This window comes from Miscanthus floridulus, chromosome 3, assembly GCF_019320115.1.
Source record: "Miscanthus floridulus cultivar M001 chromosome 3, ASM1932011v1, whole genome shotgun sequence".
NCBI classification, from domain to species: Eukaryota; Viridiplantae; Streptophyta; class Magnoliopsida; order Poales; family Poaceae; genus Miscanthus; species Miscanthus floridulus.
This window is the reverse complement of record NC_089582.1, coordinates 140,602,821-140,655,820: the sequence shown is the minus strand read 5'-3', so window position 1 is coordinate 140,655,820 and position 53,000 is coordinate 140,602,821. Positions and strand designations below refer to the sequence as shown.

General features: G+C 47.2%; 5 protein-coding genes, 2 long non-coding RNA genes and 1 pseudogene across 9 annotated transcripts; 6 read left to right on the top strand and 2 right to left on the bottom strand.

The window, feature by feature from the left end:
* The first annotated feature begins 3,278 nt into the window (after nt 1-3,278).
* LOC136547254 (uncharacterized) lies at nt 3,279-5,178 on the top strand. Its single transcript, XR_010781522.1, has 3 exons — nt 3,279-3,374; nt 4,458-4,718; nt 4,806-5,178. It is a non-coding gene; the product is annotated as an uncharacterized lncRNA (long non-coding RNA).
* A 3,676-nt stretch (nt 5,179-8,854) lies between these two features.
* Nucleotides 8,855-11,729, top strand: LOC136547253 (alcohol dehydrogenase-like 2). Of its 2 annotated transcripts, none has more exons than XM_066539218.1 (10): nt 8,855-9,011; nt 9,107-9,243; nt 9,574-9,620; nt 9,709-10,046; nt 10,153-10,223; nt 10,409-10,484; nt 10,590-10,657; nt 10,805-10,900; nt 11,011-11,172; nt 11,281-11,729. In XM_066539218.1, the coding sequence occupies exons 1-10, from the start codon at nt 8,975-8,977 to the stop codon at nt 11,428-11,430; spliced, it is 1,182 nt and encodes a 393-aa protein (XP_066395315.1). In that variant the 5' UTR covers nt 8,855-8,974; the 3' UTR covers nt 11,431-11,729. The 2 variants fall into 2 exon arrangements, with proteins under 2 accessions (XP_066395315.1, XP_066395314.1); XM_066539217.1 differs by having other exon boundaries at nt 10,141-10,223.
* Nucleotides 11,730-15,226: 3,497 nt separating this feature from the next.
* LOC136547252 (uncharacterized) lies at nt 15,227-17,127 on the top strand. Its single transcript, XR_010781521.1, has 3 exons — nt 15,227-15,322; nt 16,406-16,666; nt 16,755-17,127. It is a non-coding gene; the product is annotated as an uncharacterized lncRNA (long non-coding RNA).
* A 3,674-nt stretch (nt 17,128-20,801) lies between these two features.
* LOC136547251 (alcohol dehydrogenase-like 2) lies at nt 20,802-24,375 on the top strand. Its single transcript, XM_066539216.1, has 10 exons — nt 20,802-20,959; nt 21,055-21,191; nt 21,522-21,568; nt 21,657-21,994; nt 22,089-22,171; nt 22,357-22,432; nt 22,538-22,605; nt 22,753-22,848; nt 22,959-23,120; nt 23,892-24,375. Exons 1-10 carry the CDS (start codon nt 20,923-20,925, stop codon nt 24,039-24,041), a joined length of 1,194 nt encoding a protein of 397 aa, XP_066395313.1. The 5' UTR covers nt 20,802-20,922; the 3' UTR covers nt 24,042-24,375.
* Nucleotides 24,376-27,793: 3,418 nt separating this feature from the next.
* On the top strand, nt 27,794-30,610 carry LOC136547250 (cytochrome c oxidase subunit 6b-1-like). Its single transcript, XM_066539215.1, has 5 exons — nt 27,794-27,921; nt 29,021-29,281; nt 29,352-29,434; nt 29,512-29,593; nt 30,356-30,610. The coding sequence occupies exons 1-5, from the start codon at nt 27,886-27,888 to the stop codon at nt 30,407-30,409; spliced, it is 516 nt and encodes a 171-aa protein (XP_066395312.1). The 5' UTR covers nt 27,794-27,885; the 3' UTR covers nt 30,410-30,610.
* Nucleotides 30,611-35,773: 5,163 nt separating this feature from the next.
* On the top strand, nt 35,774-44,101 carry LOC136542626 (ATP-dependent RNA helicase DEAH11, chloroplastic-like). 2 transcript variants are annotated; one of them, XM_066535140.1, is made up of 3 exons: nt 35,774-36,788; nt 38,601-41,727; nt 42,809-44,101. In XM_066535140.1, the coding sequence occupies exons 1-3, from the start codon at nt 35,880-35,882 to the stop codon at nt 44,014-44,016; spliced, it is 5,244 nt and encodes a 1,747-aa protein (XP_066391237.1). In that variant the 5' UTR covers nt 35,774-35,879; the 3' UTR covers nt 44,017-44,101. The 2 variants fall into 2 exon arrangements, with proteins under 2 accessions (XP_066391237.1, XP_066391239.1); XM_066535142.1 differs by lacking the exon at nt 35,774-36,788 and adding an exon at nt 37,126-37,263.
* A 1,080-nt stretch (nt 44,102-45,181) lies between these two features.
* LOC136544563 (GEM-like protein 1) lies at nt 45,182-47,088 on the bottom strand. The gene is made up of 5 exons (XM_066536682.1): nt 47,083-47,088; nt 46,713-46,863; nt 46,484-46,585; nt 45,994-46,268; nt 45,182-45,565 (listed from the first exon to the last, which is right to left on the bottom strand). Exons 1-5 carry the CDS (start codon nt 47,086-47,088, stop codon nt 45,383-45,385), a joined length of 717 nt encoding a protein of 238 aa, XP_066392779.1. The 3' UTR covers nt 45,182-45,382.
* A 305-nt stretch (nt 47,089-47,393) lies between these two features.
* LOC136544561 (nicotianamine synthase 9-like) lies at nt 47,394-48,447 on the bottom strand (annotated as a pseudogene).
* Nucleotides 48,448-53,000: the final 4,553 nt, after the last annotated feature.

Sequence of the window (53,000 nt, the reverse complement as noted above, 5' to 3'; positions counted from 1 at the left end):
ACGTCTGGACGGGACGGACCCACCTGCCCCCGCACCTCAATGGCTCATGCGCCCTACGCCTTGTGCCTCACACGCCCGCGGCCCCATGCCTCACACGCCCGTGGCCTCGTGCCTCGTGCCCCCCCCCCCACCCCTGTCTCGTGCCTCGCGTCGCGCGTCGCGCGTCGTGCATCGACCTCAGCTACAACTCGCGCTGCACCCAGCCAAGGTTCGACCTCCACGCCGTGCATCGAGCTCCGTGCCGGCATCAAGCTCTGCGTCAACGAGCGTCCATTGGGGGCAGCAAGTAGATGACCACATGCTGCAAATGTATGTTTTATCTAGCTGTTGCAAAAGTAGACTTGATGTTGCATATGTTGCAATGACTATACACGTATGTTGCAAGTGTATGTTTCAAATGTTTCAGCTGCTGCACTTGCTATACATGTATATTGCCAGTGCATGTTCCAAATGTTTCAGTTATTTTTAAACGTACGTTGCAAGTATTTTTATCTTGATGTTGCATATGTTGCAGTGCTCATACACATATGTTGCAAACATATGTTGTTAATGTGAAAGCTCTAGTTTGGTTTTGGTTAATTGATGAAACCCTAAGTGCTAACCTAGTTTATCAAAGTGATTATGAGATAGGTAGCACTACTCCAAGTGATGAAGCAATGGAGAAGATCATGACGATGATGATGGCATGGTGATGATCAAATGCTTGAACTTGGAAAAGAAGAAAGAGAAAAACAAAAGGCTCGAGGCAAAGGTATAAATAGTAGGAGCCATTTTATTTCGGTGATCAAGACACTTAGTGAGTGTGATCACATTTAGGTTAGATAGCTATACTATTAAGAGGGGTGAAACTAGTATTGAAATGCGGTTATCAAAGTGCCACTAGATGCTCTAACTCATTGCATATGCATTTATGATCTAGTGGAGTGCTAACATCTTTGAAAATGTTTGTGAAAATACGCTAACACATGTGTACAAGGTGATACACTTGGTGGTTGGCACATTTGATCAAGGGTGATGAAGTTTAGGTGCAAGGGTAAGAAACTCCACCGGTGGAGTATCCGCCCGTAGAGTGCGGACAGTCCGACGATGCCACCGGCGCCCTAGACAGAAAAGTTGGAGGTCACTGCAAGTGACCGGACGCTGGCCTCGGTTGGACCGGTGCGTCTGGTCAGTGGCAGCAGAGGGTGCGCGTTTCGGTCTTATGACCGGACGCTTGGTCACTTTATGACCGGACGCTGGCAGGGTGCGTCCGGTCAGTGCTGATGTACGCTGACGTGAGACGCACAGAGGAGGCGTTGTGTGACCGGATGCTGGGTGAGTCCGGTCAGGCGTGACCGGACGCGTCCGGTCGTAAAATGTCGCGTTTGGAACCTTACTGGAAACGACCGGATGCTGAGATCCAGCGTCCAGTCACTTTCTAACTGACGCGTCCGGTCATTACTTGACCGTTGAAATCGGGCGATCGGTGTTTGAAGCCGAAGACACGTGGCACACATCGCATGACCGGACGCTGAGGTCCAGCGTCCGGTCAATATGACCGGAGCGTCCGGTCGGCCCGTGTTCAGTTCAGTGAGGAGCCCAATGGCTCTATTTCGTAGGGGCTTCTATTTAAGCCCCATGGTCGCTCAAGCTCACTCTCTTGCATATTTTCATTGACATAGCAACCTTGTGAGCTTAGCCAAAGCACTTCCACTCATCTCCATCATTGATCCATCATCTTTGTGAGATTGGAAGAGAATCCAAGTGCATTGCTTGAGTGATTGCATCTAGATGCACTTGGTATTCGTGTTGCGCTGCGGATTTCGCTTGTTACTCTTGGTGGTTGCCACCACCTAGATGGCTTGGTGCAGCGGTGGAGGATCGGCACGAGTTGGTGATTGTTCGTGGCCGCCTTCGGTGATTGTGAGGGGAGTTGTACCTTCCCCGGTAGAGTACCGAAAGGTAACTCTAGTAAATTGCTCATGTCATTGAGTTATCTCACTTGTGGGTAGGTTCTTGCGGTGTCCAATCGTGTGGACGAGGTTTGTGAAATACCTCTTAGCCGCCGAACCACCAAGTGTTGGTCGACACACCTCGGGAGAAAAATCGGTTGTCTCTTGTCATTTGTATTCTCCCGGTGATTGGCTTAATCTTCATCTTATGATTGATTCATCCCCTACACAGCGGTATAATCACCCTACTCACTTATTTATATTCTTGCAAACTAGTTGATACAAGCTTTTTAGTGTAATTAGAATTGAGAGCTTGCTTTATTATTTACATTCATCTAATTGAGCTCTTTAGAGTAGCAAGATTGAGAGCTCTTAGTGAGCAGTTACATAGCAAGTTTGGGTGCCTAAGTAATTATTGCAACTAGAATTGTTGGATAGGTGGCTTGCAACCCTTGTAGAGCTAGAGCAAGTTTGCATTACGTTATTTGTCATACTAATCAAATTGCTCTTGTTGATTTGTAGATTTTTAAATAGGCTATTCAGCCCCCTCTAGCCATATTAGGACCTTTCACAATTTTTATCTGTTTTGGACGTATTTATACATCAAATGTTTTATGTTGCAAGTTTTTCATGAGCAGGCGCGGCAAGGGCGTAGGCGAAGGTGGTGCCCTCGGGCGCAGCGATCCCCGCATGTGCGCGGGAAGCGAAGCGAAGCGGCAGCAGGCGTGGAGCACAAAGCTATATCCATAGGCGTGTCAACAGACGCGGAGCACGAAGTTGCATCCACGGACGGACAGTAGGCGCGAAGCAAGGCGAAGCGAAGCACGAAGCTGCATCATAGGCAGACATCAAGCGCAGAGCACAAAGGTGCATCCATAGGTGTCGTGTAGGTATAATTATTGAAAACGAACGGACATTAGACATTGACGTCCATATGGACACCACGTCTAGACGTCCCGACACTAGTCTCTTCGCATTAATTAAGCAAAAAAGCGACTCAAACAGAAGTACTCCCTTCATTCAGAAAAGAATACAACTATAAGCTACGTGCCAATAAAAATAGTTCATATTTAACTAAATTTATAGTGAATACTATTTATATTTATGACTTTAAAATAATTTACTAAAGTATGATACTGTCCTGTAATTGCAGGAGGGAGTACACAACACTCAGACCCCGATGGCCACTGGAGTGTATTGGTCCTCCATTTTTTTAAGCCCAGCCGAAATCACTGTGTCGCGCACCATGTATCCTCTTCTAGACTTTGCTCCGAAAAAAATGTACAGTACCTCTTCTAGACTTCAGTTAGCACGTGTCCTCTCTACACATTCTCGAGGACGCCCACCCAACACTCGCGTCGTTTCTTCTTCCCACCATCCCACCAGCCGCCGGGCTTCCAGAAGCTTTCACAGGGCTTTCACAATGCTCCGTCGCTCGCCGAGGTAGGGAAGCCGTATCCTCTTCTCATTCTCCAACTTTCACTCTCGTCTCGTGAGATATGTCCTGTCGCTCCCGTAGCTACGAGCTGCTCGTGGACCTGTGTGTAGTAGGATGAGTTCGAGTTAGGTTTTCTACTGGGATTCATGTATAATTTGGGTGGTAGCCCTTTTTTCCCCCGGAAATTTTGGTGGAATATTTGGTGGGTACTTCATTCTTGGATACGGAAGGATCCACAGTTGCTGTCCATCGGAGTTTCAAAGTTGAGATGTTGATTTTGTAGTTAGCTGATTAGGATTCGAGTTGTTGTGGGTAAGTTTTTATTTGAAACTAAAATGTTGTAAGTTGAACAGTGCGTCATTTATGGCGTACTGGCTCTACAGCTCCCATGGCATAATTTCTCTAATCATAGCTCTATGGTAAGCATATGTTGTGAAGCCGTGACTAGTGGTATGATTCTGTCAGGAGCATTCACCTAAAGCTGTTACTCTTAATTATGTACCACTTGCACGCGAAACTGAACCTCTGATTGAATTTCAAGCCGGAGAGCATTGTGCGGTCTGAGATTGTCGAACTGTAATTCCTAGTATCGTTTTAGCTGTGTCTTGGAAGCTGGAGTCCCCAGCATTGTGTCAAATATTTGCTTTGTTGAAAGCAGAGAGTATTCTCCTTTCAAAAAAAAGATGAACCTCAGAGTATGCATTTTTTAGTAGTAAGCTAATGTGCCTGCATGAATCCGTTGCTGTAGACACGGTGAATGATGTGCGGTATGGATTCTGCTTCTATACTGAAGCTAAGTTCAGTTAATTTCCGTTTAGTACGAAATTTAGTTTGGAGCATGTTTCACGTTTCTGATGTGTCTGTTGAAACATTTGTATGCTGATGTGTTGGGGATTGTTGTCTTGGAATCCCGCTATATTGATTCTAGAGAGTTGTTATCTTGAAGGATGAATGCCTTTTTTTTGGGTGTGGATTTTGACATATGTATTCCTTAACCCAACTAATCTCTGTATTTCAGTATTGCTAGTTGTTCCTTCTGAAATTCATCTGCCTTGATCACAGCCATTGTTGAACCACCTTACGTGCAGGAATATTCACTGTCATCCCAAGAGGTCCAAGTACAAAATCCATCTGAGGAGAAATCTGCTGTCAGGACTGCGGCTGAAGTCGTCCCTGACAAAAGTGCTGAAACTCCAGCAGCTGATGTGACCACTGTTGCTGTTAAAGAAACGAGTGAAACTCCAGAGGTGAAAGAACCCTCTGAGAAGCCAGAAGCTGAGGACAGCTCTGCTGCTGAAGAAAGTAGCGAGGTCGCTGAGGAAGCAGCTGATGAAAAACCAGAAATTAAGGTATGACATTACCAACTAGCTATTCTGACTTGAACTATCCTTGTTGCTCAGTTCGATGACATGGTTTTTTTTTTTTTTTTTGTGTAGATTGAGCGTTGGAACGAGCAACGTGAAAATGGCACGTTCCCTGGACCCCTGTAATGCTGCTCAGAGAGAGAAGCTGTGCTCGTTCTGACACATTGCCTTCGTTGATACTTAGCTACAAGGACTATCACAATTCACAAGTACCTTTTCAGAGTTTTGTCAAAATAAAAGTTTAGGTTTGAGGTGCAAGGAATCGTTTCTAAATCCCTCGTATACCGTTCTTAACCCAACTTTGAGTGGCAATGGATTTGAGTCCCAAAGGCGGATACTTCTCTCCGACACCGGACTAAACTGAACGGATTTGAGTCCCAAAATGGTTCATATGGGGGGTGACAGTAATGCCTTCCACACTGAACGGAGCAGTACTCGCTGGTCATCGATCGTGCGTCCCTCTTGATGGCAGACACGATCCTGTCCTGTGGTGTGGGTGTGGCTGATCGGAGTAAACAGATCGATTATTGGTTCGCACGGTACTGTATCTGTATGTGCAGTAGCATTGCTTCATCACTCACTATCTGTAGTAGTAGTAGCTGCTCTGTCTGATCGGCAACGCCTGCTCCTACACACCACACTACAGTAGTCTCCCTTCACTTCACCTTCACCTTTGCAGCATCGGTCATTTCATTTTCAGCAGCTGTTGAGCAGTAGCATCATGTACACCTAGCCCTGTTGTCAAATCATGCAGTAGAGTAGATGCAGTCAGCCTGTTCGTTTGGCCGTGGTTTGTCGTAAACGATCGTAAATTTCCAGTCGGAACAGTATTTTTCTCTCACACAAACCAGCCAGCAGTACTTCTTCATAAACCAGCAACGATACGAACTCGCCAACCTAACATGCTGAGTAGATGCAGTAGTCAAGGGGCTTTCGAGGCGCCTGCTGCTGCTGTCGATTAAATTGCGCTAAGGCGCCTCCTTTCTTTTCACGCTTTGCGGACGGGATCTGACGGGACATGTGAGAACCAGGCCCACGACGCGCAGTGCGCTGCAGGCCTCGTCTCGGAGACGGGAGCCCGGTAAACACTGCACTACGCGCACTGCAATGCACTCACCTCGCGTTGGGGAGGAGGACCCACCGCCCCACGCGACGTGACCTTTTAGAAAAAGAACCGTGGCTCATTACTGCTTGCAAGCAAAATTGCAATTGCAATTTCCTTGTGCACTCAGCGGGCCAGCGGGGTACGAGGGCAGGCATCAGTGTGGAAACACCACTTGTGCCATTGCATGGGTACCTAAATTCAAGTTTGTCGTACAGGACGTGGTGCTCCGCGCCGAAAGATTACCCACAACGCGCGCCGCTCCGTCACGTCACGTCGCGCTCAGCCTCGCGGCGCGGCGCCGAACAACTGAAAGCCAGCCCGTCACAGACTCACAATGCGAGGACAGCTTACCTGCGAACCCAGCCACGCGTCCCGAGAGAGGGGGCGCATGCAGCGGCCGCACGCCGCAGTCCGCCTCGCGGCCGTGTCTTCCGCAGCCAACAGGTCGGCGGGTGGCGTCGAGATCTCCATGTATTCTGGCACCGAGCTCGCCTACGTCAACGCCAGCTAGGATTCCCTGTAGTACATGGTCAAACATCTCGGCGTCAAGATCTGTGGCGCCGAGACGTGTTACCTCGGCGCCAGGACTCATTATACCAAACCCCAGGATCTAAAATTGAGTTTAAGTCTCCTAATAGACCAAACCTAAATTTTCTTAAAAAAGGTCAAATAATAAAAAATTAGGTCCCATGCGCGTGTCCGTCCTTGCGTTGATTACGCTGTCATGGAAGCCAGCACATGTTATGCATGCTCTATGAACAATGAACTTGTTGTCGTGACTCCAATTTACTACTCTATGTATCTATGTAAGGTTGTGTTTAGTTCGGGAATTTTGGGAATTTGGTTACTGTAGCATTTTCATTTTTATTTGGCAATTATTGTTCAATCATGGACTAATTAGGCTCAAAACGTTCGTCTCGCAATTTTCAACAAAACTGTGCAATTAGTTTTTTTTGTCTACATTTAATGCTCGATGCACGTATCGCAAGATCGATGTGATGGCTACTGTAGCATTTTTTTGGAAAGTTTTTGGGAACTAAACAAGCACTAAGTGGCGACGAAATAGGTTTTAAAATGAACATTTCCACGCATAATGTTGTGTTGAAATGTTGAATTATGGCTTTACATATTGTTGAACCAAGTTTAAAAAAAATGTTGAAAGAACATATATATAAATTTGCAAAATTAAAACCCATAAAGCATTTGGAGTAAAAACAAGGACTAAAACACAAGCAAAAGAAAGGAATAGCAGGAATAGCAAGTGCCTTGCACATGTGGGGGCTGGCCTATTACTGTTTGTCACTTATCTCTTCCTGCAAGGTAAAAAATATATAAGAAAAATGATTCTTATACAAAAGTAAAAAAAAAGTGATGACAGCATAAATTTTGAAAGAAGTATGGCTAAATCGCTTGCGGTAGAACCTGCCCATCTAAACTCAACTTCTTGACTTACATGGGTGTTTGTAGTTGCTTGAAATTCTTTTCCAAACTTTGCACTGCTTCTACGAGATGGCTGGTGGCCAGAATACCGGCGACGAGTCAGATCCATATCCTCCACCGCCAGATCTGATGCCTACCACTCTGGAGTCTGGATATATGACCTGCTTGGTTGGGTTTTAAAACTTGCCCAACCAAAATTAAACTTTAGCTATTGATTGCTTCATTACCGGCCAAATCGCTAGAAGCTTCTTCAATCTCATAAGAGGAAAAAAATGCTCGCTACTATGTCGTGCCACTCAACCAATTGCATTCCTACGTTTTTGGCCCTAAGAGCACCTCCATCAGATCCCCATTATAACTCCCACAATATAATGCTAGTGGGGCTACCCAATACAATTTTTCTAATTATTAGTGGAGATGTGGTAGCAGATCACCAATGCCTCATCCCCAATACTTGATCTGACCCGTGGAGCCCATATGTAAGTTTGCCAATTCATTTTCTTTTTTTCTCTCTTTCCTTTATTTGTTTTTCTTTCTCCGGTGGATCGAGATCGAAGCTCCCAGTTCCTTCCTTCGCATCGCTCTCGGGAGCCGCTTCTTGGTGGGCGGGCGGGCGGCGTGCTAGCCCGGCGTGGCTGAGGGATGTGGCAATGCGGTGAGGGAGTGAGGGATGCGGCAGTGCAGCGAGCGGCATGGAGATGACGACGTGGCAGCTCCAGGCTCTAGTGCGGCATGGGGGCGGGAGATGCAACAGCTCGGGTGGCAAGCGACGCGGACGCGGGCGGCTGCGGCAAAGGCTCCGGCGCCTCCTCGTCGGCGATTGACACTAGCGCGGCGGACATGCGTGAGAGAGGCCCCGACAATTGATAGGGGTGGGTCCCACTTTATTGGGGGAGATGCAAGTACCCCTTTATTTAAGGGAAGGTGTAGTGTTTTTTTTTGCCCCCCCCCCCCCCCCACCCCCCACCCACCCCCCAAAAAAAAGAAACGTTATTGGGGAGCTGATAGAGCAATGAAACTGCACTGTCTCTTCCAATATGACAGGCTTACGAGAATGAAGAGAATTATTAGAAAAACTGTTGGAGATGCTCTAACTTTGACAATCTTCTGTTTCCACGGTGCCCTCTTTCTTTGGCGGTTATGTATGACAGCTCGGTGACCTATCGTCGGCAGGCCGGTGAGGGCTCGACGCCGTAGCAGCCCGCAGCTACTGTTGAGCCACCAGATTTCTGAACCTAGCTGAGCAGACAAAACCTAGGCCTTGTTTAGATGCAAAAAATTTTGCAAAATGACCATTGTAGCGTTTTCGTTGTTATTTGGCAATTAGTGTCCAATCATAGTCTAATTAGGCTTAAAAGATTCGTCTCGGAGATTTCGTCTAAACTGTGTAATTAGTTTTATTTTTTATTTATATTTAATGCTTCATGCATGTGTCCAAAGATTCGATGTGACGGGGAATGTGAAAAATTTTATAAAATTTTTGGGAAACTAAACTGGGCCCTACCTAACCAATTTCGTCCTTCATTTACTAGAGAAGAAGAGTAAAAAATACGTTTTGCTTTACCCCCACTTGACACGCCTGCTGTTTGCCACAGCTTCACAAGAAGCAGTCACAAGACATCATCGCATCGCTCTCGCACCTCGAGCGAGCGAGCGACCGAGAGCTGTGGCTTCGTCTGACCGGGAGGCCGCGGCGATGGAGCAGAGCGTCGCGAAGCCCATCAGATGCAGAGGTACGTGTGCACCTGCCTTCCCGCGCTTCCGTCTCTCCTGCTTCCTTGCTTGTAGTTGTATGGACAGCGCCCTTTGAACTGTGATCGTTGCGCAGCGGCGGTGAGCAAGGCGCCGGGGCAGCCTCTGGAGATGGAGGAGGTGGAGGTGGCGCCGCCGCGGGCACATGAGGTCCGCGTGAGGATCATCTGCACCTCCCTCTGCCACACGGACGTCACCTTCTGGCGCATGAAGGTACGGATGCATTCGCGTATGTTGATCTTGCGCTAGCTAGGAGCCGAGTAGTAGTAGCTCTGTGCTTCGCTCGGCTCTTTGGAGGGGGGAAAAAGGATAAAAGAAAATCAACTTTTAAGGTTCAGTATCATCTATGCCAATGTCGAATGATCTGAACCTTGAAGTATTAAACTTTGTCATGTTTGAGTAATTAAGAAGCATCAGATTCTGTCCTGGACTTCCATATGTGCACAGTTGTACTGAAATCAACCTGTAGGGTTGGATCGAGATCCAGCGACAAATTTTTGCAGTTTTGTATGTCACGCACACTGTTTTTGTTCCTTTTTGCAGGATTTCCCGGCCATGTATCCGTCCATCCTGGGGCACGAAGCAGTAGGGTAGGCTTTACATCCAGATAGCCACAATTCGATTGGCATGGCATTTGCGGTGTGTTGATTCATGATTCGTGTCCACTGTCGTGTCCAGAGTGGTGGAGAGCGTGGGGGAGCATGTGCAGGAGGTGGCCGTGGGGGACACGGTGGTGCCGGTGTTCCTGCCGCAGTGCGGCGAGTGCGACGACTGCCGGTCCGCCCGCAGCAACATCTGCTCCGTGCTGACGTACCGCCCGGGCCTCATGCCGCGGGACGGCACCACGCGCTTCTCGCTCGCCGCCACGGGCGAGCCCGTCCACACCTTCCTGTGCGTCTCCAGCTTCGCCGAGTACACGGTGGTGGACGTCGGGCACGTCGTAAAGCTCGCCGTCGGCTCCGCCCCCGCGCTGCCGCCGGAGAAGGCGTGCCTGCTCAGCTGCGGCGTCGCCACGGGTACGGTGCTACTAGCTCGCGACAGCATTGGACACTGGACATCGGAGTTGGAGTAGATCCACCACGCTGACGCTGACGCTGATGCCGCGTGCAGGTGTTGGTGCAGCTTGGAAGGTTGCGGCAGTGGAGGCCGGTTCAACTGTTGCTGTCTTCGGACTCGGCACCGTCGGCTTAGCAGTAATGACACCAAACCCTGATACTACGACGATATCACTACCTTTTCTTGCTGATCATTATTGAATTGCAAAGACTACACACGCCAATGCTCCCCTTATGTCTTATCACACATAAAGCCTACCTGTTCTTGATAGTAACAGGACATCATCGTGACGGCGACTCCTGAACTGAATCACTGAATGCAGGTAGCGCAAGGGGCCAAGATGCGTGGTGCCAAGAGAATCATTGGGGTGGATCTGAATCCTGACAAACTGGATATCGGTACTTCACTTTAACAACGACTCTTGCATCTCCAGATCTTCCGAGAACCAACGTGATTTTGTTGCATCGAACTGTTGTTTGTTTTGTCGATTCCTTTAATTGCAGCAAAGAGGCTGGGGATCACCGACTTCGTGAATCCAAATGAGACCGGGGGGAAGAAGACTGTCAGCGAGGTCTGTATCTGTAGTTCTGTACCAACGAAACTATCTTAGCGACGGACAATCATGTCATGTCATTTTCCGCCCATTCGTTGAGGTCGTACTCCTAGGTTTGGTTGCCTTGTCGTGCCTTACCGAGCCATCTGACGATCTCCAACCCAGGTGATCACGGAGATGACCGGCGGCGGCGCCGATTACTGCTTCGAGTGCGTCGGCTCCACTTCACTCATGGCGGAAGCCTTCAAAAGCTCTCGGAAGGTACGGTACCCGTAAGTCGTCTGGCAGGTGGCCGCGGGATCGGTTGCGATTGCGATACGATGCCGAGTACTGACTAGTGACCAGCTAACCCCAATGACGGTACCGTGCAGGGCTGGGGGAAGACGGTCATCCTGGGCACCGACGCCGGCGCGGCGGCCGTCAGCATATCGTCGTCGGACATCAAGCGGGGGCGGTCCGTCACCGGCGCGCTCCTCGGCGGGATCAAGCCCAAGGACGACATCCCCGTGCTGGCGCACAAGTACCTGGACAAGGTGATCATATCGACCACCTGCACGGCTGCACCTCCTCTCGAGTCCTCGTGCGCTTCCCGACCGAGTAACTGATTCGATCATTCTGTCCTGTTTTTTCCTCTGCGTCAGGAGCTGGAGCTGGACGAGTTCATCACCCACCAGGTGGGCTTCCACGACATAAACCGCGCCTTCGACCTGCTCCAGCAGGGGAGGTGCCTCCGCTGCATCATCTGGATGGACAACAACGGCGGCGCCAAGGACACCGTCGCGCGCGCATGACAGACTTGACAGTGCCCTGTTGGTTCGTCACCGTCGTCGTCATAGGTTTTCAGAGGGGGTCATGTCTTCGCGCTAGCTGTTCTCCTTCACCATCATGTATTCGATCGTGTTGCGCTGGACTTGAGGTGCTCCTCCGTCATTCCTTGCAATGCATCAAGGATGCATGCATCGCTACTCTGATGCGTGCTAATACTTCGCGCGGTCACTTGTATTTTGTAACAGGAAATAAACCCGCGTAGCCACTCGCGGCGGTGACGTGTTAACATTGTTTCTAATAAGTCTGTCTTGCACTCTTGGTAGCCAAACTTTAAATAAACCCAAATGGTTAGCCAGACTTTTCCAAGTAATCCCTATGACTTCGAAACGGAGGGAGTACCAAATTAATTATGGTAATGCTCTTTACCAAGCGTTCGGTCCTTAGCCAGACTTTTTTAAGTTTGATGAATCCAAATTATAATATTGTACGACTTTGAAATGGAGTGAGTACCAAATTAATTATGGTAATTCTCTCTATCGAACGTCTGGACGGGACGGACCCACCTGCCCCCGCACCTCAATGGCTCATGCGCCCTACGCCTTGTGCCTCACACGCCCGCGGCCCCATGCCTCACACGCCCGTGGCCTCGTGCCTCGTGCCCCCCCCCCCACCCCTGTCTCGTGCCTCGCGTCGCGCGTCGCGCGTCGTGCATCGACCTCAGCTACAACTCGCGCTGCACCCAGCCAAGGTTCGACCTCCACGCCGTGCATCGAGCTCCGTGCCGGCATCAAGCTCTGCGTCAACGAGCGTCCATTGGGGGCAGCAAGTAGATGACCACATGCTGCAAATGTATGTTTTATCTAGCTGTTGCAAAAGTAGACTTGATGTTGCATATGTTGCAATGACTATACACGTATGTTGCAAGTGTATGTTTCAAATGTTTCAGCTGCTGCACTTGCTATACATGTATATTGCCAGTGCATGTTCCAAATGTTTCAGTTATTTTTAAACGTACGTTGCAAGTATTTTTATCTTGATGTTGCATATGTTGCAGTGCTCATACACATATGTTGCAAACATATGTTGTTAATGTGAAAGCTCTAGTTTGATTTTGGTTAATTGATGAAACCCTAAGTGCTAACCTAGTTTATCAAAGTGATTATGAGATAGGTAGCACTACTCCAAGTGATGAAGCAATGGAGAAGATCATGACGATGATGATGGCATGGTGATGATCAAATGCTTGAACTTGGAAAAGAAGAAAGAGAAAAACAAAAGGCTCGAGGCAAAGGTATAAATAGTAGGAGCCATTTTATTTCGGTGATCAAGACACTTAGTGAGTGTGATCACATTTAGGTTAGATAGCTATACTATTAAGAGGGGTGAAACTAGTATTGAAATGCGGTTATCAAAGTGCCACTAGATGCTCTAACTCATTGCATATGCATTTATGATCTAGTGGAGTGCTAACATCTTTGAAAATGTTTGTGAAAATACGCTAACACATGTGTACAAGGTGATACACTTGGTGGTTGGCACATTTGATCAAGGGTGATGAAGTTTAGGTGCAAGGGTAAGAAACTCCACCGGTGGAGTATCCGCCCGTAGAGTGCGGACAGTCCGACGATGCCACCGGCGCCCTAGACAGAAAAGTTGGAGGTCACTGCAAGTGACCGGACGCTGGCCTCGGTTGGACCGGTGCGTCTGGTCAGTGGCAGCAGAGGGTGCGCGTTTCGGTCTTATGACCGGACGCTTGGTCACTTTATGACCGGACGCTGGCAGGGTGCGTCCGGTCAGTGCTGATGTACGCTGACGTGAGACGCACAGAGGAGGCGTTGTGTGACCGGATGCTGGGTGAGTCCGGTCAGGCGTGACCGGACGCGTCCGGTCGTAAAATGTCGCGTTTGGAACCTTACTGGAAACGACCGGATGCTGAGATCCAGCGTCCAGTCACTTTCTAACTGACGCGTCCGGTCATTACTTGACCGTTGAAATCGGGCGATCGGTGTTTGAAGCCGAAGACACGTGGCACACATCGCATGACCGGACGCTGAGGTCCAGCGTCCGGTCAATATGACCGGAGCGTCCGGTCGGCCCGTGTTCAGTTCAGTGAGGAGCCCAATGGCTCTATTTCGTAGGGGCTTCTATTTAAGCCCCATGGTCGCTCAAGCTCACTCTCTTGCATATTTTCATTGACATAGCAACCTTGTGAGCTTAGCCAAAGCACTTCCACTCATCTCCATCATTGATCCATCATCTTTGTGAGATTGGAAGAGAATCCAAGTGCATTGCTTGAGTGATTGCATCTAGATGCACTTGGTATTCGTGTTGCGCTGCGGATTTCGCTTGTTACTCTTGGTGGTTGCCACCACCTAGATGGCTTGGTGCAGCGGTGGAGGATCGGCACGAGTTGGTGATTGTTCGTGGCCGCCTTCGGTGATTGTGAGGGGAGTTGTACCTTCCCCGGTAGAGTACCGAAAGGTAACTCTAGTAAATTGCTCATGTCATTGAGTTATCTCACTTGTGGGTAGGTTCTTGCGGTGTCCAATCGTGTGGACGAGGTTTGTGAAATACCTCTTAGCCGCCGAACCACCAAGTGTTGGTCGACACACCTCGGGAGAAAAATCGGTTGTCTCTTGTCATTTGTATTCTCCCGGTGATTGGCTTAATCTTCATCTTATGATTGATTCATCCCCTACACAGCGGTATAATCACCCTACTCACTTATTTATATTCTTGCAAACTAGTTGATACAAGCTTTTTAGTGTAATTAGAATTGAGAGCTTGCTTTATTATTTACATTCATCTAATTGAGCTCTTTAGAGTAGCAAGATTGAGAGCTCTTAGTGAGCAGTTACATAGCAAGTTTGGGTGCCTAAGTAATTATTGCAACTAGAATTGTTGGATAGGTGGCTTGCAACCCTTGTAGAGCTAGAGCAAGTTTGCATTACGTTATTTGTCATACTAATCAAATTGCTCTTGTTGATTTGTAGATTTTTAAATAGGCTATTCAGCCCCCTCTAGCCATATTAGGACCTTTCACAATTTTTATCTGTTTTGGACGTATTTATACATCAAATGTTTTATGTTGCAAGTTTTTCATGAGCAGGCGCGGCAAGGGCGTAGGCGAAGGTGGTGCCCTCGGGCGCAGCGATCCCCGCATGTGCGCGGGAAGCGAAGCGAAGCGGCAGCAGGCGTGGAGCACAAAGCTATATCCATAGGCGTGTCAACAGACGCGGAGCACGAAGTTGCATCCACGGACGGACAGTAGGCGCGAAGCAAGGCGAAGCGAAGCACGAAGCTGCATCATAGGCAGACATCAAGCGCAGAGCACAAAGGTGCATCCATAGGTGTCGTGTAGGTATAATTATTGAAAACGAACGGACATTAGACATTGACGTCCATATGGACACCACGTCTAGACGTCCCGACACTAGTCTCTTCGCATTAATTAAGCAAAAAAGCGACTCAAACAGAAGTACTCCCTTCATTCAGAAAAGAATACAACTATAAGCTACGTGCCAATAAAAATAGTTCATATTTAACTAAATTTATAGTGAATACTATTTATATTTATGACTTTAAAATAATTTACTAAAGTATGATACTGTCCTGTAATTGCAGGAGGGAGTACACAACACTCAGACCCCGATGGCCACTGGAGTGTATTGGTCCTCCATTTTTTTAAGCCCAGCCGAAATCACTGTGTCGCGCACCATGTATCCTCTTCTAGACTTTGCTCCGAAAAAAAATGTACAGTACCTCTTCTAGACTTCAGTTAGCACGTGTCCTCTCTACACATTCTCGAGGACGCCCACCCAACACTCGCGTCGTTTCTTCTTCCCACCATCCCACCAGCCGCCGGGCTTCCAGAAGCTTTCACAGGGCTTTCACAATGCTCCGTCGCTCGCCGAGGTAGGGAAGCCGTATCCTCTTCTCATTCTCCAACTTTCACTCTCGTCTCGTGAGATATGTCCTGTCGCTCCCGTAGCTACGAGCTGCTCGTGGACCTGTGTGTAGTAGGATGAGTTCGAGTTAGGTTTTCTACTGGGATTCATGTATAATTTGGGTGGTAGCCCTTTTTTCCCCCGGAAATTTTGGTGGAATATTTGGTGGGTACTTCATTCTTGGATACGGAAGGATCCACAGTTGCTGTCCATCGGAGTTTCAAAGTTGAGATGTTGATTTTGTAGTTAGCTGATTAGGATTCGAGTTGTTGTGGGTAAGTTTTTATTTGAAACTAAAATGTTGTAAGTTGAACAGTGCGTCATTTATGGCGTACTGGCTCTACAGCTCCCATGGCATAATTTCTCTAATCATAGCTCTATGGTAAGCATATGTTGTGAAGCCGTGACTAGTGGTATGATTCTGTCAGGAGCATTCACCTAAAGCTGTTACTCTTAATTATGTACCACTTGCACGCGAAACTGAACCTCTGATTGAATTTCAAGCCGGAGAGCATTGTGCGGTCTGAGATTGTCGAACTGTAATTCCTAGTATCGTTTTAGCTGTGTCTTGGAAGCTGGAGTCCCCAGCATTGTGTCAAATATTTGCTTTGTTGAAAGCAGAGAGTATTCTCCTTTCAAAAAAAAGATGAACCTCAGAGTATGCATTTTTTAGTAGTAAGCTAATGTGCCTGCATGAATCCGTTGCTGTAGACACGGTGAATGATGTGCGGTATGGATTCTGCTTCTATACTGAAGCTAAGTTCAGTTAATTTCCGTTTAGTACGAAATTTAGTTTGGAGCATGTTTCACGTTTCTGATGTGTCTGTTGAAACATTTGTATGCTGATGTGTTGGGGATTGTTGTCTTGGAATCCCGCTATATTGATTCTAGAGAGTTGTTATCTTGAAGGATGAATGCCTTTTTTTTGGGTGTGGATTTTGACATATGTATTCCTTAACCCAACTAATCTCTGTATTTCAGTATTGCTAGTTGTTCCTTCTGAAATTCATCTGCCTTGATCACAGCCATTGTTGAACCACCTTACGTGCAGGAATATTCACTGTCATCCCAAGAGGTCCAAGTACAAAATCCATCTGAGGAGAAATCTGCTGTCAGGACTGCGGCTGAAGTCGTCCCTGACAAAAGTGCTGAAACTCCAGCAGCTGATGTGACCACTGTTGCTGTTAAAGAAACGAGTGAAACTCCAGAGGTGAAAGAACCCTCTGAGAAGCCAGAAGCTGAGGACAGCTCTGCTGCTGAAGAAAGTAGCGAGGTCGCTGAGGAAGCAGCTGATGAAAAACCAGAAATTAAGGTATGACATTACCAACTAGCTATTCTGACTTGAACTATCCTTGTTGCTCAGTTCGATGACATGGTTTTTTTTTTTTTTTTTTTTGTAGATTGAGCGTTGGAACGAGCAACGTGAAAATGGCACGTTCCCTGGACCCCTGTAATGCTGCTCAGAGAGAGAAGCTGTGCTCGTTCTGACACATTGCCTTCGTTGATACTTAGCTACAAGGACTATCACAATTCACAAGTACCTTTTCAGAGTTTTGTCAAAATAAAAGTTTAGGTTTGAGGTGCAAGGAATCGTTTCTAAATCCCTCGTATACCGTTCTTAACCCAACTTTGAGTGGCAATGGATTTGAGTCCCAAAGGCGGATACTTCTCTCCGACACCGGACTAAACTGAACGGATTTGAGTCCCAAAATGGTTCATATGGGGGGTGACAGTAATGCCTTCCACACTGAACGGAGCAGTACTCGCTGGTCATCGATCGTGCGTCCCTCTTGATGGCAGACACGATCCTGTCCTGTGGTGTGGGTGTGGCTGATCGGAGTAAACAGATCGATTATTGGTTCGCACGGTACTGTATCTGTATGTGCAGTAGCATTGCTTCATCACTCACTATCTGTAGTAGTAGTAGCTGCTCTGTCTGATCGGCAACGCCTGCTCCTACACACCACACTACAGTAGTCTCCCTTCACTTCACCTTCACCTTTGCAGCATCGGTCATTTCATTTTCAGCAGCTGTTGAGCAGTAGCATCATGTACACCTAGCCCTGTTGTCAAATCATGCAGTAGAGTAGATGCAGTCAGCCTGTTCGTTTGGCCGTGGTTTGTCGTAAACGATCGTAAATTTCCAGTCGGAACAGTATTTTTCTCTCACACAAACCAGCCAGCAGTACTTCTTCATAAACCAGCAACGATACGAACTCGCCAACCTAACATGCTGAGTAGATGCAGTAGTCAAGGGGCTTTCGAGGCGCCTGCTGCTGCTGTCGATTAAATTGCGCTAAGGCGCCTCCTTTCTTTTCACGCTTTGCGGACGGGATCTGACGGGACATGTGAGAACCAGGCCCACGACGCGCAGTGCGCTGCAGGCCTCGTCTCGGAGACGGGAGCCCGGTAAACACTGCACTACGCGCACTGCAATGCACTCACCTCGCGTTGGGGAGGAGGACCCACCGCCCCACGCGACGTGACCTTTTAGAAAAAGAACCGTGGCTCATTACTGCTTGCAAGCAAAATTGCAATTGCAATTTCCTTGTGCACTCAGCGGGCCAGCGGGGTACGAGGGCAGGCATCAGTGTGGAAACACCACTTGTGCCATTGCATGGGTACCTAAATTCAAGTTTGTCGTACAGGACGTGGTGCTCCGCGCCGAAAGATTACCCACAACGCGCGCCGCTCCGTCACGTCACGTCGCGCTCAGCCTCGCGGCGCGGCGCCGAACAACTGAAAGCCAGCCCGTCACAGACTCACAATGCGAGGACAGCTTACCTGCGAACCCAGCCACGCGTCCCGAGAGAGGGGGCGCATGCAGCGGCCGCACGCCGCAGTCCGCCTCGCGGCCGTGTCTTCCGCAGCCAACAGGTCGGCGGGTGGCGTCGAGATCTCCATGTATTCTGGCACCGAGCTCGCCTACGTCAACGCCAGCTAGGATTCCCTGTAGTACATGGTCAAACATCTCGGCGTCAAGATCTGTGGCGCCGAGACGTGTTACCTCGGCGCCAGGACTCATTATACCAAACCCCAGGATCTAAAATTGAGTTTAAGTCTCCTAATAGACCAAACCTAAATTTTCTTAAAAAAGGTCAAATAATAAAAAATTAGGTCCCATGCGCGTGTCCGTCCTTGCGTTGATTACGCTGTCATGGAAGCCAGCACATGTTATGCATGCTCTATGAACAATGAACTTGTTGTCGTGACTCCAATTTACTACTCTATGTATCTATGTAAGGTTGTGTTTAGTTCGGGAATTTTGGGAATTTGGTTACTGTAGCATTTTCATTTTTATTTGGCAATTATTGTTCAATCATGGACTAATTAGGCTCAAAACGTTCGTCTCGCAATTTTCAACAAAACTGTGCAATTAGTTTTTTTTGTCTACATTTAATGCTCGATGCACGTATCGCAAGATCGATGTGATGGCTACTGTAGCATTTTTTTGGAAAGTTTTTGGGAACTAAACAAGCACTAAGTGGCGACGAAATAGGTTTTAAAATGAACATTTCCACGCATAATGTTGTGTTGAAATGTTGAATTATGGCTTTACATATTGTTGAACCAAGTTTAAAAAAAATGTTGAAAGAACATATATATAAATTTGCAAAATTAAAACCCATAAAGCATTTGGAGTAAAAACAAGGACTAAAACACAAGCAAAAGAAAGGAATAGCAGGAATAGCAAGTGCCTTGCACATGTGGGGGCTGGCCTATTACTGTTTGTCACTTATCTCTTCCTGCAAGGTAAAAAATATATAAGAAAAATGATTCTTATACAAAAGTAAAAAAAAAGTGATGACAGCATAAATTTTGAAAGAAGTATGGCTAAATCGCTTGCGGTAGAACCTGCCCATCTAAACTCAACTTCTTGACTTACATGGGTGTTTGTAGTTGCTTGAAATTCTTTTCCAAACTTTGCACTGCTTCTACGAGATGGCTGGTGGCCAGAATACCGGCGACGAGTCAGATCCATATCCTCCACCGCCAGATCTGATGCCTACCACTCTGGAGTCTGGATATATGACCTGCTTGGTTGGGTTTTAAAACTTGCCCAACCAAAATTAAACTTTAGCTATTGATTGCTTCATTACCGGCCAAATCGCTAGAAGCTTCTTCAATCTCATAAGAGGAAAAAAATGCTCGCTACTATGTCGTGCCACTCAACCAATTGCATTCCTACGTTTTTGGCCCTAAGAGCACCTCCATCAGATCCCCATTATAACTCCCACAATATAATGCTAGTGGGGCTACCCAATACAATTTTTCTAATTATTAGTGGAGATGTGGTAGCAGATCACCAATGCCTCATCCCCAATACTTGATCTGACCCGTGGAGCCCATATGTAAGTTTGCCAATTCATTTTCTTTTTTTCTCTCTTTCCTTTATTTGTTTTTCTTTCTCCGGTGGATCGAGATCGAAGCTCCCAGTTCCTTCCTTCGCATCGCTCTCGGGAGCCGCTTCTTGGTGGGCGGGCGGGCGGCGTGCTAGCCCGGCGTGGCTGAGGGATGTGGCAATGCGGTGAGGGAGTGAGGGATGCGGCAGTGCAGCGAGCGGCATGGAGATGACGACGTGGCAGCTCCAGGCTCTAGTGCGGCATGGGGGCGGGAGATGCAACAGCTCGGGTGGCAAGCGACGCGGACGCGGGCGGCTGCGGCAAAGGCTCCGGCGCCTCCTCGTCGGCGATTGACACTAGCGCGGCGGACATGCGTGAGAGAGGCCCCGACAATTGATAGGGGTGGGTCCCACTTTATTGGGGGAGATGCAAGTACCCCTTTATTTAAGGGAAGGTGTAGTGTTTTTTTTTGCCCCCCCCCCCCCCCACCCCCCACCCACCCCCCAAAAAAAAGAAACGTTATTGGGGAGCTGATAGAGCAATGAAACTGCACTGTCTCTTCCAATATGACAGGCTTACGAGAATGAAGAGAATTATTAGAAAAACTGTTGGAGATGCTCTAACTTTGACAATCTTCTGTTTCCACGGTGCCCTCTTTCTTTGGCGGTTATGTATGACAGCTCGGTGACCTATCGTCGGCAGGCCGGTGAGGGCTCGACGCCGTAGCAGCCCGCAGCTACTGTTGAGCCACCAGATTTCTGAACCTAGCTGAGCAGACAAAACCTAGGCCTTGTTTAGATGCAAAAAATTTTGCAAAATGACCATTGTAGCGTTTTCGTTGTTATTTGGCAATTAGTGTCCAATCATAGTCTAATTAGGCTTAAAAGATTCGTCTCGGAGATTTCGTCTAAACTGTGTAATTAGTTTTATTTTTTATTTATATTTAATGCTTCATGCATGTGTCCAAAGATTCGATGTGACGGGGAATGTGAAAAATTTTATAAAATTTTTGGGAAACTAAACTGGGCCCTACCTAACCAATTTCGTCCTTCATTTACTAGAGAAGAAGAGTAAAAAATACGTTTTGCTTTACCCCCACTTGACACGCCTGCTGTTTGCCACAGCTTCACAAGAAGCAGTCACAAGACATCATCGCATCGCTCTCGCACCTCGAGCGAGCGAGCGACCGAGAGCTGTGGCTTCGTCTGACCGGGAGGCCGCGGCGATGGAGCAGAGCGTCGCGAAGCCCATCAGATGCAGAGGTACGTGTGCACCTGCCTTCCCGCGCTTCCGTCTCTCCTGCTTCCTTGCTTGTAGTTGTATGGACAGCGCCCTTTGAACTGTGATCGTTGCGCAGCGGCGGTGAGCAAGGCGCCGGGGCAGCCTCTGGAGATGGAGGAGGTGGAGGTGGCGCCGCCGCGGGCACATGAGGTCCGCGTGAGGATCATCTGCACCTCCCTCTGCCACACGGACGTCACCTTCTGGCGCATGAAGGTACGGATGCATTCGCGTATGTTGATCTTGCGCTAGCTAGGAGCCGAGTAGTAGTAGCTCTGTGCTTCGCTCGGCTCTTTGGAGGGGGGAAAAAGGATAAAAGAAAATCAACTTTTAAGGTTCAGTATCATCTATGCCAATGTCGAATGATCTGAACCTTGAAGTATTAAACTTTGTCATGTTTGAGTAATTAAGAAGCATCAGATTCTGTCCTGGACTTCCATATGTGCACAGTTGTACTGAAATCAACCTGTAGGGTTGGATCGAGATCCAGGGACAAAGTTTTGCAGTTTTGTATGTCACGCACACTGTTTTTGTTCCTTTTTGCAGGATTTCCCGGCCATGTATCCGTCCATCCTGGGGCACGAAGCAGTAGGGTAGGCTTTACATCCAGACAGCCACAATTCGATTGGCATGGCATTTGCGGTGTGTTGATTCATGATTCGTGTCCACTGTCGTGTCCAGAGTGGTGGAGAGCGTGGGGGAGCATGTGCAGGAGGTGGCCGTGGGGGACACGGTGGTGCCGGTGTTCCTGCCGCAGTGCGGCGAGTGCGACGACTGCCGGTCCGCCCGCAGCAACATCTGCTCCGTGCTGACGTACCGCCCGGGCCTCATGCCGCGGGACGGCACCACGCGCTTCTCGCTCGCCGCCACGGGCGAGCCCGTCCACACCTTCCTGTGCGTCTCCAGCTTCGCCGAGTACACGGTGGTGGACGTCGGGCACGTCGTAAAGCTCGCCGTCGGCTCCGCCCCCGCGCTGCCGCCGGAGAAGGCGTGCCTGCTCAGCTGCGGCGTCGCCACGGGTACGGTGCTACTAGCTCGCGACAGCACTGGACACTGGACATCGGAGTTGGAGTAGATCCACCACGCTGACGCTGACGCTGATGCCGCGTGCAGGTGTTGGTGCAGCTTGGAAGGTTGCGGCAGTGGAGGCCGGTTCAACTGTTGCTGTCTTCGGACTCGGCACCGTTGGCTTAGCAGTAATGACACCAAACCCTGATACTACGACGATATCACTACCTTTTCTTGCTGATCATTATTGAATTGCAAAGACTACACACGCCAATGCTCCTCTTATGTCTTATCACACATAAAGCCTTCCTGTTCTTGATAGTAACAGGACATCATCGTGACGGCGACTCCTGAACTGAATCACTGAATGCAGGTAGCGCAAGGGGCCAAGATGCGTGGTGCCAAGAGAATCATTGGGGTGGATCTGAATCCTGACAAACTGGATATCGGTACTTCACTTTAACAACGACTCTTGCATCTCCAGATCTTCCGAGAACCAACGTGATTTTGTTGCATCGAACTGTTGTTTGTTTTGTCGATTCCTTTAATTGCAGCAAAGAGGCTGGGGATCACCGACTTCGTGAATCCAAATGAGACCGGGGGGAAGAAGACTGTCAGCGAGGTCTGTATCTGTAGTTCTGTACCAACGAAACTATCTTAGCGACGGACAATCATGTCATGTCATTTTCCGCCCATTCGTTGAGGTCGTACTCCTAGGTTTGGTTGCCTTGTCGTGCCTTACCGAGCCATCTGACGATCTCCAACCCAGGTGATCACGGAGATGACCGGCGGCGGCGCCGATTACTGCTTCGAGTGCGTCGGCTCCACTTCACTCATGGCGGAAGCCTTCAAAAGCTCTCGGAAGGTACGGTACCCGTAAGTCGTCTGGCAGGTGGCCGCGGGATCGGTTGCGATTGCGATACGATGCCGAGTACTGACTAGTGACCAGCTAACCCCAATGACGGTACTGTGCAGGGCTGGGGGAAGACGGTCATCCTGGGCACCGACGCCGGCGCGGCGCCCGTCAGCATATGGTCGTCGGACATCATGCGGGGGCGGTCCGTCACCGGCGCGCTCCTCGGCGGGATCAAGCCCAAGGACGACATCCCCGTGCTGGCGCACAAGTACCTGGACAAGGTGATCATATCGACCACCTGCACGGCTGCACCGTGCCTGATCCCTGAATGAGACTTTTCCTGCCATTATAAAAGATCGTAATCCCCTGTGTGTCCTTAAAAAAATTTAGCGGTCTTCAGCGCCACTACTTCAACTTTTTTGTGTCCTCCATGCCACTTCCGTCAGTTTGGACTCTAACGCCGTCAAACTGCAGGTGTGAAAAGACGAAAATGCCCTTAAGTTCAAATATGTTATTAAATTTTTTTAGCATCTTAACGACTTCAAATGAAAAAACTCAAAACTAGAAAGTTGTAGATCTCGTCGAGATCTATAATTTTCATATAAAATTATTTTTATTTAATTCCGCCAAAAAAATATGATTTGATATGATTAATATATCTTAGAAAAATCATATTATTTTTTTTGTGGAATTAAATGAAAAAAAAATTATATGAAAATTATAGATCTCGACGAGATCTACAACTTTCTAGTTTTGAGTTTTTTCATTTGAAGACGCTAAGATGCTAAAAAAATTTAATAACATATTTGAACTTAAGGGCATTTTCGTCTTTTCACACCTGCAGTTTGACGGTGTTAAAGTCCAAACTGACGAAAGTGGCATGAAGAACACGAAAAAGTTAGAGTAATGACGTTGAAGACCACTGAATTTTTTCAGAGACACGCAGGGAAAAGTCTCCTCCTGAATCCTGAGACTCCTCTCGAGTCCTCGTGCGCTTCCCGACCGAGTAAAACTGATTCGATCATTCTGTCCTGGTTTTTCCTCTGCGTCAGGAGCTGGAGCTGGACGAGTTCATCACCCACCAGGTGGGCTTCCACGACATAAACCGCGCCTTCGACCTGCTCCAGCAGGGGAGGTGCCTCCGCTGCGTCATCTGGATGGACAACAACGGCGGCGCCAAGGACACCGTCGCGCGCGCATGACAGACTTGACAGTGCCCTGTTGGTTCGTCACCGTCGTCGTCATAGGTTTTCAGAGGGGGTCATGTCTTCGCGCTAGCTGTTCTCCTTCACCATCATGTATTCGATCGTGTTGCGCTGGGCTTGAGGTGCTCCTCCGTCATTCCTTGCAATGCATCAAGGATGCATGCATCGCTACTCTGATGCGTGCTAATACTTCGCGCGGTCACTTGTATTTTGTAACAGGAAATAAACCCGCGTAGCCACTCGCGGCGGTGACGTGTTAACATTGTTTCTAATAAGTCTGTCTTGCACTCTTGGTAGCCAAACTTTAAATAAACCCAAATGGTTAGCCAGACTTTTCCAAGTAATCCCTATGACTTCCAAACGGACGGAGTACCAAATTAATTATGGTAATGCTCTTTACCGAGGGTTCGGTCCTTAGCCAGACTTTTTTAAGTTTGATGAATCCAAATTATAATATTGTACGACTTTGAAATGGAGTGAGTACCAAATTAATTATGGTAATTCTCTCTATCGAAAGTCTGGACGGGATGGACCCACCTGCCCCCGCACCTCAATGGCTCATGCGCCCTACGCCTCGTGCCTCACACGCCCGTGGCCTCGTGCCTCGTGCCCCCCACCCCTGTCTCGTGCCTCGCGTCGCGCGTCGTGCATCGACCTCAGCTACAGCTCACGCTGCACCCACCCAAGGTTCGACCTCCGCGCCGTGCATCGAGCTCCGTGCTGGCATCAAGCTCTGCGTCAACGAGCGTCCATTGGGGGGCAGCAAGTAGATGACCACATGTTGCAAACGTATGTTTTATCTAGCTGTTGCAAAAGTAGACTTGATGTTGCATATATTGCAATGACTATACACGTATGTTGCAAGTGTATGTTTTAAATGTTTCAGCTACTGCACTTGCTGTACATGTATATTGCCGGTGTATGTTCCAAATGTTTCAGTTGTTTTTAAACGTATGTTGCAAGTATTTTTATCTTGATGTTGCATATGTTGCAGTGCCCATACACATATGTTGCAAACATACGTTGTCAATGTGAAAGCTCTAGTTTGGTTTTGGTTAATTGATGAAACCCTAAGTGCTAACCTAGTTTATCAAAGTGATTATGAGATAGGTAGCACTACTCCAAGTGATGAAGCAATGGAGAAGATCATGACGATGATGATGGCATGGTGATGATCAAATGCTTGAACTTGGAAAAGAAGAAAGAGAAAAACAAAAGGCTCAAGGCAAAGGTATAAATAGTAGGAGCCATTTTGTTTCGGTGATAAAGACACTTAGCGAGTGTGATCACATTTAGGTTAGATAACTGTACTATTAAGAGGGGTGAAACTAGTATTGAAATACGGTTATCAAAGTGCCACTAGATGCTCTAACTCATTGCATATGCATTTAGGATCTAGTGGAGTGCTAACATCTTTGAAAATGTTTGTGAAAATACGCTAACACATGTGTACAAGGTGATACACTTGGTGGTTGGCACATTTGATCAGGGGTGGTGAAGTTTAGGTGCAAGGGTAAGAAACTCCACCGGTGGAGTGTCCGTCCGTAGAGTGCGGACAATCCGACGGTGCCACCGGCGCCCTAGACAGAAAAGTTGGAGGTCACTGCAAGTGATTGGACGCTGGTCTCAGTTGGACCGGTGCGTCCGGTCAGTGGCAGCAGAGGGTGCGTGTTTCGGTCTTATGATCGGACGCTGGGTCACTTTGTGACCGGACACTGGCAGGGTGCGTTCGGTCAGTGCTAATGTACGCTGACGTGAGACGCACAGAGGAGACGTTGTGTGACCGGACGCTGGGTGAGTCCGGTCAGGCATGACCGGACGTGTCCGGTCGTGAAATGTCGCGTTTGGAACCTTATTGGAAACGACCGGACGCTGAGATCCAGCGTCCGGTCACTTTCTAACTGACGCGTTCGGTCATTACTTGACCATTGAAATCGGGCGATCGGTGTTTGAAGCCAAAGACACGTGGCGCACATCGCATGACCGGACGTTGAGGTCCAGCGTCCGGTCAATATGACCAGAGCGTCCGGTTGGCCCGTGTTCAGTTCAGTGAGGAGTCCAACGGCTCTATTTTGTAGGGGCTTCTATTTAAGCCCTATGGCCGCTCAAGCTCACTCTCTTGCACATTTTTATTGATATAGCAACCTTGTGAGCTTAGCCAAAGCACTCCCACTCATCTCCATCATTGATCCATCATCTTTGTGAGATTTGGAGAGAATCCAAGTGCATTGCTTGAGTGATTGCATCTAGAGGCACTTGGTATTCGTGTTGCGCTGCGGATTTCGCTTGTTACTCTTGGTGGTTGCCACCACCTAGATGGCTCGGTGTAGCGGTGGAGGATCGGCACGAGTTGGTGATTGTTTGTGGTCGCCTTTGGTGATTGTGAGGGGAGTTGTACCTTCCCCGGTAGAGTGCCGGAAGGTAACTCTAGTAAATTGCTTGTGTCATTGAGTTATCTCACTTGTGGGTAGGTTCTTGCGGTGTCCAATCGTGTGGACGAGGTTTGTGAAACACCTCTTAGCCGCCGAACCACCGAGTGTTGGTCGACACACCTCGGGAGAAAAATCGGTTGTCTCTTGTCATTTGCATTCTCCCGGTGATTGGCTTAATCTTCATCTTGTGATTGGTTCATCCCCTATACGGCGGTATAATCACCCTACTCACTTATTTACATTCTTGCAAACTAGTTGATACAAACTTTTTAGTGTAATTAGAATTGAGAGCTTGCTTTATTATTTATATTCATCTAGTTGAGCTCTTTAGAGTAGCAAGATTGAGAGTTCTTAATGAGTAGTTACATAGCAAGTTTGGGTGCCTAAGTAATTATTGCAACTAGAATTGTTGGATAGGTGGTTTGCAACCCTTGTAGAGCTAGAGCAAGTTTGCATTACGCTATTTGTCATACTAATCAAATTGCTCTAGTTGATTTGTAGATTTTTAAATAGGCTATTCACCCCCTCTAGCCATATTAGGACCTTTCACAATGTTTTATCTATTTTGGACGTATTTATACATCAAATATTTTATGTTGCAAGTTTTTCATGAGCAGGCGCGGCAAGGGGCGCAGGCGAAGGTGGTGCCCTCAGGCGCAGCGATCCCCGCGTGTGCGCGGGAAGCGAAGCGAAGCGGCAGCAGGCGTGGAGCACAAAGCTATATCCATAGGCGTGTCAACAGACGCGGAGCACGAAGTTACATCCACGGACGGACAGTAGGCGCGGCGAAGCGAAGCACGAAGCTGCATCATAGGTAGACATCAAGCGTAGAGCACAAAGGTGCATCCATAGGTGTCGTGTAGGTATCATTATTGAAAACGGACGGACATTAGACTTTGACGTCCATATGGACACCACGTCTAGACATCCCGACACTAGTTTCTTTGCATTAATTAAGCAAAAAGCGACTCAAACAAGATACTCCCTTCATTCAGAAAAGAATACAACTATAAGCTACGTGCCATTAAAAATAGTTCATATTTAACTAAATTTATAGTGAATACTTTTTATATTTATGACTTTAAAATAATTTACTAAACTATGATACTGTCCTATAATTGGAGGAGGGAGTACACAACACTCAGACCCCGATGGCCACTGGAGTGGATTGGTCCTCCATTTTTTAAGCCCAGCCGAAATCACTGTGTCGCGCACCATGTATCCTCTTCTAGACTTTGCTCCGAAAAAAAATGTACAGTATCCTCTTCTAGACTTCAGTTAGCACGTGTCCTCTCTACACATTCTCGAGGACGCCCACCCAACACTCGCGTCGTTTCTTCTTCCCACCATCCGACCAGCTCCCCTCCCACCAGCCGCCGGGCTTCCAGAAGCTTTCACAGGGCGCCGCCATGGCTACGGAAGGCAATGCTCCGTCGCTCGCCAAGGTAGGGAAGCCGTATCCTCTTCTCATTCTCCAACTTGCACTCTCGTCTCGTGAGATATGTCCTGTCGCTCCCGTAGCTACGAGCTGCTCGTGGACCTGTGTGTAGTAGGATGAGTTCGAGTTAGGTTTTCTGCTGGGATTCATGTATAATTTGGGTGGTAGCCCTTTTTCCCCCCGGAAATTTTGGTGGAATATTTGGTGGGTACTTCATTCTTGGATACGGAAGGATCCACAGTTGCTGTCCATCGGAGTTTCGGAGTTTCAAAGTCGAGATGTTTGTTTTGTAGTTAGCTGATTAGGATTCGAGTTGTTGTGGGTAAGTTTTTATTTGAAACTAAAATGTTGTAAGTTGGACAGTGCGTCATTTATGGCGTACTGGCTCTACAGCTCCCATGGCATAATTTCTCTAATCATAGCTCCATGGTAAGCATATGTTGTGAAGCCGTGACTAGTGGTATGATTCTGTCAGGAGCATTCACCTAAAGCTGTTAGCCTGTTACTCTTAATTATGTACCACTTGCACGCGAAACTGAACCTCTGATTGAATTTCAAGCCGGAGAGCATTGTGCGGTCTGAGATTGTCGAACTGTAATTCCTAGTATCGTTTTAGCTGTGTCTTGGAAGCTGGAGTCCCCAGCATTGTGTCAAATATTTGCTTTGTTAAAAGCAGAGAGTATTCTCCTTTCAAAAAAAAGATGAACCTCAGAGTATGCATTTTTTAGTAGTAAGCTAATGTGCCTGCATGTATCCGTTGCTGTAGACACGGTGAATGATGTGCCGTATGGATTCTGCTTCTATACTGAAGCTAAGTTCAGTTAATTTCCGTTTAGTACGAAATTTAGTTTGGAGCATGTTTCACGTTTCTGATGTGTCTGTTGAAACATTTGTATGCTGATGTGTTGGGGATTGTTGTCTTGGAATCCCGCTATATTGATTCTAGAGAGTTGTTATCTTGGAGGATGAATGCCTTTTTTTTGGGTGTGGATTTTGACATATGTATTCCTTAACCCAACTAATCTCTGTATTTCAGTATTGCTAGTTGTTCCTTCTGAAATTCATCTGCCTTGATCACAGCCATTGTTGAACCACCTTACGTGCAGGAATATTCACTGCCATCCCAAGAGGTCCAAGTACAAAATCCATCTGAGGAGAAATCTGCTGTCAGGACTGCGGCTGAAGTCGTCCCTGACAAAAGTGCTGAAACTCCAGCAGCTGATGTGACCACTGTTGCTGTTAAAGAAACGAGTGAAACTCCAGAGGTGAAAGAACCCTCTGAGAAGCCAGAAGCTGAGGACAGCTCTGCTGCTGAAGAAAGTAGTGAGGTCGCTGAGGAAGCAGCTGATGAAAAACCAGAAATTAAGGTATGACATTACCAACTAGCTATGAGCAGTTACATTCTATAAGTTGGTATTGAACATTTACAATATCCAGATCGAGACAGCTCCAGCAGATTTTCGTTTCCCAACAACAAATCAAACGAGACATTGCTTCACACGCTATACTGAATATCATAGGTATGGCTAAACTTTCAGAAAATAATAATTGGGGTTCTTTCAGCTATTGGTTGTAACTGATTCTAATTTTATAACAGGTGTGTAGCTGCTAAAGGGGAGGGTGCTCCTGAGTGTGAAAAGTTTGCTAAGTACTACAGATCACTCTGCCCAAGTGAATGGGTATGCGTTCTTGCTCCAGTTACTATTATCTATTGGTGCTGTTCTTCAGTTTGTTCTGTGATTGTGAGGTGGTAACTTCTATGGCAAAAACAACTTTAACCATCCGGGCGGGCGTGTTGACCTTAAAAATAATTATTACCTTTTTGAAAGGCTTGAAGTGAAATTCTGGCATTTGAAAATATATTATCTTATATATTACCTTAGCCACGTTTGAGTAAGCCAAAGCATATTTCTATCATCAGAGCAAAGTCCTTGACATTGGGTCATTTGATGGAATTGATCGGTTGATTTCGTATTTCATTGAAGGACTACTGGGCAGCATTCTGTTGGATATACTGGATATTCATATCTCCATGTTTTATACTTTTATTTATGTGACCCACAGTTTTAGATGCCTTTTGTCTGGTATTTCAGAAATCAAATAAATTAGTAATTATTAAAAAAAAAGTTTCTTCTACTAAATTGATTTAACCATTCAGCTCATATTGCTACCAAGAAAGTATATGTGCATAGCTTAGTTAAAGTGACGATATAGTATGCTATGCTGAATGTTTTATAAAATACTTATTTAAACTTTAGTTCTAATTTTGCTGGTGGCCTTTGTGATTAACTTTCGAGGGTTGGTGTCCTTTGTCGAGCATGATTGCTCCTTGTTCTTGAGCTTATGTTATACTACTGTTTTCTAGCTGCAGCAAATCTGGCTATTCTGACTTGAACTATCCTTGTTGCTCAGTTCGATGACATGTTTTTTTTTTTTTTTAGATTGAGCGTTGGAACGAGCAACGTGAAAATGGCACGTTCCCTGGACCCCTGTAACGCTGCTCAGAGAGAGAAGCTGTGCTCGTTCTGACACCTTGCCTTCGTTGATACTTAGCTACAAGGACTATCACAATTCACAAGTACCTTTTCAGAGTTTTGTCAAAATAAAAGTTTAGGTTTGAGGTGCAAGGAATCGTTTCTAAATCCCTCGTATACCGTTCTTAACCCAACTTTGAGTGGCAATGGATTTGAGTCCCAAAGGCGGATACTTCTCTCCGACACCGAACGGATTTGAGTCCCAAAATGGTTCATATGGGGGGTGACAGTAATGCCTTCCACACTGAACGGAACGATTTTTACGTCGAGATGGTTTAGATTGTGCATGACCTGCAAATGTTTTTGAGACGCATCCAACACTGTCCTAAAATGTTGTCATAGACACATCCAACTATATAAATTAGGTGGCGTGGCAAACATAATAAAGAAGGGCAGTACTCCCTCCATTCCATTTTTTTTAAAAAAAATTCTAGATATGCATCTAGGCATAGTATATACAACAACAATAACATAGTCATTCAGTCCTAAGTAAATTGGGGTAGGCTATAGTTAAAACCCACTAAGAGCCTCAAGTCACGGTTCACACACTTCAATAGCTGTTTTCCAAGTACTCCTATTCAAACATAGATCTTTAGGTACATCTCAAGCTTTCAAATCTTTTTTTATTGTCTCCCTCATGTCAATTTTGGTTTTCCTCTACCTCTCCTCATATTATTAGCTTAGCTTAGGACTCCACAATGCACTGGTGCCTCTGGAGGTCTTCTTTGGACATGGCCAAACCACCTCAACAGATGTTGGACAAGTTTTTCTTCAATTGATGCTACCCCTAGATGATCACGTATATCATCGTTCCGAACTCGATCCATTCTCGTGTAACCACAAATCCATCGCAATTTGCGTATTTCTACAACACTTAGTTGTTGAACATGTCGAATCTTTGTAGGCCAACATTCTACTCCATACAATATAGCCGGTCCAATCGTCATTCTATAAAACTTGCATTTTAGCTTTTGTAGTACCCTCTTATTACAGAGAATGCTAGAAGCTTATCGCCACTTGATCCATCCTGCTTTGATTTTATGGCTAATGTTCGCATTAATATCTCTGTCTCTCTGTACCATTGATCCCAGATATCGAAAGGTATCCTTCTTAGGCACTACTTGACCTTTCAAACTCACATCTCTCTCTCCCTGTGCAGCTCCGTCAAAGTCGCATCTCATGTATTCGGTTTTAGTTCTGCTCAATCTAATACCTTTAGACTCAAGGGTCTATCGCCATAACTTTAGTTTTCTATTTACTCCCGCCTGGCTTTCGTCCACTAACACTACATCGTCAGCGAACAACATACACCAAGGGATATTCCCTTGTATGTTTCTGGTAACCTCATCCATTACCAAGGCAGAGAGATACGGGCTTAAGGTTGACCCTTGATGAAGTCCAATTTTAATCGGGAAGTAATCTATGTTACCATCGTTTGTTCGAACACTAGTCACAACATTGTTGTACATGTCCTTTATGAGGGTCACGTACTTTGATGGGACTTTATGTTTATCCAAAGACCACCGTATACCATTTCTTGGTATCTTGTCATAAGCCTTCTCCAAGTCAATGAAAACCAAGTGGAGGTCCTTCTGCTCTTTAAACCGCTCCATAACCTGTCTTATTAAGAAGATTGCTTCTGTGGTTGACCTTCTGGGCATGAAATCAAATTGGTTTGTTGATATCTATGTCGTTCCTAGCAGGCGCTGCTCGATGACTCTCCCATAACTTCATAGTGTGGCTCATCAACTTAATTCCCTGATAATTAGTACAACTTTGGATATCTTCCTTGTTCTTATAGATTGGTACCAATATACTTCTTCTCCACTCCTCATGCCTCTTGTTCGATCGAAAGATATTGTTGAACATCTTAGTTAGCCGTACTATAGCTATATCCCTGAGACATCTCCACACCTTGATTATGATACCATCAGGGCCCATCGTTTTGCCCTCTTTCATCCTTTTCAAGGCTTCTCTTACCTTCGATTCTTGAATCCTTCGCACAAAGCGACTGTTAGTGTCATCAAACGAGTCGTCTAGCTGAACGATAGTGTTCTCGTTCTCACCATTGAACAATTTATCAAAATACTCTTGCCATCTATGTCTGATCTCATCCTTCTTCACCAAGAGTTGCTCCCTCTCATCCTTTATGTACTTGACTTGGTTGAAGTCCCTTATCTTCCTATTGCGAGCCCTAGCCATCCTATAAATGTCCTTCTCTTCTTTCTCCGTACTCAAACGTCGGTAAAGGTCCTCATAGGCCCACCTCTTTACCTTACTCACCGCTCGTTTTGCAGTCTTCTTTGCCACCTTATACTTCTCTATGTTGTTTGCACACTTGTCATGATACAAGCGCTTATAGCACTCCTTTTCCTTAATAGCCTTTTGCACATCTTCATTTCACCATCAAGTGTCTTTCGAGTCGCATCCGCTCCCTTTGGTCACTCAAGCACCTCTGAAGCAACCTTCCAAACGCATGCTACCATCTTTTTCCACATGTTGTTTGCATCGCCTTCATCATTCCAAGGACCTTCTTTCAATGACCTTTTCCTTAAAAACCTTTGATGCCTCCCCTTCTAATTTTCGCCACTTTGTTCTAGCAACCTTAGCTTGTTTGTTCCCACGAGCTTGCACCAGAAAACGGAAGTCAGCCACCACCAGCAGGCATAGTATATCTAAGCACATAATAAAAGCTATATATCTAAAAAAGTCAAAAAAATTTATAATTTGGAATAGATAAAGTATATTTTTTAAGGAATTATTTTAAACATACCTAAAATTTAGAGTTCTTTTGGCACTTCGGCCTTGGATTTTGGTTTCTTGTGGCTCCTGCCGCGAGATCGAGCCAAACAACCATTTAAGAAATAGCTCCTTGTAAGAGTTGGAGCTTCTTCTTTTTTTTTTACTGAGGCAAGGCCATGAAAACATGGCTTCTGCCAGTTTCTCCTTATAAACTTAACACAAAATATTACAAAACTGACGTTGAAGCTGTTTTAGCTAGATGTCTTTCGAAATGGTTTCAGAACCGTAACCTCTTTATGAGAAACCGGAGTCCTGTCAAACTGTCCCAAGCGTCTACAACTTTGATTTTGATACGTGTAGTTAAAACAAGTAACCTAATGTACATTAGTGACCTAACCTTTCAATGAACTTGATTGTATACGATGTAGGATCTAATTTTAGCATTAAAGGCGAAAATACACTATTAACAAAAAATATACTCAGTATAATACATGAATAATAACTAGCAAAGGGTAGAATATGATAATTTTGATTTACAACCTGAATTCACATTTTTAAAGGGAATATAATAAATGTTGTCTTGAAGATCATGATCCTAAACTTAATATCATGGTTACATGACATTAATCAAAATATATGATATTATCTTATCACGACTCCGTGAGATCCTACTACATATCACATACTACATATCACAGATTGATTCACAATCCTTCCTACTAGTACTAGATAGTACTCCTTTCATCTAAAAAAATAATTTTAGGTTTGAGTCTAATCAAACTTTCGTACTTAAGTTTGATAAATAAGTATTTATCGAAATTTTACTATCAAAAAATATTGTAAATTAAATATAATGATATTTAATTGATATAAAAGATATTTGTAGGTGGTTGAAGTTGAAACTATTTGACTTATCAGGAAAATAGAATTATGTTGTTTTTTTTTGGAAAGGAGCTATGCAAGGCAAAAATTATGCCCCTCTATTTTTTAGGCCAGGTCGATTTTGCTTGCGCGCTCCTTCCTCGGCGTCTTCTCCCTCTCCAGCGCCCCTCACCCCCACGACCGCCCACTGCCTCGCCGCCGCACACTAGGGTTTCACTCGGGCGAAACCCTAGCGCGCCCACGGCGACCGCTTTCTTCCCGTCCCCTCCTTCCGTGGCGAGCTCCGGCCATGGAGCTCCCCCGCCTTACCTTGTTCCGGCCACCTCCACCACCGCTACGATCCCTAAACCGCCCTGCCACTGTCCCCATAGACTGGCCAGACTTCCTCCCTCAAATCCCTTCTCTTCTTAGCTCGTCGGAGTTGGGGAAGAAGGGGGTGGGACGAGCACAAAACCATTGGGTGTGGACACGTGTGGTGGGAAGAAGAACAGTGCGTTGGTGGGACCCACCACATGCGTTGGGCGCTGGAGCTGTGTGAGAGCAAGTATAATAACAAGCTGTAAGCTAGCTAAATGCTAAGGTAGAGGAGAGAGGAGAGTGGAGAAGAGAGAGAAGAGAAGCAGGCTGTACGCTTACAGCCGGTTTAGACACCAGAACAAAGAAACTTTATGAGAGAGATAAGTGAGTCATATATTAATAATAAAAAACTAACTACTATATGAGTGGGCTAAGATAAGGCTGTAAAGAGCCTTAGAGCCGGTAATATTCAGCCTGTTCACTTGCTCGTGTACGATCGTTTATTATAAGCTGAAACAATATTTTTCTCTCATATTAAACCAGCCAGCAGTTAATAATCCACGATCATTTACGACAAAACGAACCAGCTGATTATTAGCCTTGCCCTGACGGAAAAAAGGCTGGCCTATATTAAGTCATTACCATTTTATTTATAAAAAACTAGAGCCAGGCACGGTGGTCTTTTTTTTATAAGGACACCGTGGTCTTTTAAAACAGCAAATGATCAGGGCATATATACAATAAAAAAATAACACGAATCAAAACGTGCATGATGCCTCTGCCCTGTTTGTTTGGCTCATAATGTACGACGGAAAGTATTGTTGGCTGATTTATTGTGAGAGAAAAATACTATTTGTTGGCTTAAAAAAATATAGCTTATAAGCCAAAGGAGGAATTCCTTGTGTGCTATTAAAAAAGATCGTAATGCCCTGTGTCTCTGAAAAAGTTCAGCGGTCTTCAGCGTCACTGCTCTAACTTTTTTGTGCCCTCCATGCCACTGCCGTCAGTTTAGGCTCTAACGCCATCAAACTGCAGGTGTGAAAAGTCGAAAATACCCTTATATCTAAATATATCATTATTTTTTTTTGAGTATCTCAATGATTTCAAATGAAAAAACTCAAAACTAGAAAATTATAGATCTCGTCGAGATCTATAATTTTTATATAAAAATTATCTTTATTTAATTTCACAAAAAAATATGATGGAGGAATACTAGAAGAATCTAGATGATTCAAAAAAATACTGTATAAATTTATGAAAGAAAAATACGGTTCTAAATAAAAAAATAAATGAAAAGCCAGATTTAAGGTCCCTTAACGCTGATGCCCCCATCACCTAGGCCCCGCGTTAAGATCGGGACTCTTGTCGTCTTTCACCTTTTCCTCTTCCCCTCGTGGCCTCGTCTGTTCCCGGCGGCCGTTCCGCTTTCCCCTCTCCAAAACCTCTCCCAAAGGCCCAAACCCTTGGAAACTGCGCCGCCGGCGCCGCCCTCGCAACCACCGCCGCAGCAATGCGCCGATCTCAGGACCGCGGACCCTTCCGCCCGCCGGATCGGATCCCACGGCCTCCCCACCACCATCGCGACCACCACTACCAAAACGAACACCGGTACCAGCCTCACTCACACCCCCACCGCGACCGACACTACAGCACCGAACACCGGTATCAGCCCCGCGCCCAGCACCAGCGCGACTGCCGCGTGCAGCCGTCCCCTCCCCCCTCGCAGTTCGAGGTATTCCTCGTCCGCCCGGGCCCCGATCTGTCCGCCCCGACTGCCATTGAGGTTGAGGCCCTCGTCGCGGACCTCAAGTCGCCGGTTCCGGCCAGCATCTCCGTCCACTCCTCCGGCCGCCATGCCGCGCGCCTCGTCTTCACCTCCATCTCGGACGCCGCGGCCGCCGCGCGCGAGCTGTGGGCGCTCCGCCTCGAGGGGCTCCACCTCCTCACCCTGGACCTACCGCACCCGGCCCTCGCCGCCCACGCCTCGCCGCAGTTCGCCTCGCTCTTCGCGGACCACGCCACCCGCCTCCTAGACTCCGACCTCGTGGCCCTCTCGGCCGCCCGCTCCGCCGAGCTCGCGGCGTCCATACGGGATGTAAAGCAACGTCTGGGCTCGCGTAACAGCTTCCGCGACTTCCATCAGCTGGACCTCGAGAAGAAGACACTGGAGTCTGAGAAGGAGTTGATCGATGCCAAAATTGCCGAGTACAAGGAGGCGATGTGGTCGATACAGCGCGCAATGTCGCGCGGATCGGGGGACAAGGAGGAGGGTGTCGACTTGTTTGGGGCTGTGGAAGGTGCAGATGTGGACTTTGTGAGGGTGCATATGATGCTGCTGCGTGAGTGCCGGAGGCTTAAGGAGGGCCTGCCGATCTATGCATACCGCAGGAGGATTCTTAATTATATTTTCGCTAACCAGGTAACGATGGGTCATTGGAATTTGCTATGTGATTTTAACTTCAAGGGAATTGCAATGCCATGTGAATTATTTGATGTTTTGTGCTCGGTATGCTTAGAACTGTAGAGAATTCTTGTGTCTAGATTTTGGTAGCGAGTGCCTTCTTAGACTGTAGTAAGAGAGAATTCTTTTAATTAATGCATTATAAATTATACTCCTCCCTTTTGTCATAGGGAATTATACTCCTCCCTTTTGTCACAGAAAAAATCATTTCTGTTATAGGCCACTGGTTTAAGTTTTTGTTTCCTAAAAAACTCAGACATCCTGATTTTGTTCGTAAGAGTTTGTGGCAGCCTTCGAACCCGGACTGGTGACGGGGGTTCCATCAAACCCCGGATTTCAGCTGTTTGACCACAGTATAACTCAGGAGAAGTTGGCCATTTTGCTCCTCTCCATGCCACTTCTGTTGGGTGCTAGAATGCTGTGAAGTGGTGAGGTAAAAGATGATTTTGCCCCTTTAGATAGAATGAAGCAAGGCTTTGCTATTTCTTTGTGTAAATGCAACAACATGACATAATGCCTCTATGACATAGTGCAATTGCAGCATAGTTAAACACCAGCACAGCTTGCATGGCCATGCGTGATCCGGCTGGCATATTATCTCTAATCACAACAGTTTTGCCAAACATTACAAGAAAAATCTACATTGGCTTATGATTTTTTTTGCAAGAGTTGACGTATGATTTTGTTTTGCCCAACTATGAAACAGGTGCAAAAAACGATGTTGTTTTATTCATTCAAGTAAAAATCATGTCAATAATTGATAACATTTTCTGTTTCTTCATAATTCATATCCTCTCTGCATATGCAGATAGGCCCTCCCCTCTCTGTCTCTCCATTCCTTTCTCCTTTCTCCTTTTTCCTTTTGCAAATACAACAACACTTATAACCTTCCACATGGCTAGATGAGACTTGATAGTTGGATGCTTCGTTCTGTATGGGTCATAATGTCTGCTCACTAGCACAAGTTCCTTACTGTACTAACCTCTTCGTAAATACTCCAGTGAAAGCCTTTGTCGTATGGTCGCGATTGTTGCACTGTTTCCAAATCTCCCAAGCGACCAAAATAATTAACGAGCTGAGCCCTTGCTTTCCTTCTCAATCTGTTTAATCACCCAAGACCACCAACTGGAGAAGCTTGCTGTCTCTGCTGAGGTGCTATAAAGGTAAACCACATGAGAGGCCAGAGCTTTCAGGGAAAAAATCAGATGAAAGGAAGAAACTGGCACGAATGCAGAATGATTTATGCCTGTATGGTACATAATAACATATATAAGTGTAATGGTACAAAAGGGAAATAGCCAAGTTACTCGTAATACTTCCTAGTGGGTACAATTGTCTTTTCCCTCGCCATTCCACAGCAGTATAACTCCCAACTAACAGAAGTGGCATGAAATGGTTCAAAATTTTGAACAAATGGCACATTTCTTTGGATTGCACATAGGGAAGAGTGTAATTTCTAGTGGCATTGAAGGAATTCGACCTTTGGGTTGTCCAACATCCTAAATAAACTGAAATTGAGCCCTCTGTTTTTGATTCTCATGTGTATTGGCATAACATTCTTGCTTTTCCATAATTATGAGAAGAATGTTTTTTTTGACGGGGCATCAAACTTTTGATTCTGTGGCCTGTTCAATGTTCATCTGTTAGCAATTTACTTTATCTACAATCAGCTGTTATTTACTTTCATTTATTTCTAAAAGTTTGGACAGCATAGTTTGTCGTTCAGAAAAAAATTCTTGCTCTAAACTTAATGATCTCCATTTTCCTTAGGTCATGGTCTTAATAGGAGAAACAGGTTCTGGGAAGAGCACACAACTGGTTCAGTTTCTTGCTGACTCAGGTCTTTCTGGTGGTGGTTCCATCATCTGTACTCAACCTCGAAAGCTTGCTGCTATATCTTTAGCACATAGAGTCGATGAAGAAAGTAAGGGTTGTTATGGGGACAGTTCTGTGCTGTCATATTCAACCTTACTAAATTATCAAGGTTTTGGCACTAAGATTATATTCACCACGGACAGTTGTCTTCTGCATTACTGCACGAGTGATATGAGTCTGGATGGCATTTCATATATTATTATAGATGAAGCTCATGAAAGGAGCTTGAATACTGATCTTCTGTTAGCTATGATCAAGAAGAAGCTGCTTGATAGGCTGGATTTGCGGCTCATTATAATGTCTGCCACTGCTGATGCTGACAGACTTGCTGAATATTTTTATGGCTGTCCAACATTTCATGTTAAAGGGCGAACTTTTCCTGTTGAAATTAAATATGTCCCTGATATATCAGCAGAGGCTTCATTGAATAGTGTACCAAGTATTTCTTCTGTTGCTTCTGCTACTGCTTCCTATGTTACTGATGTTGTACAAATGGTAAACATAATCCACAAGAATGAAGAAGAGGGTGCTATACTCGCTTTTTTGACATCTCAACTGGAAGTAGAATGGGCCTGTGAAACATTCAGTGATCCAAATGCTGTGGTACTTCCGATGCATGGAAAGCTTTCTTCTGTAGAACAGAATCTTGTCTTCAAAAGCTACCCTGGAAAGAGAAAGATTATCTTCTGCACGAATATAGCTGAAACATCATTGACGATAAGAGAAGTGAAGTATGTTGTTGATTGTGGCTTGGCCAAAGAATACAGATTTGTTCCCAGTAGTGGTCTCAATGTACTCAAAGTAAATTGGATTTCCCAAAGCTCTGCTAATCAACGTGCTGGCCGTGCTGGCCGAACCGGAGCAGGGAAGTGTTACAGGCTCTACCCTGAATCTGACTTCGGTATGATGGAAGCGCATCAAGAACCTGAAATTCGTAAAGTTCATCTCGGCACCGCTGTTCTGAGAATACTTGCTTTGGCCGTTACAGATGTAAAATATTTTGAGTTTATTGATGCCCCAGATCCTGAGGCTATCAATATGGCTGTGCATAATCTTGAACAACTTGGTGCTATAGAATATAAATGCAGTGGATTTGAGCTAACTGACACTGGACGTGATCTGGTCAAATTGGGCATTGAGCCAAGGCTTGGGAAAATCATGCTTGATTGCTTCAGCTATGGTTTGATGAAAGAAGGTTTAGTCCTAGCCTCTGTTATGGCAAATGCTAGTAGCATATTTTGTAGAGTGGGTACTAATGAGGAGAAATATAAAGCTGACCGTCTGAAAGTCCCTTTCTGTCACCCTGATGGAGACCTTTTCACTTCACTTGCTGTTTATAAGAAGTGGGAGGCTGGGCATGATAACAAAAATATGTGGTGCTGGCAGAATAGTATCAATGCCAAGACCCTGAGGAGGTGCCAGGAAACTATATCTGAACTTGAAAAATGTCTAAAGCATGAGCTAAACATTATCGTTCCAAGTTACTGGAGTTGGAACCCTGAGAAGCCTACTGTGCATGATACTTCACTAAAGAAGATTATTCTATCATCTCTTAGAGGTAATCTTGCTATGTTTTCTGGACATGAGAAATTTGGGTATCAGGTGATTTCAGCAGATCAGCCTGTGCAACTTCACCCTTCATGCTCATTGTTGACTTATGGCAGCAAGCCTGAATGGGTGGTATTTTCAGAAATCTTGTCAGTCCCGAATCAATATTTGGTATGTGTAACTGCTGTTGATCGTAACGATGTGTTGACAGTTCACCCTTTTATTAAGCCACTGGAGGAGAGTAAATTGCAGAGGAAAGTGATTACTGGGATTGGAAATAAATCGCTGAGAAGATTTTGTGGTAAATGTGGCCAAAATCTGCAGAAAATCATCTCACTTCTGAGAGAAGATTGCAGAGATGACCGCATAATGGTTGATTTAGACTTCAGTAGCAGTGAAGTTTTATTATTTGCTAAAGAACATGACATGGAAACGGTCTTTTGCATGGTTAATGATGCTTTGGAATTTGAAGCTAAAATGCTGAGGGATGAATGTGACGAGAGAAGATCTGGTGGCTGTACTATTGCATTATTTGGCTCTGGTGCTGAAATCAAGCATTTGGAACTTGGGAAGAGACATCTAACTGTGGAGATTCAGCATCAAAATGCTCATGATATAGATGAAAAGGAACTTATTGCTTTGGTATATTCTCGTGTTCCTGGTATAGCAAATTTTCATAAACTCGGGAATTTTCAGACAAATGCAGATGAAACGAAGTGGGGGAGGTTTACATTCCTCAAACCAGATTATGCTGATCATGCCATTTCAAAATTGAATGGGATTGAGTTTCATGGTTCCTCACTAAAGGTGGGTCCTGTAAATGCTTACAACCACTCAGGGCTACCATTTCCTGCAGTAAGAGCTAAAGTTTCTTGGCCACGTAAGCCAAGCAGGGGACTTGCACTTGTAACATGTGCTAGTGGGGAAGCTGAATTTGTTGTAAAGGACTGCTTTGGCCTTGGAGTTGGTGGAAGGTATATCAACTGTGAGGTTAGTAAAAAGTATGCAAACTGTGTCTTTGTCACGGGGGTTCCATTGCATGTAACAGAGCCAGAATTGTATGATGCTTTTCGTAGTACAACCACCAGGAGAATCCTTGACATCCACTTACTTAGAGGACCGCCCCCCACAGCTAGCTCTTCTGATTCTGAATGTGCAGAAGCACTGATGAGAGCAATATCACTATTCATGCCAAATAGGAATTTTCCTGGCCAAAATTTTCGTGTTCACGTGTTCCCTCCAGAAGAGAAAGATTCAATGATGAGAGCTACCATATCCTTTGATGGAAGTTTTCACAGAGAGGCTGCAAGAGCACTGGACCATCTTCAAGGAAGTGTTCTTCCTTGTTGTTTTCCTTGGCAGATAATCCAGTGCCAGCATGTATTTCATAGTACTGTCTCCTGTCCAATGCGCATATACAATGTCATCAGCCAAGAAGTTGGTGTTCTACTTGAGAGCTTCCGTAGCCAAAAAGGTATTGTTGTATTCCTCGCCTGAGAAAATTTGCTTCTATCTTCTTACTGTTCTGTTGTCATGAGTCATGACATTCTGCTCTTCCTGCATTACTGCTTTGTTCTTGTTTGTTATTAAAAAATTGGCTGCCTCTAATGCTTACTGCTGCTCTGTTGGTAGAACCACAATCTGTTATTCCCTCCTATTCTTGTTTGACTGTCATTTTGTTTTTCAGTTTTATATGAGGCAGTCACAAACTGTTTGAGTCATCCTTTATTGCATTTCATTCAATATAAGGCCTTCTCTTTCTCTTCGAAAATCCTTTCTCCCTACCATTTCTCTCTAGGAAGCTACTTATGGTCGTTGTCTGTTTAGCTTTGTTGCTCTTGTTTTCTGGAAGAATCGGAATCTAGCCTATTTGAAGGCCCAAGAGATGATCAGGTATTCAGGTTGTATCCAGTTATATTGTTCCCCATGCCTTCACTTGCTTCAGGAAGAAACCTATTGTAAATTCTAGGTTTGAGTGTAAGTAGAACTTGCAGAGCATGGGCAATTAGATAGCGATCTCCGTTTGAACTATTTTGGTTTGAAAAGGGTAAAATTATGGCGTCGTTTGCTTCTAAGGCTCAATTGAAAAGTAATAAACTTTGAAGTGAAGTGAGCTGTATGAAAACAAATCATAAAAGATCAACCACAACCGCCTTAGGTGTCAAGAATGTGTTGCATTAGTGAATAGGTATATTCCAATGCTCCCTTGTAGTTAAATCCTATAAGCATAATTCTGTGCACCACCATATTATTTCTTCGTTTTAGGCTGCAAACAAATTGATCTTTAGTGAATTTAAAGTCTTAGTTACATCGGGCTGCCTATAACAGCACTAGTCCTAGCCATGGTGTTTTTCCCTGGCTGGTGTTTTTTTTAAGTGGCCAGCCTTCTATGTTGTTGATGCAGTGTGGGGTGTGTGAGTCATGTTGCGCGTGAGTGTGAACCATCATGGGTCTTTCTTTTGTGCCCCCTTTTTTTCTCTTATAATGAAATGGTACGCAGCCTCCTACGTATTCCAGAAACAAAGTCTTAATCACATTGCTATTCCTACATGCAGGTGTGTCATACAATTTGGAGAAGAACGAGAATGGTAATTTCCGTGTTAAGCTTACTGCAAATGCCACGAAAACAATAGCAGATTTGAGAAGGCCTCTTGAGCTTTTGATGAAAGGAAAAATTATAAACCATCCTGATCTGATGTTAAGCACAGTTCAACTGCTATGGTCCCGTGATGGTATGGAACATTTGAAATCAGTTGAACAGGAGACCGGGACTTACATTCTGTACGACAGGCAAAGTCTGAATATTAAGGTCTTTGGCAGCAGTGATAAGGTGGCTGCAGCGGAGGAAAAATTGGTTCGTGCACTTGTACAGCTCCATGAGAAGAAGCCTCTTGAAGTTTGTCTTCGTGGCCGGAACCTCCCACCAAACTTGATGAAGGAAGTGATTAAAAAGTTTGGAGCTGATTTAGAAGGACTGAAGAACGAGGTTCCTGCAGTAGATCTTCAGTTAAATACACGAAGGCAGGCACTTTACGTTCGAGGCAGCAAGGAGGACAAGCAAAGGGTGGAAGAGATGATCTCTGAACTGATAGCCTCTAGTGACCATAATGCTCCACTGCCATCAAAGAATGCCTGTCCTATTTGCCTGTGCGAGCTAGAAGATCCTTTTAAGCTTGAATCCTGTGGTCATATGTTTTGTTTGGCATGCTTGGTGGATCAGTGTGAATCTGCCATAAAATCGCAAGATGGCTTCCCTCTTTGTTGCCTCAAAAATGGGTGCAAGAAGCTCCTCCTCCTAACTGATCTGAGGTCTCTCCTGCCTGACAAGCTGGACGAGCTGTTCAGGGCTTCCTTGAATGCATTTGTTGCATCTAGCGCAGGATTATACCGTTTCTGCCCCACACCTGACTGCACATCCATTTACCAAGTAGCTGCTGCAGGCGCAGAAGACAAACCCTTTGTCTGTGGGGCTTGCTCTGTGGAGACCTGTACCAAGTGCCATGTCGAGTACCATCCTTTTATCTCTTGTGAGGCATACAAAGAGTACAAGGCAGACCCGGATGCGAGGACTCTGCTTGAATGGCGCAAAGGGAAGGAGAATGTAAAGAATTGCCCTTCATGTGGATATACAATTGAGAAAGCTGAAGGTTGCAACCATGTTGAGTGTAGGTGTGGCAGCCACATTTGTTGGAATTGCTTGGAGAACTTCAAGAGCAGTGAGGAGTGTTATGGCCATCTCAGGTCTGTGCACTTATCCTATTAGTGAATTATGTAGATCTGATGTAAATTTGTACAGATGGTAAATAATCACGTGGTCTATAATATGGCAAGCTGTTTTTTCCTTCCAACAGTGATTGTCTGATCCCAACAGGTTCCCATCCCATTCTGTGTTGAGAATATTGTAGGCGCTTTATCATTTTTTACTAGAACACTATCCAGGACACTGTATTGTGCATCAGCGAACCCCTTTTTAACACTACCCTTGCTCTCATCCGTGTGAGTTGTGGCAGCGGATTGTTCTTAGGATGTTAATCTTTCATCTGGACACAGATTCTGATAGCAGAAAATGGTGCGGTAGGCGCAGGCCAGCGATGCCTTTGCTTACACAAGGCTCGCGCGGGCCTTAACCGAAACATAATTTCTCTTTCTGTTCTCGTTTGGTTGCATACTCGTATTTGTTCGTAGCATGAGGACTATCCGTTTACAGTTTCAAAAAAGGACTATCCGTTTAAATATTCTTGTTCATTCACGAGTTTGTTAGGCCTTGTAAAGCTTGCTTTTGTGCCTTTTGCCAAATGTGTATGGCATAAGCTCAAGCTAGATCCGGCTGCAGGGGTTCCTGGGTCCTCTCTGCTGCGGTTTATTAAACTTGGTTCATTGTTTACACACTTCTCCAAAAGTATCACATGACTGTAGGTGTGATCATATGAGTGCACTACTTATGATGTCCATTGGTACCAATTTTTTTTTGAACGCAATGACAGGAGCTCTGCCTTTCAATTAACGAGAAAGAGGGTTTATGTACAAACATTGGTACCAATTTCAACACAACTATACATGTGCCATGCACAAACACATTTACATGGGCATAGCACATCGACATGAGGATAGATACATGGGCAATCTCTAGCCACCATGAACAACAAGAACATACTCCTGAAGATTCTTTGCAGCGCTATCATAGTTCACGAAGGCCAGCCTGAATGTATCTCTGAGCAGGGTTTTGCTGACTCGCTGTGCGAGTAACTGATCAGGCATAGTTGGAACTAGGAATTAGCCACAAGTGTATATATCTTTCAGTCAGTAAAGTTCAGAGAGACTCGAACAAAGCAACATATACATGCTTATAACCTGCTCAAGGTGATGTATGCGATGATATACAATGGAAATGGATGTTTCACTCGTGGAACAAACAATCAAATAGCGTATACCAAACAATACTGGTTTCAATCAACTTCATTCAGTATTTACACATTTTATCCAAAAACATCACATGCTAAGGATCTGAATGCACTACTTAATGATGTGTACCAATTTCAACACAAGATGCACAACTATACAGGTGCCATGCACATATACATTTACACGGACATACTACATCCACATAGAGGATAAATAATGGGCAGCCTCTAGGCCCCGTGAACACCTCGAACAGCCTCCTGAAGATTCTTTACCGCACTATCATAGTTCACGAAACCCATGAACCAGAACTCGTGGTTATCGACTGAAACGACCTGAATGTACCTCTCTGCAGGGTTTTGCTGACATGCTGTGGGAGTAACTGATCTCAGGTGAGGAAGTGGTAAAACCACCTGTTCAAGCGTACATAAGTGATCAGGCGTGATTGTTACTAGGAATTAGCCACAACTGAGTATATCTTTCAATGACCAAAATTCAGACTCAAACAAAGCAGCATGTAGATGTTTATCGACCAAGACTAGCAAACCTACCGTTTCCATTTTGTCAATATACTATACTAAGTAGCAACTTTGTAGCACACATACCAATCTCTATACTACAAATAAAACAGTGGATAACTAATGTGAAATCAAGTCATCAATATTTCGCAACAAATTGGTCGTGTACAATAAAAGTTCACACATACTCTGATGCAAACCAGAGTATCTTACAACAAAGTCATGTAAAATGTCCCTTTTTTAGCATCAAATTCAGAGGACCAAAGAACTCACTCCACTGCATACACAGAAGAAGATGAACAAAAGACGCGGGCACCACGTACCTTATAAAAGGATGACTCAGTTTTGTTGTCCTCAGTCACATATTTCACAGGGCTGTCGCTACCGAATGCAATCTTCACAGTCGAGAGATACAGGATGCCCATGATCGGTCCATGCGACGTTGATAGGTAGCACACGTATGCCTTCTTGAGCTTCTCATCAGGCGAGCACTCAAAAGTCTGCTGAAATATCTTGTCGTAGCCACCCTCAGATATAACCTTTGATATCTGAGCAATCCTCCCCATGGCAGTATCAGTAATGCTGGGTCCAGTTTTCACTGCAGAGATGCACACACAGAGTATTACTATCGCACTAACACTAGAGTATTATTTCAGTAACAATAGTTACTTAGTGCGTTGCTTATCTGAACATAGCATAGTTCACGTGTTACTATTAGTGTGTTTCTGATTGGACGCGACGGATCACCACCATCTACGTGGTAGTAGTAGTACTAAGAATTGGTGTCAGTGTGGGGGAAATCGAAGCACTCACGGTGCTGCCAGACGTCGCCGGCGATGCCCTCGGTCTTGCGCGCGGCCTCGTTGAACTTCTTCCCCACCATGCCGAACATCTCCCTCAGGTTCTCCCTAGCGCCTGCAAGCGACGAACCATCCCCCAAAACCAGAGCGATGAGGCCGCAACAAGCTAGGCAGCGAAGCGATCACCAAGAAGAAGAAGATGAGCGGCGAAGACCGCATCGAGGGGGCGGGCGCTGACTCACCCTTGGCGGGCGGGTTGGACGACGGGGCGGAGAGCACGTAGGGGTTGGCGCCGGCCGGCGGCACGACAGGCGGCGGCGGCGGTTCGATGTCCTCCGGGGACAGCCGCGGATACGCCGCGTGCTCCTCGGCCGCCGTCCAAGGACGACGGGCCTGAGCGCCACACGTGGATCCGAACACGCGTTCGGATCGGAGCCGTCCAAGGCCCCGTTCGGTTTCCTATGAACCGTTCGACCTGGAATTGAGAATTTCTTCAATAATTGGAAAAAGTCCATATTATCTCCTTCAATTTTTGCGAAAATCCGTTTTTCCTCCATGAACTTCGAAACCGGGCAAAGCACTTACCTCAACTTTTAAAACCGTTCATTTTACCTCCATGGCCCTATTATAAGCAATTTTGAATACGGTTTTGTCTTTTTCTTTTTTATTTATTTTGACTGAATCATTGAAAAATCATAATAATTCATAGAAAATCATAAAATGAAAAATCTAATTTTGTTGGACTCCACATGAGTAGATCTACACAGTGAACATATAATACGTCATGTTTTAGTACAAAGTTTTTGTTGTGGTTTTAGATATATGTTTTTCTGTAATTAATTGAAATAATTCATAACTGCAGTTTATATGGTTTAATTGTGATGAAATTTTTATGGTCAGCTAATTATTGTAGAGACAATTCCTTATTTGACACCAGACAAATGACTCATTCCTTCTTTGGCCCTCGAAATTTTTTTCTTCCTTATTTGACACTGACTCCGACTTTCGTTCCCAAATTGACACTCTGTTCGATTTTCCATCCAACCACCGTTAAGTTCCCTGCGAAAAGACGATTTTGCCCATGCTCCACACCCTTCTCCCTCCTCTCCTCTCCTTCTCCCTCTCCCAGCGACGGCGTGCGCGTCGACGGCGGGGACAAGCTTGCGCGCGATGATGACGGAGTTGATCACCTCCCCCTCCGGGTGGTGCACGGCGAGCACGTCGAAGCCACCCCGGCGGATCTCCTTGGGGTCCACGACGGGGTACAGGAACCCGCGCGCGCTGTGCGCGCTCCGCACCACCAACACGGCGCCGGGGGCCATGTGCTTCCCGAGGTGCTCCACCACGCGGGCCTTCTCCTCGGCGGCCATGCCCACAAGCGTCGCCAGGAAGACGACGTCGTATCCGGCCAGGTCCCTGGTGACGTCGGCCACGTCGGAGGTGCGGAACGCCATACGCGCAGCGAGCGCGGAGTCGGCACTCACGAGGCGGCGCGTCCGATCGTTGGCATCCCCGCAGATGTAGTTGTCGAAGGCGGCGACGGGGAGGTGGCACGCCGCGAGCACGAGGGAGCTGAGCGGGAGCGGGCCGGAGCCGACGAAGGCGACGCGGGCTCGGGACATGGTGCGCCAGCAGGCCGTGCTCTAGCTGGCTCAGCAGCAGGTAGTTGCTGAAGTAGGGGAAGAGCGTCAGGTGGTCCAGCGGGTTGTCGAAGGTCGCCAGTGGGTCGGAGTAGTGCGCCTCCAGCAGGGCCTCGGCGTCGGCGCAGAGGCGGATGAGCGACGCGCGCATGCGCTGCAGCTCCGGGGCCAGGTGCTCCACGTCCACCATGCTGCGTGGGATGCAGGCCGTCACGAGGTCAGTGAAGAGCGCGTTCACCTCCAGCGACAGGCTCAGCGACGGCAGCTTCGCGATGGCGGCGGCCAGGCCGGAGATCTTGTGCACCAGCGCCGCCTCGGCCTCCTCCGATGAGTCCATGCCACCGGGCTCGCCTTGTCCTTCCCGGCGAGTCACCTCCATGCGCCAGGCCCATGCGTGTCCAGGCACCAGCGGTGCTCGCCCGAGCGTCATCGACAGGCGCAGACCGCCGAGGAGTCGTAGGGAGGCGCGGCTGCCTAGGAGGGAAGCTCCGGCGTGGCTGCAGGGGGAGGCTCCAGTGTGGAGGAGATGAGGGAGAAGGGGAGGAAAGAAGGGAGAAGGGTGGTGGGACCCACATGGACAACATTGTCTTTTCGCAGGGCATTTGACGGTTCCACGACGGGAATTCCAACGGAATGTCAATTTGGGAACGAAAGTTGAAGTCAGTGTCAAATAAGGAAGAAAAAAAATTCAAGGGCCAAGGAAGGAATAGGTCATTTGTCTGGTGTCAAATAAGGAATTATCTCATTATTGTATGATTGAACTGTAGTAAAAATTTTATACTCATTGGATCATGTATAGCTTAGTTATAGATTTATTTATATTTAACAAGCATAAATCTAAATAAAATATATACTAAGTTATACATGATCCAATGTGTCGGTGTTTCGGACCGGGGGGTCCTCAACCAACCAGTGAATTTGAACTGCGTGCCCCTAATCCCAAATGGTGATGCAAAGAGACACAAAGTTTATACTGGTTCAGGCGATCGATGCCCTACGTCCAGTCTGAGAGATCGATCTTGTATTCCTTGCACCGAAATGCTTGTAGTAGGGGGTTACAAGCTAGGGGAGAGAGGGAGCTAGTCCCAGGTCTCGGCAAGGTGTCGTGTGGGCCACTTGAGACGTTGCTCTCAGGCGGTTGGGATGTGCACGTGTGTGTGTTACAAGGTGTTCTCCTCTTCCCCCCTCTAAGTGGCCCAAGTCCTCTCCTTTTATAGTTGAAGGGAGGACAAGGACAGTACATGTGCTGACTATACGGCGTTGTGCCAACAGGGGCGGTGTGTCTAAGCCCTGTGGCCTGTTCCTATGGTGGCATGGTCATCGGAGTGGTCTGTCCTTGGAGCATTGGGGCGACGTGCTGGTCACGTCCGACCCTGTGCGTCATGGGAGCCCCTGGGCTGCCTCGGAGTGGGTGCGGCGGTGAACGTGCAAGCCGCTGTGGACGTACTGTGCGCGAGGCCGAGGCTTGGTCGGTGCCGAGGCTGCACCGCAGTGGGGGGTCTCAGCGGGCACAAACCCCGAGATAGCCGAGACCTTGGTGCACAGTGCTGAGGCCCCGAGTGGGCGGCTGATCTGGTGCGCCGGCTTGGAGGCGGTGATGACCCGGGCCAAGTTGTTCGTGCGATGTTGTTTTCGAGGCGGGGACCGTGGGACACAGTGTAGTGTGGGCGCTGATCGTGGGCACAGTGTCAGAACACAGTGGCCGGTAATCCCCGCCGTGCCCTGTCCCAGCCAGTATGGCGCTGATGCGACCTCAGGTCCCGTCGGCCATTCTGTGGCATCGAGCCATCATCCGGCTGAGGTTGCGGGAGTGGTTGAAGTATTAATGAGACATGACGCGCTGTCGGGAGGGTCGGTCGAGACGGGGGGCGACGAGCTGCGGACGAACCGGCCTCGAATGACACGAAGAATGAGGCCTCGTGTGAGACGGAGATCGGACTCCTTGCCGAGGCCTTCCGCGAGAGGCCTCGCGCGATACGGAGAATGCACCCCCTGCCGAGGCCTTCCGTGGAGTGCCTCGCGCGAGGCGGAGATCGTGTTCCCTGCCGAGGCCTCCCGTGGAGAGCCTCGCACGAGGCGGAGATTACGTCAGGATGCCAAGACCTCCTGCGTGAGGCTCGAGGCGAGGCGGAGGGCCTGGTGGGCTCGGACATGGCGGGTGAGGGGCCCACGGCTTACCTTCTAGCTTTATTTTTTTATGGGACTTTAGCGACCCCTTTGATGTTCGCTCGGGGTACCCCATTCTAAGGTACCCGACAGTAGCCCCCGAGCCTCTGAGGGAGTGCGTGCACTCTCCCTGCACTCTCTCTGAGGGTTTGCCGAGGCTTGGTTTATACCCGCTCCGTAGGAAATGGGTTTTGTTTCTTGAGGTTCCGGTGGGTGCGCGCAAGCACACCCGCCGGGTGTAGCCCCCGAGGCCTTGGAGGAGTGGAGTTACTCCTCCAGGGGCTTTTTTCATTTTCGCGTTTGAGCGAATAGTTTTTATCGCATTTGCTGAGCCCATGAGCGTAAGTTCGGGTTGCGGGGGTCTCGGCGAGGCTGTAGGAAAAGCCCTCTAGCCTCCGCACGGAGCGAGAGGTTCGTTAGGGGTCCCCCTGACTTTGGGTACGACCCTCATGCTTTCTTTTCGCTCGAAAGGAGGGGTGGAATGTGCCAGGCTACCATCGATGGGCACGAGCGTGGACACTTTCGGTGAGCTGTTATCGGGCGAGTCTGAGTGGAGGCCCGTACCCCATTCGCTAGGGGACGGCTGGTGGTCCAGAGATGCACTCCAAGAGTACCAGAGGGTTTCTCTAGTGGGTGCCGAGGCTGTTCGCTGGGCCTTGGTGACTCGGTGGCTCCCTACAGTGGGATCTCATTCGAAGACTTCCCTGCCGGTCTCGGACACGACTTAGGACACCTTGAGTGACTGTTCGCTCGGGCCTCGGCCATTCATAGGCTCACCCCGAAGTCATCCCTAACTCTGTTGCCCTAGGGCGGCTGTCGAAACCTCTTGGAGGCCCAGCCTTCGAACCATTGGACCATAACGGGCTTGGTGCCCTTTATCGTGTTTGTAACGAAACCTCTAGCGCGGACTTAGACCGTTTGTCTTTGTCTTGGGTGCAAGAGCCCCCGAGCCTCCGCTAGGAGCAGGCGGGCGGTCAGGGGTCCTCTAGCTTTTTCATCCGACCCTCACATATCCTTTTCGTTCGGACGGAGGGTTTGTTTGCTGAGCCCATTCTGGTCTCGGCAAGGTTGTAGGAAGAGCCCTTAGCCTCTGCATGAGAGGGCCATCGGGAGTTCCCCTGGCTTTTTTATACGCCCCTCGCGCGTGAGGGTTTGTTTGCCGAGGCCCCTTTGGGCGCGAGCCTGGGTTGTGGGGTCTCAGCGTATCTGCAGGAAGAGCCCCCTAGCCTCTGCATAGGGTGAGAGGGCCATCAGGAGCTCCCCTATCTTTTTGTACGACCCTCATGCTTCCTTTTCGCTCAGAAGGAGGGTTTGTTTTGCCGAGCCCCTTTGAGTGTGAGCCAGGGTCGCTAGGTCTCGGCAAGGTTGTAGGAAGAGCCCCTTAGCCTCTGCATAGAGCAAGAAGGCCGTCGGGGGTTCCTCTAACTTTTTGTATGACCCTCACGCTTCCTTTTCGCTCGGAAGGAGGGGTGGAATGTGCCTCGCTACCCTCGGTGGGCACGAGCGGTGGCACTTCCGGTGAGCTATTATCGGGTAGTCCGAGTGGAGGCCCGAACCCCATTCGCTAGGGGACGGCTAGCGGTCCAGAGACACACTCCAAGAGTACCAGAGGATTTCTCTAGTGGGTGCTGGGGCCGTTCGCTGGGCCTCGGTGGCTTGGTGCCTCCCTACGGTGGGATCCCATTCGGAGACCTTCTTGCCAGTCTCGGACACAACTTTGGGCGTCCCAAGCGTTTCGCTTGCTTGGGTCTCGGCCCTGTATAGGCTCACCCGCGGTCGTCCCTGACTCTGTTATCCTGGGGCGGCTGTCGAAACCTTTTGGGGCCCAGCCTTTGAACCCCTGGACCGTAATAGGCTCAGAGCCTGGTTCCTTCATATGAAAGGAATAGGCCGTGGGGAATATCTCCCCTATTGGCTCGGCAACGGGTGGCGTGCCTTTTGAGGCAGTTTCCTAGAGAGGCGAAATGACGCCTGCTGCCGTAGTGGTCGAGCGTGACGTGGTGGATGGGACGTAACTGCTCCCGCATTTAATGAGGGAGACGTGGGCGCGTGGGCCAGCAAAATTGGCTCATGGTTAACTGCGCCGGATCGGGGGGGGGGGGGGGGGGAACTTCCCTGATTTCATCGCCCATTCATTTCGCCTTCCTCCCTACATAAATACCTGAAGAGTCTCGCCCCTCCTCGTCTTACCTTGCCTGCATTAGCACTGCCTCCGCTGAGCTGTCGCTAGAGCAGCAGGTGCTGGGAAGAAGAGGAGAGAAGAGCGAGCCTAGGGAGAAAGCGAGAAAAAAGCGAGAGCATGGGAGAGAGAGAAAAACTCACCGCCACACCCGATTCCTCCATCACACCCATGGCCGGCGACATCGTCATTGTTAAGGCGGACCCCTAGGATCCATTGGACGTCACCGAGGAGATGCTTTAGTCGCTTGTCGATGGTGGACTCCTTTGCCCGGTGACAGACCGCACCAGGCCGGAGTGGATTGCTCCGTACGACGAGCCAGAGCTGAGGCCTTGCGACGGCTACATCGTGAGCTTCATCTTCTTTCACAAGCATGGCCTCGGCGTCTCGGTAGATCGGTTCATGCGGGCGCTCCCGCACTACTACGACGTGGAGCTCCACAACTTCAATCCCAACTCCATCGCTCAGGTGGCTATCTTTGTTGCCGTCTGCGAGGGGTATTTGGGGATTGCTCCCCATTGGGAGTTGTGGCTCCACCTATTCCG

What these genes read in the sequence shown, in the direction of transcription:
- LOC136542626 (XM_066535140.1), top strand. Translation starts at nt 35,880, where the DNA reads ATGCGCCGATCTCAGGACCGCGGACCCTTCCGCCCGCCGGATCGGATC. An exon ending in ATTATATTTTCGCTAACCAG is followed by an intron (nt 36,789 to 38,600) that starts GTAACGATGGGT and finishes CATTTTCCTTAG; the next exon opens with GTCATGGTCTTAATAGGAGA. An exon ending in GAGCTTCCGTAGCCAAAAAG is followed by an intron (nt 41,728 to 42,808) that starts GTATTGTTGTAT and finishes TCCTACATGCAG; the next exon opens with GTGTGTCATACAATTTGGAG.
- LOC136547251 (XM_066539216.1), top strand. Translation starts at nt 20,923, where the DNA reads ATGGAGCAGAGCGTCGCGAAGCCCATCAGATGCAGAG. An exon ending in CTGGGGCACGAAGCAGTAGG is followed by an intron (nt 21,569 to 21,656) that starts GTAGGCTTTACA and finishes TGTCGTGTCCAG; the next exon opens with AGTGGTGGAGAGCGTGGGGG. An exon ending in CGCACAAGTACCTGGACAAG is followed by an intron (nt 23,121 to 23,891) that starts GTGATCATATCG and finishes CCTCTGCGTCAG; the next exon opens with GAGCTGGAGCTGGACGAGTT.
- LOC136547250 (XM_066539215.1), top strand. Translation starts at nt 27,886, where the DNA reads ATGGCTACGGAAGGCAATGCTCCGTCGCTCGCCAAG. An exon ending in ATGAAAAACCAGAAATTAAG is followed by an intron (nt 29,282 to 29,351) that starts GTATGACATTAC and finishes TACAATATCCAG; the next exon opens with ATCGAGACAGCTCCAGCAGA. An exon ending in CGCTATACTGAATATCATAG is followed by an intron (nt 29,435 to 29,511) that starts GTATGGCTAAAC and finishes ATTTTATAACAG; the next exon opens with GTGTGTAGCTGCTAAAGGGG.
- LOC136547253 (XM_066539217.1), top strand. Translation starts at nt 8,975, where the DNA reads ATGGAGCAGAGCGTCGCGAAGCCCATCAGATGCAGAG. An exon ending in GAAGCCCATCAGATGCAGAG is followed by an intron (nt 9,012 to 9,106) that starts GTACGTGTGCAC and finishes ATCGTTGCGCAG; the next exon opens with CGGCGGTGAGCAAGGCGCCG. An exon ending in CAGCTGCGGCGTCGCCACGG is followed by an intron (nt 10,047 to 10,140) that starts GTACGGTGCTAC and finishes TGCCGCGTGCAG; the next exon opens with GTGTTGGTGCAGCTTGGAAG.
- LOC136544563 (XM_066536682.1), bottom strand. An exon ending in CGGCGACGTCTGGCAGCACC is followed by an intron (nt 46,269 to 46,483) that starts GTGAGTGCTTCG and finishes GCATCTCTGCAG; the next exon opens with TGAAAACTGGACCCAGCATT. An exon ending in CTGAGTCATCCTTTTATAAG is followed by an intron (nt 45,566 to 45,993) that starts GTACGTGGTGCC and finishes ACGCTTGAACAG; the next exon opens with GTGGTTTTACCACTTCCTCA.